The sequence below is a fragment of the Papaver somniferum genome, chromosome 10 (genome assembly GCF_003573695.1).
Source record: "Papaver somniferum cultivar HN1 chromosome 10, ASM357369v1, whole genome shotgun sequence".
Classification (NCBI taxonomy): domain Eukaryota; kingdom Viridiplantae; phylum Streptophyta; class Magnoliopsida; order Ranunculales; family Papaveraceae; genus Papaver; species Papaver somniferum.
The window spans coordinates 22,643,473-22,715,561 of NC_039367.1; the positions used below are offsets into that span (position 1 = coordinate 22,643,473).

The following is a 72,089-nucleotide window of genomic DNA, read 5'->3' on the forward strand; positions in this document are numbered from 1 at the left end:
AAGATCGTCGGAGTAGAGGATGAAAAAAAATTGATTAGGGTTTTAAGAATTTGGAAAGATTTTTTAGGTTTAGGTTTTTTTGATTTTGGATTTACTAAAAATAGAAAGATTAGAATTTATATGAGTGAGATTTAGAAATTAATGTGGGGGTAAATTAGTATTTTTTATAAGGTTTGGGTGCCTAGAGTAATTTGGGGTGTGAGAAAGAAAAACCTATAGGCCCCAATTAAATGGTATAGGCCCCAATTTATCCAAGTTAGTAACATCATAGGATCAAATTCGGAAAACAGTTAAGTTAATTTTGTATCATCTCTTACAGGATTCTTCATCAGTTTAAACCAAAAAGATGACAATTTCCGTTGTTTCTCTTTGATTCCTTTAATATGGACCATTGAAATTTCTTACGGAAGTTAAAGAATGCAAAGTCTTCCGGTTTGTTCAGTGACGGAGCCGGGACTTCCCAGTCATCGGGTCAAACAAAATTGAAATATAGTTCTTGACATACCTAGAAGAAAACGTCAAAAAAACAAAAAGAAGTCCCGCTCTCAAGGATTTTAGTTGGCGGCGCCCATTCTCCCTCAAGGCTAGTTGGAGGCCCACCTCTTGTGTGTCGGGTTTTTTTTTTTGAAGCAAGAAAAATGGATTGATTGAAGAATTAGTTACATAAGTGTGTTCTATCCTTTACAAGTTGAGATTGGATCTCTATAGGAATAGAACTAGACCGGGAGTAACTTACTCTTTTAACTCTAGCTAGCTTGGACAGAATGTTGGCAGCCTTATTCTTCTCTTTAGGAATGTAGTTACATTTCCAAGAGATATTACTAATGAAAAAACTTTGAATGTCTTTAATCATGTTAAAAAGACGCCAATCTATAGGAGAGTTTTTAACCACTGCTTCCACCACAGTTTTTGCGTCAAGCTCGAATTGCACTTGTCTTAACTTTAACGTCTGCGCCAAGTTCACAGCCTCCCACAAACCCTTGCATTCAGCCTGCTCCGCACTTCGCACATATGTTAAATGGATGCATTTTGCTGCTTGTTGCCAACCTGCACAATTACGAATGATTAGTCCTATTCCTACCGAATTATTTAAATATGAACTATCACAGTTAATAGTAACACAACCATAAGAGGGAGGATTCCAATGAAGATTATCACGACAGACTCTAGGACTGTGAGCTACATATTTGTTACAATTGAGGATATGATCTTCAATATAACTTCTACATTTTTTAATAGTCATTTCTGGCTGTGAGATTGTATTGTTGAAGACCTTGTCACACCTAACCGACCATAAACACCAGGATATGATGGCTCTTTTGCACAATTGCTCCGAAGAAATCTTTTTTTATCATGAAGTTCATCAAAGCAGGAGCAAACCCATTCTGAGAAGCTCATTGTACTACTTGTGGACCAACCAGATATAGCAAACCAGACCAATATGGGAAGACTGCAATCTTGCAAGACATGGGCTGAAGTTTCTTGTGAAGAGTCGCAGAATGGACAAATATCAATTACACCTGGTATCTTAGAGCTTAGAATATTTCTTGTCTGAAGAAGATCAGATATTGCCTTCCATAGAAAATGTCTAATTCTTGGCAGAAGTGGAAGTTTCCACAGGGTTTTGTAGATCTTCACCATTCTGGGGATGATAGTGCTAGTTCCATTTTGATCTTCTAGCATCCTCCGATAGGAAGATTTCACAAAGAAGGATCCACTTCTTTGTAGCAGCCAAATTAACCTGTCCTCTTGATTGGAGTGAATTGTGATGTTAATGATATGGTTTATCACTGCGTCCTCAAAAAGATCACGCAGAGTATCTAGATTCCAGGACAAAGAATCTGTATTAAAAAGTTGGTACACATACTTGAAGTTCTGATGAGAAGTGCAACCTTGTTTCGGAAATGGAGGACCCAACAGTTCTTTAATCCATCTTTGCTTCCAAAGAAGAATCTTCTTTCCATTACCAACGCACCAACAACTATGTTTTAGAACAAAAGATAACTCTGAACTAATGCTGCGCCAAGACCAAGTGGAATTTGACTTGTTCTTCAAGTTAAACAAGTCATTATCTGGATAATACTTTGCCTGTAGAGACTTTGTCATCATCGAGTCTGAATCTGAACAGACTCTCCAAGCTGATTTTGATAAAAGAGCTCTATTGAATATTTTTAAATATCTAAACCCTAGCCCGCCTTCTTCCTTGGGCTTTTGAGTTCTTTTCCAAGAGATGACATGATTTCCCCTGCAAGAGTCTTTTTTCCTCCAGTATTTCTGTTGTAAAGAATTCATTGTGTTAATGGTGGAATCTGGGAGTTTGAAACTCGTCATATGGTGAATGGGTATTGCGCTAGTAACATTCTTAACCATTACAGATCTGCCTGCTTCTGATATATTAGTGCCACTCCACTTAACAAGTCTGTAATTCATCTTATCTGAGAGTGAAGCAAACGGGATTCATTTATTTCTCCCAAAAAAAAACGGCAACCCTAAGTACTTTTCGTTTGAGAGACTTAAGTATCTAACTTGAAGAGTGCCATTGATTACTTGACAGGTGTCTGGTTCAATATTGGAACTGAAGTAGACTGCAGATTTCGAGACGTTGATTAGTTGCCCCTGAACATTGAGAGAAAAGAGAAATTACATCAAGGAGTTTATTCACCTGTGACTCATTGTCCTTGCAGGACAATAAACAATCATCAACGAAGAGCAGATGATTTATCTTTGGTGCATAACGAGAGATTTTCATACCAGTTAATTTTCCATAACGCTCACAGTGTGCCAAATATCTTGAAAACTATTCCATGGAAAGTATGAATAAGTATGGTGACAATGGGTCACCTTGACGAATACCACGGGTTGGTTTGAAGCTTGAAGTTGGAGATTTATTGAGCATAATTTCAATATCAGTTGTAGAGATGCACTGTGAGATTAATTGTCTGAACTTATCTGAGAAGCCAAATTTCTTAAGAATGTCTAGTAAAAAACTTCATTCAATCCTATCGAAGGCTTTAGACATATCCATCTTGAGAGCAATATGACCACTCTGCCTTCCTTTCTCTTCATGGCTTGAAATATTTCCTGCACTAAACAAATATTCTCTGAAATTAATCTACCTGGTACGTAGGCAGATTGCATGGGAGAAATAATTGTAGAGATATGTTTTTCATCCTCAGGGGTATAATCTTTGAGATTACTTTGTAGATAGTGTTACACAAAGCAATTGGTCTAAAGTCTTCCGGCTTTTGAGCTACCTGCACTTTGGGAATCAAAGAAATTCTTGTCTTATTCAACTACTTGAGAAGAAAACCTGAATGAAAGAAGGATTGTACTAGCTTGCAGACGTCGTTCTTCACAATCTGCCACTGTGTCTGGTAAAACCCTGGTGGGAAGCCGTCTGGGCCAGGTGAAGTCCATGGATCCATCGTCTCCAAAGCTTGATAAATTTCCTCATCAATGGGTATGGATTTTAACTCAATATTATCCTCGTCAGTGATACATCTTGGAATATATCGGACATAATGGTTTGAAAGTGATTCTTAAGAAGTGCTGAAAGAGAATCCCTATCATTACACCAAATGCCATCTTGAGCCAGCAAAGAGTCAATTCTGTTCCTTGATTTTCTTCGATTCATTCTAATGTGGAAGTACTTAGAATTCAAATCCATATCATTATAAAAATGATCTCTAGCTTTCTGTCTGTTGGATCTAGCTTGTATGTCATTAAGTTTTCTGATTTCTTTCTCTAGCTTAACTACAACCTCTGTATTGGAACCATCTATATCACCAGCTTGAAGATTAGAGATTTCTAGTTGGAGTTGTTCAATGGTATTAGTTATATTGTTGAAGATGCATTTACTCCAATGAGACAAAACATGTCTTGTATTTGACAGTTTATTTGAGAAAATAAAAGCATTAGAACCTGTAAAACTAGAAGACCAAGCTTTCTTAATTTCCTCATAGCAACTATTTTGAGATAACCAATGCTCAAAAAACTTCCAGTTTCTGCCCAGTACTTTGTTGAGTTTACAAAGTTCTAAGAGAATTGGAGCATGGCCAGACCCATTTTGAGGCAGATGGATAATGATAGAGTCAGGGTAGGAAGTAAACCAATTACTATTAACCAATTCTCTATTTATTCTAGATTTAATATGACCAGTGTCATGTTTATTGTTGGTCCAGGTAAATGGGTTACCATAAAATCCTAAATCATTAAGATCAGCATCTTTAATAAGCTCTATAATCTCAGAGGAACATGATTGAGAGGAATGGGTATTTCTATCACTAGGACTGATTGTAATGTTTAAATCACCTATAACAATCCAAGAGATATCTATAGTTTTACTCATTTCATGAATATGAGACCATTGTTTGATTTTTTTTCATGGACATAGGGAGTTCCATAGACACAAGACAAGTACCAAATTCCTTTACTAGGGTCATTCATAACTTTAACATGTATCATTGTATCAATTTTGTCAAGCAAAGTAACTTGAAATCCATCCTTCCGTAGAAGAATAAGGCCACCCGCAGTATCTATAGATGGAACAAAAACCCTATTTGGAATATTTAAAAATTAGTGAGACTTAGAATTCTGTTATCATTTATCTTGGTTTCACACAAGAAAATGATGTCTGGGGAATGAACATGATTAAGAAGCTAAAGATGGTCTCTAGTATCTCTACCAAGAAAACCTTGGCAATTCCAATTTAATACTTTCATAGTGCAGGGGGAATCTAAATTATCAGTATTACTATCAAACAAAGAAAATATGAAAAAGAACTTAATATGAAAAGCAATAAATCTATGAAAGAGAGTGAGTATAGAAAATACCAGATTTGAAGCAGCAACAGCCTCATCCATAGCATGGGAGTACTCCTAAAAAAATTTCATCTCTTTCACCAACCAGGTCATGCTCCATACCATCAAATTCATCAGCAGGATGGATTCCACCAGTATTTTGCCCATAGTTCTTTTGTGTTTCAGTGATCTGCAAGGGTGGGTTCTCCAAAATTTCTTGGTCCTCAAGATCCTCTTCTTCTGTGCTTCTTGATCGCTTAGGTTTTCTGGAATCTTCACGGCCCTCCTCTTGTGCAGCTAGTTTTGCTTTGCTTGCATCATAGATCCTTTGAATCAACAAATCCAAATCCTCACAAATGTCTACACCATACTCTCTAGATAACTCATGAATATAGGTAATGTATTCTTCATTTGTATATATTCTTAGCTTCAGTTCATGCACCATGTTAGCGCATTCATCATTATTATGAGCAACTGTCCAACATTGAGGGCAAAGATTGTGTGGTTGGCGCTCCCAGTGATAGCGCACCCATGTTACTCCTCCAGCTCTTGTATTCCACTAGCCACCTCTAAAAAGTGGTTTGCTAAGGTCAACTTTTACTCTTGCATATATCATGCTACCATAAGTAGGTCTACAATTTTCTGGCTTAGTCTAAATCTTTGGACCTAACTCAACCAAGGTTTCATCTATCACTTGAACTGAGTGATGTTAAGGAAGAAGATTTTTGAACTGAACTGTCCATTCCTGATGGGAGAAGTTCTATTCACTTAACGGAATAGTGTCATCATAAGGAAGAAGGTTAAGATGAGCTTTACATATATTCCAGGGTGACTTTTTAAGAACTGCATCCATTCTTTCTTTAGAACCGAACTTAAACAAGAAAATGTTCCTGTCTAAAGCACGCATCTCTCTAAACTTATATGGCTTCCATAATGGTTTTAGTTCTTGCCTAACCTCATCTGTCTCCATGGAATCTTCAATAAAAAGTTTGTCAATAAGAGTAAAGCCTCTTTCTTTTATAACAACAGATAAAGCCTTCACTGAACCAACTGCTTTCCTAAGTCTCATTGCTAAAATATCACGAATATTGGCGTTTTGGATTTGGTTTGTGATAGTAGAGACGGTGTTTCTGGAAGAAGAACCCATTATTTTTTGATAAGATAGAACACAAGTATTTTCTGAGAGAAGAGACGAATAGAAGATCCAATTTTTTTGTGTGTCGGTTTTTTCCTACTGTTTGTAAAGCATTTTCTTATTTTTCAAAGAGTATTATATGATTTCACGTTTAGGTATACCCTTATAAACTGAGGGATATTTTTTTTTGCAGTCGTTACTGTAAAATTATACCAACCGTAACAATCAATATCGAAAATCTATGTCCGCTGCAATAAAAACTGCAACAATCGGTATTGAAAATCTATGTTTGATGCAATAAAACGTATCCCAATTTTCGGGAATATCCCAAATGTGAGTTATGTTTTATCTCTTCATATGCAAGTATCACGAAACTTCTAATATACTGCATATGCATTTTATATGGAATGTTTTTTAACAAGAAAACAGGTATATATACATGGAATGACCAACATCGTCAGGGTGTGTTTTTCCCCATATTGTGGCCTTAAGTCTATCAAAACTCAAAACATGGAAAATGAAACCTGGAGGGAGTCCATCATAATTGCAAGTTTCTTTTGAGATGGTTTGGTTAGCTAATGCAAGTGTTGTTTGATTTGATTCTTTACAACAAAAAGTTATTCTTAACTCCTTATTAGATTTATGAAAAATTATCATATGTTCTTTGATTTTTTAATTCTATATGTAGCCCTCCAGTTTACCAGTATGGGCTCACACTTAGTAGCTTCGACAATTCTTGTTAAATCAAATACTCGGTTGGACCCATAGGCATTGGTATGTCAAGTATGTTGTCAAATTTAGATGACAAAACTAATTCTTGATTTATAGTCAACTAAAGTCTGCTTCGGTCTAGATTAAATTAGATAGTAGATCCTTAGAATCATCCAACTTACTCTTGAAGATTGAAGATTACACGAAGACATCATTCTGAATAACTTCATCAAAGGTTAGTAAAGAAGACCGATTCTCCTTTCAGAATCGTTTCCCTTCCATATATCTCTCCATCTTAGCAAAGAATGATCATATCGTAGATAAGCGAATGACAACTTTCAAGTCATGTTTTGAAACTTTCTAAACAATGAATCAGGTGAGAAAATTTTATGAACTTTGCGCTTTTGAGTTTGTGGACCTACTTTTGTGAGTTTACGAACCTAATTAGGTTTTTAAGTTCATGAATAACAAAATCACTTTGAGTTCGCGAATCAACTTTGCTAAGTTCGCGAGCCTAATTATATTTTGAAGTTCATAAACTCCGGAAGTTACTTGAGTTCACGAATCTAAGAGTGCAATCAACCAATTTTTATTCTTGGGTCTATGACTTCCTAGTAAGAGGTGCAACACATCACAAAGGGGAATCGATCCTTGTATGAGGTGCAGAATGTTTTAACATAAAGGAAAATCGATCCTATGGACATGTGCAACACGTTTTTAGGCAAAGGGGAACCGATCCTATGGACATGTGCAACACATTCAAGTTAGATACCATATATATATGGGGAACCGATCCTAGTACCTAGTCAATCGAATTTTGAAAAGCTAGTGTGACTAAATCCAGTACTCACATGGAGGTAGAACCGAAACTTGTTTTGGTAGAACCGGTTAACCCATGATTGGTGATTGAGTGTTCTTGATCAATCACATAGTTCTTGAAAGTCAGATGAACCAATTCTAAACTTGTTTGGAAGTGTGGAAATCGGTTTCAAGATTGTAAGTATGAAAGAGGACTTACAGAGTAAGGATGTCGACATACTTTGAACATGTGCAGTAACGCTTATCTTTAATTGTTCAAAGTTATTCCTTAATATCTAAAGGAAGAAAATCCCAGGATCGAAACATAAATAAGTTAAGAATCTTTTATTTAAGGTTTTTAATTTTATTTTAGGAAAATGAGAATTAATAATGTGCATTTACTAGTTGGAGATTTTCCAAAGAGATTTTTGGTCAATATTTTGGATACAACATTTCCAAGAATTATGGAAATCGAATTTGGAATATATTGCATATCTTGACAATAGTTTCGGTTTTGGAAATTCCTTGGTGTCCAAACTTCCTTGTCTATAAATACTTGAAGTTTTCATTTCTAGCAAACTAATACTTCGTGACAGCAAACTTCCTCGGTTGTGTTGTTACTGGTGAAGCCGCCTATTCGGAGAGGAGAGTAACCTAATTAAGCGAAATCTCTTACGACCGCTCAGTTTAAAGTATTCTTTGGGATTGAGAAGCTCTATTAGTACCGTTAGTGGGAAACTAGATAATTCCGGTTTATCTTTTGTTTTCAATTGATTTGATTAACTAACGGTGGTTGAACTTTGATTGCACCTAGTTTGTTTATGCTTGAGAATCTTCTCTTCTAATATAAGATTCACTCAAACTAGATCGAAGTTTCGACAGGGATCTTTAGACTGTTTGTAGATCTAAAGACGTCTTGTGAAAACCCATTGTTAATAGACTCCGTTCTGTGCGTGATTGGTCACAAGAGGTTCAAGTTGTTGTGTGCAGGCGTTTATTGAAGATCTAAGAAGATTTGAATATAAAGAATATATTGAAGATTTCTGATTTGGGGTTCATAATCTTTGGTGTGCACAATACTTGTTTCGGTATAGAGGATCCAACTATAATCGGTTTATCCTTGTGGTAGATTAGATTGATTAGTTGTGTAGATCGGCATCAATACAATTCTTGGTGATTAAAAGTATTGATTGTGAAATCTTAACAATTACTTCGGTAGTTGATCATTAGATAGATCTAAGAACCTGACAAAGGAGTTTATTGAGATAAACAGAAGAGCCTTTGTCGAACTCACATCACTTGGTTGAAAAGAGTTGCTACCAAACAGATTTGTTGTTCCTTTACTGTTTGGAATATGAACCAAAGGAATTGTTCCAAGTACGTGACTTATTCATAAGTTGGAGGCGTGGAAATACGGACGGAACTAGGTGAACTATAGGTATAGTTGCATGATCTCAACTATACGAAGTTGGTTTGATTTTGTATAGCGGCTTAATCCTGAGAGTATTCGATTCTGGACAAGGTCCCGGGGTTTTTCTGCATTTGCGGTTTCCTCGTTAACAAAATCTTGCTGTGTCATTTACTTTTATTTTCCGCAATTGTAATTGTTGTTATTATAATTTTAAGTGAATTACACAAACGTTAATTCCTATTTACTTGATAAGTAATCCTATTGTGTTTGGTTAAGTCCAAACCTTTTTGAAAAAGCAGGGGTACAACAACCACACCCAATATTTCAATTAGCAATCTGTATGGACTAACTCCGATATACTTTGAAGAGAATCAACTAGACTCAATCTTAATAAAGTATATCAAAGAGTTCTAATATCTCTATTTCACAATGTAATCAACAAATCGAACAGATAGAAATCCGTGAGCCTGATTATTATGTGAAATAACTTGAACGGTACCAAAGACCAATGTTTAAGTGTCAATCAATGTAAATAAACAACCAAAGGTTGGATATTGTAATTGATTGATCTTAACATGCAACCTGTGATATTTCAATTATATAACAAAATATAATGTGAAAAATAAATAACAAAGACACCAGAATTTTGTTAACGAGGAAACCACAAATACAGACTAACTTCGGTTTGGACTGTAGTTGAACCCCAATAAATCTCACACTGATCCAAGGTACAGTTGTGCTCCTTATGTCTCTGATCCCAGCAAGATATTACACACTTGATTCCCTTAATTGATCTCACCCATAACTAAGAGTTGCTACGACCCAAAGTCGAAGACTTTAATAAACAAATCTGTATCACACAGAAAAGTCTACGATAATAGATAAATCTATCTCCCACAGAAATACCTACAAGTTTTGTTCCGTCTTTTGATAAATCAAGGTGAACAAGAACCGATTGATAACCCGGACTTATATTCCCGAAGAACAACCTAGTATTATCAATCACCTCACAATAATCTTAATCGACGCGGCGAAAGAAGATATTGTGGAATCACAAACGATGAGACGAAGATGTTTGTGACTACTTTTATATATTGCCTATCGGAGATAACAATCTCAAGCCAATCGTTACGATTGTACTCAACACGATAGAATCAACAAGATCAGATCACACAACTACAAGAAAGTAGTATCGATCTGGCTTCACAATCCCAGTGAAGTCTTCAAGTCGTTAACCTACAGGGTCTCGAGAAGAAACCTAAGGTTAAAGGAGAATCGAATATAGCTAATACAACTAGTATCACACAGGAGGTGTGGGGATTAGGTTTCCCAGTTGCTAGAGTTCTCCCTTATATAGTCTTTCAAATCAGGGTTTGCAATCAATGTTAGCTTAGTAACAAAGCATTCAGTTTTCACCGTTAGATGAAAACCTGATTAGATTCAAGCTAATATATTTCAACCGTTGGATCGAAAACTTAGCTTGTTACACACAAATGAAATGCACGATTTTAGGTTTGTGTAACCGTACCCAAACATGTACATTTGTTGGTTCAACAGTAGTTAACCAAATGGTTAGCCATATGAGCACTTTCATATCAACCATATTCGTCTTCACCATAACTAGTTCAAATGACTTAAATGAACTAGTTAGAGAGTTGTTCAATTGTATAAATCTTATATAACTATACAAGACACAATCTAAGAAAAAACGATTTGGTTCACTCGAATCGAATCATGAACTTTATAGCCACGATTTGCAAATTGTATTCCTTAGTTAATATTAATATAAGTTCACAAAAATCGTCTTTAGATATAACCAACTCAAGTATGCGGACTTAAGTTCCCGGAAAGAGTTCACAAACTCCAGTATATATTCTCTAGATGGGAACCTTCGCCAGTTCGCAGACTAGATTCGCGGACTGAGTTCACAGCTCTTGTTCCGGTTTTCCTGATCAACAAAGTACGCATACTTTGGTCAAGGAATAAGGACTTGTACATATATGTGTTTCCACACAATGCTTATATCCAACATTGGTTATATAATCTAAACTCTCATTTCAATCATTGAAACATTCTTAGATGATGTTATATAGTTGTTATTCACAAACCATTTTTCGTCAAAGCCATTTTCAAAGTGATTGAAACATACCATGACTTTGTTCACTGGGTAAAGATGAAATTGGCAAAAGCAAAAGCTTACCAACACATATTACGAGAAATAGATAAGCGAGATAAACTCGGCTCGAAATAGCAAATGTGTATAATCAAAGTCTATATAGCAAAACGACGTTTGTTTCAAGATAGGAGATAGAGTATATAGACTTTTGAGTGATAGATATGTTCAAGTCTCCACATACCTTTTAGGCGATCAAGATCCACCAGTTCCTTGAGTAGTCCTTCGTCTTGCATGATAATTTCCATGGAGTTCTTAAGCTCAACTACACTTTCTATCCTAGTCCGAGACCTTAGCTATAGTAGACTAGAAATTAAGACTTATAGTTTTGATCACTAACATTGACAAACATGCTTGAGATATCAACGCATGCGAGTTCGACCGAGCAATGCTCTAACAATCTCCCTCTTTGTCAATTTTAGTTACAAAACTATCAATACATACGGAATACAAAAATAAATGAATAAACTTTTGTAGCTCCTATTCCACATGCCTAATCTTCAACATTACTCGAAATCTTCGTCACTTCCAAGTACTCCAATGATCCCAAAGGTTGTAAGTTTAGCATCATCGTTGTTGAAAATCTATAGCTATAACAATGAGAAAACAAGTATTCTCAATCACTGTTATACAGTGTCATAATATCATTATGCAGCATCAAAGTTCAATTGTATCACAACTTCGACAACAATACTATGGTGATATCTAGCACTCCCCCTTAGTCAATACTCCATCTCACATGGAAACCACTCCCCCTTACATAATGATTCGAAAACCATATGTATTTGTAGTGTGAACTACATATTAATTCTCCCCCTTTTTGTCAATAAAATTGGCAAAAGTACGAAAACGGGATCCTAATGAAATTTCCAAAAGAGACATTTCATGACCAAAAGAAAGCACATATCAACTTGTTTAGATGCAATCATAAAGCCGAAGCTAAATGCTTTCATCAAGGAGTTTATAAAGATACAAGATAACTCCTATAATATTCCACAACCACACTCCCCACAAAGATTGGCAATTAAGCGCAAGTTCAATTAAAAACTCTCCTCCATAATATGTCATTCCCGAAAGAATAACAAGAGCAACCTTAATTTCAAAAGAAAAGAAGGATTTCTTTGGACATAACAAATCACATACGAATATGAATTTGAATCCAAAAGTACTCAATTAGATTAATCACAAGAGTACCCATAATTAATCTAATTGGAAATATACAACCAAATTAACCACAAATAGTGATGAATTTAATTGGTCATGCTCGACATAAGAGAACTTACGGAGCCTCACAGTATATACATAAAATCATGGATCAGGGAAGATCAATACTGCGGAATATACAAGGATTCATTCTATTTTCCATCACTATTCGCACAATGACATACAATAGATATAATCCTTGTCAACAAAATATTTTAACCTATCTTCCATCAATAAATGCCATAATAGGCTTAACTTTTGTATTTGTCAAAAGTCCATTCATTCTTTTATCAATACATGCATATCGACATACGAAAGACTTAACTTTTGACAAGGTATGGGACAATCACAGTTCATGGACGCAAACACACATATCCCATAAAAAATTGCAATATATAAAACTATAAAGATTAATAATGAAAAAATCATCTTCCAAACAATTTTAGAATTTAAACAAATAAACCTAAAAACATGAAGATGAAAAGGTTGGACATAACTATGTGTAATCACAATAATGGCTATTCCAAACTCTAGTTATTCTTCTAAACAAAACAAGAGAAAAGAAGATTTACTAGGAAAATAAAAGAAAATCAGAGTTCATTGAGAATTTCATATCTTTCAATGAATCCATCAAAGAAAGTGTCACTGATTTCCTTTATTCTCTTGACCGTAGTCACACCATGTTCGTGAGTTAGAACATTAACTTTGTGATCAACAACCCTAGCAAGTTGTCTAGCCTTGACTTAGTCCATAATGAGCTTCTTTTGATTCTGTATCATAATATTCTGATTAGCAAGGATTCTGGCCTGACCATCTAAGAGTTGGTTTATTTGCGGTTGAAGATTTGCAAGCTCGACCTTTGAATTGTTCTGAGAACGAATTAAATCCTTGACAGACTCATTGATCCAAGAGTGTGATCATTTCTTTCAAGCATCTTATTTAGAACCGGCTCTTGAATTGACTCGCTTTCTTGAGTGTCTTCCTCCATATCAAGATGCACAATCTCTTGAGATTTTGCAGAGTTCTCCATGTAATTTTTGTTAGGGATGAAGAAACACAATATAGAGTGAATATATATGTGTTTGTAAACAGGAAAAGGAAACTCTTGTTATGGAAACCCTATGAACTCACAAGAGGAGGACGCGAACGTTTGTGGACCGTCAGCACAAAAACTTAACAGGAAAATAATATACAATATACTTGAGCATTTCTCAATAATTTTCCTTGCATCTATCAAGTTAGAAACAAGGAAAAAAAAATACCTGGAATCATGTGGTAGAGTGAGAAATAATCCCACTATGATCATCGAGAAAGGAGTTGTACATATCATCTGACAGTTTGATCTTTGTGTTCTTCGCCTTTCTTCGGTTGACTTTCATCCCATAAGAGTAAGACACGGCTTGTTTAACATATCCGTCAGAAGACTTTCTCTGAGGACTAAATCTAGGACCTCTTGAGATTGGTTCAAGAGGATCAGGATAGAGAGGGATCCATTTTCTAGATTTAGACTTACCAGATTCATTCTTATAAGCATAGGGAATGTGTTCATTAGTGGCACAAGAATTTATACCATTGAGATGAGCTTGTCCCCTATGATGATTTCTAGAGTAGAGATCATTTTTATAAGATTTCTGGTTTTTTATGGGCATGAGATTCACTGCAGAAGTCGGCAGACTATTTACTCCATTGATAGTATAAAGAAGCAAATTATGAAGCTTAGAGATTTGTTTCCTTCTGGCAAAACAATGAATAGCATAGTGATTCTTTTTCCCACAGAAAATACAGGTTTGTGGAGGAGAAGCAATAACTGGCACCTGTTTTAACTTCATAACCAAATGAGAAGATTGTAAGTCACGTAAATCCTTTTTGACACAACCTTCTTCTAGAGGACATTTCTTCATATGTTGTAATTCATGAGAATTAGTTGGTACATAAAAATTTCTCCTTAAGACAAAGTTTTCCTTTTCCAAGGATCTGCACTGTTCATGGGCTAGAATAAGAGATGCACCTAGTTTCTCTTTTTCGACACGAAGTCTGTTAAGATCTGATGAATGCGTCTCGATCAATCTTTTTTCACTGATCGATTCTTACTTGACAATATCCTCAAGAACACTAATCTTTTCTCTTTGTAGAGTAGTTTATTGGAGAAGTTTTTCAATATTGTTTGAGAATGACTCAATGATGTTATAGAGTTCACGTTCTCGATCAAGAGACTTTTCAAATTCATCAATAAGCTGAGCATGATCCTAGAAATCAATTTCCTTAATAGAATTTTTTGAGATTCTGGTGAGATCCATTTCAGCTTTTGTCAGTGTCAAATGTCTCATTGGAGGGAGAGATATCAATATTTGAATAAACAACCTCTCTACCTCGGGATTCGGAAGGGCCAGCTAAGGAGTAATCCTTTGAGATATTCCCAAGACATTTGGCATAGTTAAAAGCTTTAGAAGACATCTTGGTATGCGTATATGCCAGAAAAGAGATTCTGTCCTCATACTCAGATTGCCACAAACACAGACTTGTAAGGTATTTAACCGTGTATGCCTGCTCTCATACCAAGTGAAAAGGCGGGGGAACAACAACCACACCCAATATTTCAATTAACAATCCGTACAGACTAACTCCAATATACTTTCAAGAGAATCAACTAGACTCAATCTTAATAAAGTATATCAAAGAGTTATAATATCTGTATTTCACAATGTAATCAGCAAATCGAACATATAGAAATCCGTGAACCTGATTATTATGTCAAATAACTTGAACGGTACCAAATACCAATGTTCAAGTGTCAATAATTGTAAATCAACAACCAAAGGTTGGATATTCTAATTGATTGATCTTAACGCACAACCAATGATATTTCAATTATATAACAAAATATAATGTTGAAAAGAAATAACACAGATACCAGAATTTTGTTAACAAAGAAACCGCAAATGTAGAAAAACCCCGGGACCTAGTCCATATTGAACACACACTGTATTAAGCCGCTACAGACACTATCCTACTACAAACTAACTTCGGTCTGGACTGTAGTTGAACACCAATCAATCTCACACTGATCCAAGGTACAGTTGCGCTCCTTACGTCTCTGATCCCAGCAGGATACTACGCACTTGATTCCATTAGCTGATCTCACCCACAACTAAGAGTTGCTACGACCCAAAGTCGAAGACTTTAATAAAAAAATATGTATCACACAGAAAAGTCTACGATAATAGATAAATCTGTCTCCCACAGAAATACCTACAAGTTTTGTTCCGTCTTTTGATAAATCAAGGTGAAGAGGAACCAATTGATAACCCAGACTTATATTCTCGAAGAACAACCTAATATTATCAATCACCTCACAATAATCTTAATCGACGCGTCGAAAGAAGATATTGTGGAATCACAAACGATGAGACGAAGATGTTTGTGACTACTTTTATATCTTGCCTATCGGAGATAACAATCTCAAGCCAATCGTTACGATTGTACTCAACACGATAGAATCAGCAAGATCAGATCACACAATTACAAGAAAGTAGTATCGGTATGGCTTCACAATCCCAATGAAATCTTCAAGTCGTTAACCTACAGGGTCTCGAGAAGAAACCTAAGGCTAAAGGAGAATGGACTCTAGCTAATACAACTAGTATCACATAGGAGGTGTGGGGATTAGGTTTCCCAGTTGCTAGAGTTCTCCCTTATATAGTCTTTGAAATCAGGGTTTGTAATCAATGTTAGCTTAGTAACAAAGCATTCAATATTCACCGTTAGACGAAAACCTGATTAGATTCAAGCTAATATCTTTCAATCGTTGGATCGAAAACTTAGCTTGTTACACACAAATAAAATGCACGATTTTAGGTTTGTGTACCGTACCCAAACATGTACATTTGTTGGTTCAGCAGTAGTTAACCAAAGGTTAGCCATATGAGCACTTTCATATCAACCATATTCTTCTTCGCCATAACTAGTTCAAATGACTCAAAGAACTAGTTAGAGAGTTGTTCAATTGTATAAATCTTATATAACTATACAAGACACAATCGAAGCAAAAACGATTTGGCACTCGAATAGATTCATGAACTTTATAGCCACAGTTTGCAAATTGCATTCCTTAGTTAATATAAATATAAGTTCACAAATAATCTTCTTTAGATATAACCAACTCAAGTATGCGGACTTAGGTTCCCGGAAGGAGTTCACAAACTCCAGCAGATATTCTCGGGATGAGAACCTCCGCCAGTTCGCGGACTGAGTTCACAGCTCTTGTTCCGGTTTTCCTAATCAACAAAGTACGCATACTTTGGTTCAATAAATAAGGACTTATACATACATGTGTTGCCACACAATGCTTATATCCAATATTGGTTATATAATCTAAAATCTCATTTCAATCACTGAAACATTCTTAGATGACGTTATATAGTTGTTATTCACAAACCATTTTTCGTCAAAGCCATTTTCAAAGTGATTGAAACATAACATGACTTTAGTCACTAGGTAAAGATGAACTTGGACAAAATGAAAGCTTACCAACATATATTTCGAGAAATATATAAGCGAGATACACTCGGCTCGAAATAGCATATGTGTATAATCAAAGTCTATATAGCAAAACGACGTTTTTCTCAAGATAGGAGATAAAGTAGATAGAGTTTTGAGTTATTGATAAGTTCAAGTCTCCATATAACTTTTAGTCGATGAAGTTCAACCAGTTCCTTGAGTAGTTCTTCGTCTTGTATGATGATCGCCATGGAGTTCTTGAGCTAAACTACACTTTCTATCCTAGTCCGAGACTTAGCTATAGCAGACTAGAAATCAAGACTTATAGTTTTGATCACTAACATTGACAAACATGGTTGAGATAGCAACGCATGCGAGTTCGACCGAGCAGTGCTCTAACACTTTTTATCAAGTAAATCTACTTCGTTGTTGTATTGTCTCGATCTCGTATCCATAGACGATCACACGAAGTGTGAACCGATTAGTTGTATTATCTCGACTCAGTCCATAGACAATCACTTTCGGAGAAATGACGTATAGGTAGGAAAAGTTTTAGATTAATGTATATTTGGGTACCCTCGTCTTTTCAACTGGTATCAGAGCAGGCAAACAAGAAAAATATCTAACAATCTTTGTTTGATGCGATCCAACCTATAAGACATGAGTCAAAGTAGAGTTAAGCGAGAGCGAAAACTAAAGAAAGACTCAGTTAACGTATCACAAGACATTGGAAGTTTTGATTTTAAGAAATGTTTAAAAGGGGCTTCTTCATCAAGTTCTATTTGCTCTTCTGAGAATAAGTTTGAAGGTTCTCTAGAGGATATTAAGTTAAGCCATGTCTTCACAATCAATGATTCAGATTCTGAAAAATCTCTTTTCGATGACGAGAATTTTATGAGTTTTATGCTTGAGATTTCTGATGAAATATCAAGTGTAAAAACTTATGAACTAAAGGAATTGAGCAAACAATTTCTTACTTGTTCGAGTGAACTTTTTTCAGCACTTGAAAGAAAATGATATTTAACTTTAAAGTATGAAAATCTCGATGAAGAGCATAACTTGCTGAAAGAAAAATTCTCACAACAAATACAGAGTCTTAATGCAAAGTATGTGCTAGTCTTTCTCAAGCTGAGAAAGATCGTAATGCGGATCTTGAAAAAGTACGTTTGTTGGAAGAGAAACTTGTTGAATCTGATGCAAGGATTAACTCTCAACTAAAGAACTTAGAAGAGAAAGAAGGAGAATATCTCTCATGAGAAATACGTCTTGAGGCTGATCTAGCTAGTGCTCTTGATAAAATCAAGACGTTAGAAGAAGAAAACTTGGACCGTAAAAAGTTCAATGTCAGCTCAAACAATTTAACCTCAATGTTAGAAGCAAGTAGAAATCATCGTGATGCACGAGGATTGGGCTATAAGGGAATAGATGCTTCAAGTATTGACGAAGAGGTAAAATTTGTTAAAGCTAAAAATTCTTCTAAACTAGAGGCTTCCACTGAGGTAAAATATGCTCATATTCCTTGTGAAGAAGTAAAACCAGTCAAGCCTAAGAATCATGTTCAACCATACTCTTCAAGAACGACAATCAAAGAGAGCACTTCTGTTAATGTCAAGAAAGCAACAAAGTTGAACAAAGATAAGAAGAAGAAAATGAGGAAGATAAATCATCGAGCTCGAATGCAAGAGGATCCCAAAAAGGTAACATTAAAACTCACACTTCGTATGTTACTTAGCACTGTAGTTATTGTGGTAATAAAGGGCATGTGGAATGGGGATGCAATATTCGTAAGTTAAAAAACACACTTTCTTTTGTATCAAACGAATTGTCTAAGATTGCTCCCCAAAGGAACTCAGATCGGTATTGTCCTAAGTTTAGGAAAAAGAATTATTATAATGATAGTTCAAATTTTGCATATCACTCGACAAGGTCGTTTCATAAAAGACCCAATTATAGAAAGAGAGATGACTTTTTAAATGCAAAAACAAGATCTGATGTTCCAAATTGGAGAAAGGGTGTTTCGCAAAATATTCAAAAGGAAAATGAACCTAATGGTATGAAGGAGAAAGCTGCTCCTGCGAAACCCAACTCTAAATGGGTCCCAAAATCCTCCATAGCCAAAAAGGGACCAAAAGTAAGTCACAAGAATGACTCTCGGCTGTTAATTGTTGGTGACAGTAATTATAAGAGTTTTCTTGAAAGACTAAAGAAAGACATCATTTCTGAATTCTCTTGTACTAGTGGACGTTGTGATAAATACACTCTTCATCACAAGTAAAAAAGGAAAAACAAGAAATGGAACAAGAGAAAACAAACCAAGCAAGAGGTCAAGAATGATGAGTCTGTCTTAGTCACTCGTGACGAACAAGACAAGGCTCAACTTAACACAACCTAGTTGTGTTATAATGTGCATGCTCACCTTAGTGCTCAATCTTTTTAAAAGGTGAGGAAGCACATGATCTCTCGGTTATTATATGACTAATTAACATCTTTAGGGAGGTTTATTTTCTTCTATACTCATACTTTCTCTATCTATATTTGAGCTTTTGATAGAAACGGTGATTTGAGTTTATGATGTTGATATCTATTGATCATATATGTGTAGATCTTGTTTTTACGATTAAAACGAGCCAAAAAACACTGACTTCTGACATCGTACACAAAAGTTATGCCAAAAACAGTTTAGTATTGTGATCCTTCACTAGCAACACATGGGTACCGATCCTAGTGAGAGGTGGAATACGAAGGAGTGTAAAACTATTTTTCCTATAACTTCTTCGTCCGAACTCGGGATGACCTCATTCTTTTTGCGTTGGTTTTGCAATTCATTTCCCTACAAAATTGAGGTAATTGCAATACTTGATTTTATGTTGAATATTTATGGTGTATTGCAAATTGATTTATGAGATGTATGATCTTGGTTTTCATGATCTTAATATTCGATCTCATGTGGGGTGAACCCTTATAGTGTGGGTGACTTTTTGATTTAGCAGGATTAAGTTCTAGCCCATGTTGGTAGGATTTATCAAAGGATCATGAGGGGTTATGATAGAAACAATATGTGAAAAAGTCATAATATGTTGAATCGGTTTTGGTTTAGCATAAAAGCATATGTGTTTTGGGGTTTTCAACTTTTGCTTGCAATAGTTAAAAACCGGTTTTCAACCTTTCTCTGGTAAAGGTTGATTGTTGTTATTCTTCTGTTTTGCATAAGGATGACAACATAATGATATTTCGATATCAATTCTCCCTGGAAGAAGATGCAAACATATTGGAGAAGAGGATACGAAATTCGAGGTAACGAGTTTGTTAGTTAATCGTTTTCCTGTTTAAGAAAAGCCTGATTTTATTGCGTTTATTTATTGCTTTTGCTTAACAAAATTTCGGTACAACTGAATTCCATTATGTGTGTATGGATGTGTGTGTGATTCAATTGGTTCCGGTTAAGAAAACTATTGTTATCTTGCTTTATTGTGTGGTATCAATTGTTTAGGATTATAAAATTCCGGTGCAATTGCGGTGCTTTAATGTCTATGTTGTTTCAATTGGTTCCGGTTGAGTTGAATAATTATGCAAGTTGATTTATTTGGTTTGTATGAATTGTTTATGGCTTAACGAAAGAAAAGGTTTACGGGATGAATTGTTTAGTCCAATTCGATTTCGGATAAGAGAAACTAAGTTAATTCTGATCTTTGTTAGACTTATCAAAGTGGAGGTTTCGGTTATTCAAGTCTAATCGAATTCCTTAACAAGAAATGATAGTTAACTAACGTAGTACTTGTATTGTTTAAAAGTTAAAGGTCTAAGTTATATGGATAATTAGAACCTGATGAGAAAAATAGAGTTATCTTTATTTTGGTCTTGTCGAACAAGCGATTGTATTTGTACAATCGGTTTAGCAAAGGAACAAAAGTGCTTAGTTGATTTTTTGGTTTGCTAAACTATTAGGGAAAATTTCTTCGGGCAATTTTTTCCTTGGTAACATATCAAAACAAATAACTTTGTAGTTTCGGTTTTGATATTGGTTATCAAAATGGTGTGTGAAACCCTCGTGCTTAACTCTGTAGGTTGCAAGTCTATTTTGAGATTTGTAAGATCCTTTTCGATTTGTCCTTTATTTTTTGTTTCTTTGTCATTTTGTGACAAAAAGGGGGAGAAATATATGGAGTAAACAAGTGATACTGGTATTGATTTATATTGATTGGTATCACTAAAAGAAAGACCAATTGTGCTTAAACGTTTATCTAACGAAAGAGTGAAAGCATGGACTAAGGGGGAGTAACATATCATTACAAAGGGAATAACAAAGACGTGAGGATTATAAAATCTACCTATCTTACCTTTAGGGGGGGGGGGTAATGTTCTTTGTTATTATAATGTCAACAACGGCATTTAAGGATAAAATATATACAGGTTATTGTGATGTTGAATTCGGCAATCAAGCGTACGTGTAATGAATTCTTGTAATTTGTTTATCCATATGATTGTAGGAGTTTTGTCACAAAAATTGAAAAAGGGGGATATTGTTAGTGAAAAAACTGGGGTCTAAAAACACCACCCAATATTTCGCTTAACAATCTGTATGGACTAACTCCAATATACTTTGCTACAGAATCAACTAGACAGTCTGACTCAATCTAGATTAAAGTATATCAAGGAGTTAATATCTCTCTCTTGATTTGATTTACTCGAGCTAATAAAAATCAGCGAGTCTTTAATCAAATACAAGGAATAACTTAGATGGTACCAAAGACCAATATCCAAGGATCAATCAATGAAAATCAACAACCAAATGTTGGATATTTTAATTGATGATCTACAACGCACAACCTGTATTGTTTCAATTATAAAGATAAACAATATAATGCGGAAATAAAAATAATACAGACACCAGAAATTTTGTTAACGAGGAAACCGCAAATGTAGAAAAAACCCGGGACCTAGTCCAGATTGAACACACACTGTATTAAGCCGCTACATACACTAGCCTACTCCAAGCCAACTTCGGGCTGGACTGTAGTTGAACCCCAATCAGTCTCCCACTGATCCAAGGTACAGTTGTACTCCATACGCCGCTGATCCCAGAAGGATACTGCGCACTTGATTCCCTTAGCTGATCTCACCCACAACTAAGAGTTGCTATGATCCAAAATCGCAGGCTTTGACAATAAACAAATATGTCTCCCACAGACAAGTCTATCAAAGAATCAATCTGTCTCCCACAGATAAACCCTAAAGGTTTTGTTCCGTCTTTTGATAATAATCAAGGTGAACAGGAACCAATTGATAATCCGGTCTTATATTCCCGAAGAACAACCTAGAGTTATCAATCACCTCACAACAATCTTAATCGTATGGTAGCGAAACAAGATGTTGTGGAATCATAAACAGTGAGAGGAAGATGTTTGTGATTACTTTTTATATCTTGCCTATCAGAGATATCAATCTCAAGACAATCAATATGATTGTACTCGTACGACAGAAGATGTAAGATCAGATCACACAACTACGATAAAAGTAGGATCGGTCTGGTTTCACAATCCCAATGAAGTCTTTAAGTCGTTAACATGGTTTTAGAAGAAAAAAAACAAAGGTTAAAGGAGAAAAAACTCTAGTACGCAAACTAGTATCACACGTAAGGTGTGGGGATTAGTTTTGCATAATACTAGATGTCTCCTTTATATAGTCTTTCAAATCAGGGTTTGCAATTAGGTTCCCTTGGTAACAAAGCAATCAATATCCACCATTAGATGAAAACCTGATCTAGATTCAAGCTAATATTTCTCGACCGTTAGATCGAAAACTTAGCTTGTTATACACACTTGACAATGCACGCTTCTAGGTTTGCTAACCGTACCCAAACGTATGCACTTGTTGGTTCAACAATAGTTAACCAAATGGTTAGCCATATGAGCATTTCATATCAACCATGTTCTTCTTCACCATAAATAGTTCAAATGACTTCAAATGAACTAGTTAGAGAGTTGTTCAATTGCAAGTAAATCTTATGTACTACACAAGGCACAATTGAAGCAAAGATGATTTGATTCACTTGAATCGGTTCATGAACTTTTATAGCCATGGTTTGCAAACTGCATTCCTTAGTATTTTTAAGTTTAAGTTCAGAAATCATCTTCAGATATATAACCTTATTAAGTTCGCAGACTAGGTTCGCGGACTTAATTTACCGGGCAAAGTTTACAAATTCCAGCAGAAATTCTAGGGTTTGAGAACTTCGCCGGTTCGCGGACTGGGTTCGCGGGCCTGAGTTCGCGGACTTAGCTTCACGCAAGTAGTTTGTCAACTCCAGCAGAAATTCTCGGGTTTGAGAACTTCGACAGTTCGCGGACTTGGCTCACGCCATTCTTACGGTTCTCTTGATCAACAAAGTTCGCAAACTTTGGTTCAAGGAATATGACTTATACAAAAATGTGTTTCCACAATAATGCTTATGTCCACCATTGGTTATGTAATCTAAAATCTCATTTTAATCATTGAAACATTCTTAGAGGACGTTATATAGTTGTTACACCATTTCTCGTCAAATCAATTTTCAAGATGATTGAAACATATTATGACTTTCGTCACATGGTAAAGATAAACTTGATCGAAGCGAAAATCTTACCAACACATATTTCGAGATATAGATAGGCGAGGTATACTCGGCTCGAAATACCAAATGTGTATAATCCAAGTATATATATATAGCATACGACTTCTTGTTCAAAGAGTAGGAGATAGAGTAAATAGACTTTTGAGTGACAGATAAGTTCAAGTCTTCACATACTTTTTTGTCGAGAAGTTCCACCGGTTCCTTGAGTAGTTCTTCTACTTGTATGATGAATCGCCATGAAGTCCTTGAGCTCAACTACACTTTTTATCCTAGTTTGAGTTAGCTATAATAGACTAGAAATCAAGACTTATAGTTTTGATCACTAAAATTGACAAACATGCTGAGGTAGCAACGCATGCGAGTTCGAACCGAGCAATGCTCTAACAATCTCCCCATTGTCAATTTTAGTGACAAAACTATCAATACATATGGAATACAAAAAAAATAAAGAAAATTTAGTAGCTCCTATTCTACATGTCTAATCTTCAACATTCCTCGAAACCTTCGTCACTTCCAAGTACTCCAATGATCCCAAAGTTTGTAAGTTTAGCATCACCGCTGTTGAAGATCCGTAGCTATAACAATGAGAAAACATAGTTCTTGATCATTGTTATACAGTTTCATAGTATTATTACACAGTGTCAAAGTTCAACTGTATCACAACTTCAACAATAATACTATAGTGATATGTATCACTCCCCCTTAGTCAATACTCCATCTCACATGGAAACCACTCCCCCTTACACAATGATCCGAAAACCATATGTATTTGTAGTGTGAACTACATATTAATACTCCCCCCTTTTGTCAATAAAATTGGAAAAGATACAAGACCGGGATCATAATGAAATTTCTGAGAGAGACATTTCATGACAAAAGGAGAAATACATACCAACTAATTTAGATGCAATCATAAAGCCGAAGCTAAATGCATTCATCAAGGAGTTTTAAAGATACAAGATAATCCCTCTAAAATTCCACAGCCGCACACCCCTCAAGATATGACCATTAAGTACAAGTTCAAAAGAACTCTCCCCCATTTGATGTCATTCCCGAAAGAACAACAAGAGCGACCTTAATTTAAAAAAAAAAACGATTTTATTGGACACCAAAAACCATAAGAATGGTTTTCTATATCCAAAAACTCAATCAAATTAATCACAAGTAAACCCATGATTAATTTAATCGGAATACGCAACCAAATTAACACAAAAAGTGATCAATTCAATTGATTGTGCTCAACATAAGAGAACTTATGTAGACACGAAAATACTCAACTAGATTAATTACAAGAGAACCCATAATTAATCTAATAGGAATACACAACCAAACTAATTACAAAAGTAATCAATTTAATTGTCATTTGTTTTGCTCGACATAAGAATACTTACGGGGCAATAACTAAATAACCAAATAAGATGATTAATTTAGTTCAATATGCTCGACATAACATATCTCACGGAACACCAACTAAGCTAATAATTGAACTTGGTTGTATAGTGCTCAACATAAGACACATTACGGAGCCTCACATGAATACATAAAATATGGATCAGGGATGATCAATACCACGGAATACACAAGGATTCATTCTATCTTCAATCACTATTTGCATAACGACAATTAATAGATATAATCCTTGAAAACAAAAGATTTTAACCTATCTTCCATCAAATAATTGACAATATAGGCTTAACTTTTGTATTTGTCAAAAGTCCATTCATTATTTTACCAGTACGTGAATACCTAACACGAACGACTTTACTTTTGACAATGTATGGGACAAATAATTAGTTCACGGACGTAAACACCAATCCCATAACAAATTGCAATATAACAAATCATAAAGATTAATACTGCAAAAACATCATCCTCCAAATATTTTTAGAATTTAATACCAATAAACCTAAAAAGAAACAAGAAGATGAAAAATAATAGATATGTGTAGTCACAATAATGGCTATTCCAAGCACTAGTTATTCTTCCAACTAAACAAAAAGAAGATTTACTAGGCATCAAGACAAAATCGTAATGCACATATAAGATGATTTTTCCTTAGAGAGTAGAATCAATCTTTTTCGCCCGGATTTATACCAAGAATAGCTACCAAAGGCGTATAAAAATATTTTCAAAGAATAACATACAAAGTCATTAACGACCATGCACCATAGTTCACATAAAATGATTGTGAACATTCAAGAATCCCATAGTAATGCTTAATACTGCCCATTTTTGAACCTCCTTCTTTGTAATTCACCAACAAAATTCTTGTAAAATCTACAAATGATCTTAGAAGATTACTACTCCATGAATTCAAGTGCCCAAGTCCAAGAGAAGTGGAACAAGTGCAACGAAACGGAGCAAAGCACTCAAAAACAAGAGACAGGACAAATACCAAGATTAACTCATCCAAATTCAATAATTATCACCTCCATTTTGAAGATAATTCAAAGAGGAAGAGAATGCAAAAAGAATGAGGTCATTCCGAGTTCGGACGAAGAAGATACGGCCAAAACAAGTCGACCGAATATTGACGTCTACAGGCAAATATGCATAACGGGTTTGCAAACGAATTTTCAAGTATGCAAACTTAAACCCCTGGATCTTGTTTTTAAAATATGTTATGAGTATCTGGTAGGTGTACCATGAAGTCCAAACATCCCGAACTATTATTTTCAAACCTAAACGTTTAAGAACTTTAAACACAGATCAAGTTAGGTAGAAATGAATAATAAGCAAGGTACATGGATCATTATAAAAACACAAGTCTTGCTCAGGTTTATAGACATACCTTTTTAGAAAAATCCAGTTGAATTCTACAGCCTTACCGAACATAATCTGTGTGCCCCAGTTCTCGTGCTTCCCTCACCGTATACATAACAGGGCATTCCTTGGTGAGGATGCACTTACAACACAATCAAGTTGTGTTGGGGTGAACAACGCCTTGCTCACCACAAGTGACCTTTGGATTATCATGAAAGATATTGTTTTTAGAACCTTTCACATCCAATTCCATTTTCCCAAAAAACTTGTTAAGTTCCAACATCATGGATACTGCCTTCTCCATAGTCATGGAATTTTTTGGAAGATCATTCCTTTTCACACTCAAAGAATCATTTGATTTCTTTGGTACCCTCTTCTGAGTGCGTTTAGGAACAACCAGAACCTTCTTCCCATTACTCTCTTCTAGAATTCTCGGAGGAGAATTGGATTGACTATTCTTTTGCAAGTTAGTCTTTGTCTAATTGAGAGCATCAGATCTTGTCTTCGTCTTTACGAAGTTATCCTTTTGATAACCATTACGATTGTGAAAAGGATTGTATGACATTTACATGCAAAACTAGGATTATCACAACACTGATTCCTTTGCCTAAAGGTTGGACAATTACAACCTGTAACGTTAAAGGGATTAGTCTTAACATATGATCTTGGTTTCACAACTTCTTGTGATGCCAAAAAAAGAACATCATGAAGTTTCTCATTCCTTATACGAAAACGACATCTCCTTTCCAGGTGACCTTTATTTCCGCAATAGCGGCAAACATAAGGAATGTTCTTACCTCGATTCGTGTGTGCTGACTTGGGAGGTCGATATACTTTGCTCTTTTGAACGTTAACTTCTGGTGAATGTATTTCACTTTTGTCATCAGTGGAAACCTTTTGTTGAGAAGGATCACTAGCCTTAACAAAAATTACCTCTTTGCTAATACTTGGAGCATTTATTCCCTTATAGCTCAATCCTCGTGTATCACGATGATTTTTACTTGCTCCTACCATAGTAGTTAATTTGCTTGAACTAGTATTGAACTTTTTCAAGTCATCTTCCAACATCTTGATTTTATCAAGAGCAGCAGCTAAATCAGCCTCAAGGCGTTTTTCTCGAGTGAGACAAGCACTTTCTCTGTCATCAAAACTAATTTGTTGAGAGTTAAACCTTGCTTCAGATTCTGCAAGTTTATCTTCCAACAAAAATTACTTTTAATAAAGATTATCACATTCAAGTGACTTCATACGTAGGTTTTCCTCATAATACTTGAGGATCGATTCGTTAAAACGATTCGAAAAATAAACACCTGCGTAACATCTTCTCAATTTCTTGTTTTCTCGACAGAGAGGAGTCAGAAGAGGTGTGACATGAGAAGTTGTAATCTTCTTCATTTTCCATGAATCCAAAAACTTAACATACTCTGAGACTTCCTCATCAACATCTCTATCTATATCTGAATCACCTTCATTAGAAATTTCATCCAAATGTTCTTCTAGGAGAATTTCCCAATCAACAGTTTTTACATCAAGAGAATGTTTAGATATTGACTTAGATGTGACAGTTCTCTCAGGTGAACCCAAGCTTTTAGAATCATCTGGTAGTTTCTGAACATGTACGTTATTAGAGATAGACTCGTCCATAATCAGATCGATACAAACACAGATTTATAAGGTCTTTAACGTGTTTGTCTGCTCTGATACCAATTGAAAAAGCGGAGGTCTAACAACACCACCCAATGTTTCGCTTAGCAATCTGTATGGACTAACTCCAATATACTTTGCTAGAGAATCAATTAGACAGTCAGACTCAATCTAGATTAAAGTATATCAAGGAGTTAATATCTCTATCTTGATTTGATTTACTCGATCTAATAACAATCAGCGAGTCTTTAATCAAATACAAGGAATAATTTGGATGGTACCAAAGACCAACATCCAAGGATCAATCAATGAAAATCAACAACCAAAGGTTGAATATTCTAATTGATGACCTACAACGCACAACCTGTATTATTTCAATTATAAAGATAAACAATATAATGCGGAAATACAAATAACATAGACACTAGAAATTTTGTTAACGAGGAAACCTCAAATGCAATAAAAACCCCGGGACCTAGTCCAGATTGAACACACACTGTATTAAGCCGCTACAGACACTAGCCTACTCCAAGCTAACTTCGGACTGGACTGTAGTTGAACCCCAATCAGTCTCCCACTGATCCAAGGTAAAGTTGTACTCCCTACGCCACTGATCCCAACAGGATACTACGCACTTGATTCCCTTAGATGATCTCACCCACAACTAAGAGTTGCTATGACCCAAAATCGCAGGCTTTAACAATAAAAAAATTTGTCTCCCACAGACAAGTCTATCGAAGGATCAATCTGTCTCCCACAGATAAACCCTAAAGGTTTTGTTCTGTCTTTTGATAATAATCAAGGTGAACAGGAACCAATTGATAATCCGGTCTTATATTCCCGAACAACAGCCTAGAGTTATCAATCACCTCACAACAATCTTAATCGTATGGTAGCGAAACAAGATGTTGCGGAATTACAAAAAATGAGACGAAGATGTTTGTGATTACTTTTTATATATTGCCTATCAGAGATACCAATCTCAAGCCAATTAATATGATTGTACTCGTACGATGGAAGATGCAAGATCAGATCACACAACTACGATAAAAGTAGTATCGGTATGGCTTCACAATCCCAATGAAGTCTTGAAGTCGTTAACCTGGTTTTAGAAGAAGAAAACCAAAGGTTAAAGGAGAACCGACTCTAGTACGCAAACTAGTATCACACGTAAGGTGTGGGGATTAGTTTTGCACAATACTAGATGTCTCCTTTATATAGTTTTTCAAATCAGGGTTTGCAATTAGGTTACCTTTGTAACAAATCAATAAATATCCACCATTAGATGAAAAACTAATTTAGATTCAAGCTAATATTTCTCAACCGTTAGATTGGAAACTTAGCTTGTTATGCACACTTGACAATGCATGCTTCTAGGTTTGTTAACCGTACCCAAAAGTATGTACTTGTTGGTTCAACAATAGTTAAACAAATGGTTAGCCATATGAGCATTTCATATCAACCATGTTCTTCTTCACCATAACTAGTTCAAATGAACTAGTTAGAGAGTTGTTCAATTGTAAGGAAATCTTATGTACTACACAAGACACAATTGAAGCAAAGATAATTTGATTCACTTGAATCGGTTCATGAACTTTTATAGCCATGGTTTACAAACTGCATTCCTTAGTATTTTTAAGTTTAATTTCAGAAATCATCTTCAGATATATAACCTTCTCAAGTTCGCAGACTAGGTTCGCGGACTTAAGTTACCGGGCAGAGTTTACAAACTCTAGCAGAAATTCTCGGGTTTGAGAACTTTGCCGGTTCGCGGACTTAGCTCCACGCAAGTAGTTTGTCAACTCTAGCAGAAATTCTCGGGTTTGAGAACTTCGACAGTTCGCGGACTTGGTTCACGCCATTCTTCCGGTTCTCTTGATCAACAAAGTTCGCAAACTTTGGTTCAAGGAATATGACTTATACAAAAATGTGTTTCCACAATAATGCTTATGTACACCATTGGTTATGTAATCTAAACTCTCATTTCAATCATTGAAACATTCTTAGAGGACGTTATACAGTTGTTACACCATTTCTCATCAAAGCAATTTTCAAGATGATTGAAACATATTATGACTTTCATCACATGGTAAAGATAAACTTGATCGAAGCGAAAATCTTACCAACACATATTTCGAGATATAGATAACAAGGTATACTCGGCTCGAAATACCAAATGTGTATAATCCAAGTCTATATATATATAGCATACGACTTCTTGTCTCAAAGAGTAGGAGATAGAGTAGATAGACTTTTGAGTGACAGATAAGTTCAAGTCTTCACATACCTTTTTGTCGAGAAGTTCCATCGGTTCCTTGAGTAGTTCTTCTACTTGTATGATGAATCGCCATCAACTCCTTGAGCTCAACTACACTTTCTATCCTAGTCCGAGACTAAGCTATAATAGACTAGAAATCAAGACTTATAGTTTTGATCACTAACATTGACAAACATGCTTGAGATAGCAACGCATGCGAGTTCGACCGAGCAATGATCTAACAGTTAGAGCATAGCTCGGTTGAACCCTCCAAGCGTTGGTATGTCAAGTTTGGTTGTCATATTTTAGTGAATCAAAACTCATTCAAATAGTCGCTTGATTATGTACTAGAGTTAACTTCGTATAGGTTAGCTTGAAAGTATTAGGATATAAGACATTACAAGTATTGCGAAGACTTAAAGAAGTGAAGAAGTAAAAAGCTACAACGACAACATCATCCTTCCACTTGAGACTTTTTCTTGTTAAATTCGTATATTGAAAGATAGATTACAAGTTTCATACTTGTCAGAATTCAAATCCTTTTGATTTGGATACGATTATATCGATATCGGATATTGATTTGTAAGATCGTCCAAGAACTCTTTTACACGATCAGGTTCACAGACTTCTTAGTCTAGGAATATTGACTACGTAAGAGATAAAAGAAGACTCTCTACATATACATATTGTTCAAGGATCTTTAATTTAGATCTACTTGGAATTATATTAGGTTTTGTACTGATCGCCGAACGAAAAACTTGGTGGTGTACTTGATATCCTCTCCTTTTCAATATTAATGTTATCAATTGCAGTATTAACAATAAGCGTAGATGATAAATTATCATGCACATTAAGATGACAATAAAAACTTCTTTCATAAGATTTGCAACTTATTGCATATTAACTTTCATTTTTGCCTATAGCTTATCATTCTTTCCATTATGTTGTCTTTCGAAAAATTCAGTCCTTGCAATTCCAGGATGATGCTTGCACCACCAAAATTGTGTCCGATGGATTTATAGTGGGTGCAAAAAGAAAGTAACTTTTTATAGGTGAAGTAAACCATAAAGGCAAGTCCATCTCGTTCAACCATGATTTCATCATGAATATCATCCGAAAGATCGGTTGTTACAAGTACCCTCGCAAAGTGACAATAAGTTCTATTAAGATTGTTTCCATCTATCTTTAATGGTTCTTGCGATTTCGAACAAAATCTTCTTGCGCTAATACTCGAAACTTATTCGGCAGATGCGAGTCCATATTTGAGCAAATATTTATCGTTGATTATTATGACTAAAACACTGAGCCCATCGCTGCAAATAAAACAACCTAAATTCATAAAATGATATGTACTAATGAATCAAGATAAATGCCTTAGCGGAGTTAAATCTAAAACAATAGCCGTCTTTCCCACATGTTTGCATGGTAATGAGACGATCTGTTACCACGGGTGTTAAGAATCTCGTTCCCAGTTATACACTTTTTACGGAGTAGCTACGATGTGGTCGGGCCACATCATAGAAGTATGTGACCCTCTTTTTTTTTGCCACGTCTTGGAAATACACAAAATTGGTTAAAAACACCAAAATCAACAATTTCTGGATGAAAAGGACATTTAGATTTTGATACTGTTTAAATGGAAAAAAATGTAAAAATAGCCAGGATGTAAACAGTTTCATCCTACCCATTTTCAAATATTTTTTCTTATTTTTAATTTACATCAGGATGCATCCAGTTGCATCTTTGCTATTTTTTAAGTTTAAGTCAGGATGAATCCAGTTTCATCCTTGCTATTTTTTTGGTATCCATTTCACCCATACTAATTTTTTTCTCGTCCATTTGGACCATGTTTTAAAAATATTTGGACAAATGACCCATTTTCCATTGGAAATATTTAGTTTTTTTACTTTTTAGGGGATTTCGAGGGGGCTAGTTTTTGGGACATAAGTAATTTTCATGTTTTTGGGGAGAAAAGTAGGATATGATTTTAGTTAAAACTAACTTTTTAATACGTGCCCTAAATAAAAAAAAAGGGGCCACATAATTTTAGTATGTGGCCGGACCACATCGCAGCCGTGGCGCACTTTTAAAGTGTCAATGTGCACATAAAGTAAAATGATTGATTTACCGTGGTTCTTGTTTAATCTAGTGAGGTTTTTTTTGCCCCCAAAAAGTAAAATCTCCCTAAACATCTATTTTTCGGTGCTAAACTGAAAGCAATCAGAGTGAGAGAGAGAGTTTGGGGGCTACATACAAACTGAAACAATGCTGAGAAAATTACTCATTTCTTCTTCATCGTCCTCCTCCTCTGTACTCTCTAATGGCATCCTCCTAAGAACTTTTCCATCTCTCTCCTCATTTTCATCTTCATTATCTCTCTCAACGTCTTCATCTTCATCTTCTCCTCAATCACACACAGACCCATCTTCTACTAGTAAAGATGAAACTGAAGAGACAACAATCCTTCAACCTTCTCTCAAAATCTCCATTGATCGATCTTCCTTATACAGTCCACCAGAACATTCTCATGAACCATCCTCAGATTCTGAGCTTGTTAAGCATTTAAAAGGCATCATTAAAGTCAGTACAAGTTTCCCTATTTTCATTGATTGGATTGATTACTAAGTTTTCGAATTGAATTGAATGTATTTTAGTAACCCATATGCCAAATGATGAAACTTTTACTTAAATTTTGTGATTTTGACATTGTTTTTTGACTGAAATTTTTGTATGGAATTGTTGTTAGTTTCGGGGTGGACCAATCTCAGTTGCAGAGTATATGGAGGAAGTTTTAACAAACCCTAAAGCTGGATTTTACATTAATAGGGATGTCTTTGGATCTGGTGGAGATTTCATTACATCTCCTGAAGTTAGTCAGATGTTTGGAGAGGTAAAATTTTCAATTTTTTTTTCTTTACTTGTGCTTTCTAACTTCTAATCCGATTGAGTGGAGACTCAAATTCTAGTTGAATGGTGATTGCGAAGTAATCACAAATTTAGAAGCCTTATATGGCGTTACTCTGGGGATTGTGTAACTTGCAGTTTTGAACCTGCAAACACCATTTGTAAGCTTTAGGGTTCAACAATAGCATGCATTTATAAGCTTTAGGGTTCACCAAATGAACATATTCATCGTAATTAACATTTGTTGTGTTGATTCAAGTTGTACTTCAGTTGGAGAAAATTGATCCACTGAAATCGCTATTTTTGATCTTGTTATGTTTCTAGATGGTTGGTGTATGGGCTATGTGTTTGTGGGAGCAAATGGGACAACCTGAGAAAGTGAACCTCATTGAACTTGGTCCAGGAAGAGGAACACTGATGGCTGATCTTCTACGTGTAAGGCACTGCAATATTCATATCTACGCTTAGAACCCTTCCGTTGGCTACCTAATTATTACTTCATGTTTCTCTTTTATGTGTATACTCCACCGTTTTATTAAATAAGGCTTCTTTTTTACTGTAGGGTACTTCTAAGGTTGAGAAGTTCATGAAGGCACTGAATATACACATGGTAGAATGCAGTCCCACTTTAAAGAAGCTTCAGTACAGTGCACTAAAGTGTACAGAAGAGGTTGATAAAACGGTTGTTAGCATGTTTGGTGGAGCTCCTGTATCTTGGCATGCCACATTGGAGCAGGTTCCATCGGGATGTATGGAGTTCTTTCCCAACTCTGATTTCTGCTTAACTTTTCTCCTTGCATATTCTGGGAACACAAAGTTTTGATGGAGTAGCAAATGAAATACTTACATAAAAAGATTTAAGTATTATCAAGAATGTAATTTTAAATCTTGTGCATGCCAGATGCCCAGATCACATATTAGTAACATTGATGCCTTAACTTACACTCCTCCATCAGTTTCTCATTCTTCACTATTATCTAGTTAACGACCTGCTTGACTCTAACATTTCTTTCAGTGCCAACAATCATTATCGGCCATGAATTTTATGATGCGTTGCCTGTTCATCAATTCCAGGTTAGTCCCCAGTTATTTCAGTTTCAAAGGATATTCTTAATTCTGTTATTTCCGAGTACAAATAGACCTCAGTTGGCTCTTATCCTTGTAAAATAATTTTGTATGGTGGACCTCATCATATCCATCATCCATGTTAATTTTCACCTGTAATAGAAGTTTGAACTGTTAAAAATTTGATGCATTTTTTATTTCGTACGTTATCTACAGCGGGCTTCTCGTGGCTGGTGCGAAAAGATGGTTGATGTTGCAGATGATGCATCGTAAGAATCTCTTGCTGTTTTAACAACGACTAAATTCCTACAAGAATTTTTTTAATCCCATTTATATTGTTCAGGTTTCGTTTTGTTCTATCTCAACAGCCTACACCAGCAACCATCTATCTGATGAAGCGGTGTACATGGGCCACAAAAGAAGATATTGCTAAGCTTGATCAAATAGAAATCTGCCCTAAGGGGATGGATTTGACTCAGACAATTGCTAAGAGAATTGGTTCTGATGGTGGCGGGGCTCTCATCATCGATTATGGCTCAGATGGAATAGTTTCGGATAGTCTGCAGGTAACGCAAATTATCAATTTTCTTCTGATATAACTGAGTTACTGATAAGACTTATTATGAATTCTCACTTCTTTAGGAAGTGATCCCTTAACAGTTGGAAATCTATTCATCATGCTCTCATTTATTTGTCGTAAACTTTTCGATTATTGAAACTTATTCTAGAGCATTCTTTGATACAGGCTATTCGGAAGCACAAATTTGTTGATATACTTGATGATCCCGGTTCAGCAGATCTTAGTGCTTATGTCGACTTTGCCTCCATCAGGAATTCCGCAAAAGAAGCTTCAGGTTTTCTATTGTTGTATTTATAGTAGTCTAGATAAATTGCTTGCACTATCGAAAATCTTACCTTCAAATCTTTCAAAATTTTACAGAAGATGTTTCTGTCCATGGTCCAATATCTCAATCTCAGTTCTTGGGTTCTCTCGGGATCAACTTTCGAGTTGAAGCACTGCTACAAAATTGCACGGATGAGCAAGCTGAGTCTCTGAGGAACGGATACTGGCAGCTAGTAGGAGATGGAGAAGCTCCATTCTGGGAGGGACCTGAAGATAAAACACCAATTGGTATGGGTACAAGATATTTAGCAATGGCAATCGTGAATAAAAATCAACGCAGTCCAGTTCCATTTCAGTAAAGGTCGTCGTGGGAAGTGTGTCTTAGTAAATTCAAGACCGAGGAAATCTGCATATATACGCACGAAGTAGGTTACACTAGATGGATCCCTGGAGTATTTGTTTTTGTTTTAAATACTAACCCCCTGGTTTCAATAGATCTTTTTCTTTTTTGCGTCTTCAGTACACTTGGCAATTTTGATGTAAGAATACAAAATTACCATGAATATGATTTTAGGGGGGTTCCAATCCATATTTGTTTGATAGGAGTTTGTCTGCACAAGTCAGTAAGCAGTCTCTAAACTAGTTCATCCTGATACTCTACTTGTTTGAATAAATTGCAATATATCTACAAAAATTGCAGTAAAAGTGTAAAGCAAAAGAGAATATCACCTAGAGTATGTTTTTTATAAGATAACTGGTTAGTACAAAAGATGGGTCTTAAGACCCAGGACACTAAGCTGGCTGCCAAAAGGTATAACATCCTTGATTACCACCTATATCTACACTCTTCTCTAGACAGGATTCCGAGGACTCTGGAGGCAGCATCCATGATTGAAAAGGTAAGTACAGCTTAAATTCTATTTCTTTTGACATTAGAAAGCTTCATTTATGTACCCTGTTGTGTCGATCTGTATTTGTAGCGGTTCGCCCAGAAGAGATAGTGCACGAAATTTAGACCCCTTGAAACACACATGAGACAGTAAAATCTCTGGAGGTGGTAGTGATTCAAGTTGGTACCGGAGAGCCACCTTGTGTTTCCCATCCCCCCTGTAACACTGCTCACTGTTGAAGCGAGTCAAGAACTCATGTAATATCCCATTGCCAATGAATCCCATGTTAGGGCTGTAGCCAATGATCTCATACTTGCAGGAGCTTCAGCGGAGAAAAATTCAAGTAATCCAGCCAAGGTAAACAGGTCAGCTGAACAAGAAACAAGAACTGCAAAGCCACCCAGAAGAAAGTGATGGGCAGTGGCTCGTCAGAGTTCAGCAAACCTGAATGGGTTGCCACTCGTTTTCGCTTGACAACTAAAGCTGCCACCGCCATTGCGACTATAGACATAGACAACTAAAGCTGCCACCGCCATTGACAACTAAAGCTGCCACCGCCATTGCGACTATAGACAAAAACAACCCTATACCGATATGCTGTAGATGAGAAACGCCCATCTCTGTTTTGGTCATTTTTCTTGCAAATGGAACAATTACATGATTGTAAAGTGGTGCGAGGAGCATGATGAAGAGAACGGGGAACACAGGAAGGGGAGCCGGTGGGAGAGTGAAGGAGCCAAGCTTAGTGTTCATGGTGGCCGCTGAAAGTTGCGGTAAACAACAATTGAGCATGATTGTACAAGCAAAGATTGGAAGGACTCTGAAGATGATTTTCACCTCTTCTACCTGTTCTAAGGTGCATTCTAGTGCTGGATGAGCACTCGCGATGTAAACAATTGGTAACCCTCTAGCAAAAAAGCACGCGCGATGCGAGTGCCGTTCCCTTTCAGAGCATTGTAGTCCAATCAATAGCTTGCTGTAGGCAGTGTTAGGATGTTAGCCATTAGGGATCACTTTATTCATAATCTACATGTATCTACATCACTGTAGTCCAATCTATCTATCTTATAAAATAAACAGTCCACCTTGTGTGAGGAATCAATAACAAACGTTTTGCCAAAACTTTCACTCTAGTGCCACATGGAACATCCCAGTAACTGACTCATAAAATGACAACTAAACCGAGTACTTTATAAGACAGGTCTTTAATTGACCGTTTAGACTGATCACTGATGTAATCATGGTATCATTTGTAGGTAAGTCAAAGATGCTCACTGATGTAATCATGGTAGCATTTGTAGGTAAGTCAAAGATGCTCAATGTTATAGTTCTTTGGTAGCATATAACATTCACTGTTCAGTAACTTCAAAAGAAGCATTTGCAAGAAAACATTATTTTTTCCAGCAATAGACCTCATCCATCCAACGAGACTTCTACTTTTTACTCATTTTCAGATAACCTGAAAAACAGTTGAGCAAAAATGAGTTTCATCTACAGGAAAAAATATGACATTGCTATTACAGAATAGCTATTTCTACTTGACATAACAAAAGTGTAAGAAGAACCAAAAATCTAAAATAGCCTGGAAATGGCTTGTGTTGACTCAAGATAATAGATCTCCTACACTACTGCAATACACATAATAATTTGCAGGAAACCCCATCACAGGAAACTTAAATAGCACCAAGCTAAAAGGAATTCTAGTTTTCTACCTGATACCGATATTGTCAATAATGTTCATATATATCATCAGTCAATCCTTGAAGAAAATACATTTATTCACAGTAGAGACATATGAAAAGCATAACAATAAGAGATCATTGAAACAATTTGTCAATCTGGTACACAGTTAGAACCAAACACTAACCTGGATCAACTATACAATCTCCTATATCAAATACATTTATGTAAGATGTTATAGTATATTAGTATCAGAAATTTCATACTAAAACCGACTTTATAGCAACTTAATTTAAGTGTTGAATGAGATAAAAATAGAACACTTAAAAAATCTGATTCAAAAACTACTTACAAATCTCGAAGTACAATCCCAGACTACAGAGATTGCATTATTAAAGTGACTTGAATTCCAAGTTTTCATGTAACCTTTGAGGCATCTAGTGAACTTTCGAGGCTTTAGTTTACCGTGTATTGCTTTTCCACCAACACCAATAAAATGTTATTGACGCAACTGGGCATAACCTTGCATAAACTAACACCCAGTAATCCGAGTGCCTAGACACACGTCCACGTCGACCACCACTGCCATTATAACTACTACAACCATTCATAGACTATGCTAGTCCTGCGAGTCACCACTTGATAGCAAGCTCCACCTACAAAAGAAAAAACACACACACAATTAAGCATGACTATAAATGTCACAGAACGTATTCATAAACACTGTTTTAACACGACAAAATAGTACTTCTTTCTAACGACCCTCAAAGTTGCATCAGAAGTCCAACTTTGTTAGAAATCACATAATCAAATGACTCACATGCATCTATGAGTTAAAGTGTTGTGCTTCAGTAGTTCAATAATTTCTAACTAGTTTCTTTTATCATAATCTCGCGATCTAAGGTTTCCACACCCTTCTGAGTATCAAATACATACAATCCTAATAATAACACCATAAGTCCATAACCATGGATAATGAGTACCAAAAAAGAATTCTTCTGTCAAATTAGGCAATATCTTAGTGTTTCAGATTCAAGACGGCTTTATCCGACTCGAAAAGGTTCAATCAGACTTGGAGCATAAACACCTCCGAAACAGGAATAATAAGGTTCAATCGTCCGTGTAGCATAAACACCTCCCAAATAGGAATAATATATGATGTGGCCTTTGGCATTGAGTGTAGCAAAGGGAAACAATACTTCAGGTAAGATAAGTAATCTGTATATCTAAGTTTTATATACCTGATTGCTGATTATATTGTCCCCCCATAGACAGTTCAGATTCAGCTTCGCTAATACGATCCCCAGCAAATAGGACCTTGAGCGGCTTCTATAATAAGCACAGATCCCTGCTACAAATCACAAAGACAACTCAATCAAAGATGACCATTATTCTTACTTATGGATACATTACGGATACGTTTTTGCTATACAGATCTATTGATGATGTTTCAAGCACATTACACTGCTTACTTACTGCATGTGAATTTTGGTTTGTAATTGAGCTTAAACATGCATCTTCTATCAGGAAAACTTACACTTCTATAACATATGCACTGCTTACATATTGCATGTAACCTTATCATTGTAATTGAACTTTAAATGTGTTTCTTCTATCAGGAAAATTAGCAAACAGTTAAGTCCACAAATTATAGTATTAGCCATTTGCTGAAAAACTGACAGTATAACTGAAGCTTCGTATCAAAATTAATCAATTAAATCTTCATTTCATGTAAACTCATTCAAAAATTAAAGGTTGAATTCAATAAAAACCCGTTCGAAATTCATTCCATTCAATGAATATCCATTGAAACAAAAGTTACTAATCTGTATCTCCGCTTCTGTTCTTTCCCTGGGGTTGGGTTGTTAATGGTTCGATTGTGTCGATTTGGGGACGATGAAAGAATGGGAGAAAAGAAGTAGAAATCTAAAAAAAAGTGAAATCTCGAGCTGGGGAAACCACAATCAAAATTTTTGGTCAACAATTTTGTGAACTTGTATACCTTGCTGTCAGACAAAAAGATGACTTGGCTAGGCTTCGATCTACTTGATGAGCTCATTGAATAGGCGTCATGTCCATGCATTGCTCGATGAGTATGTTCAACTTGCTTTTACGACCGAAAATGTTTCCAATCTACCGGTTTTGTACCCAAAAAAAAAAAACAACCCGCCTATATACCCACCCCTTAATTGTCCCCCGAAAGCTCTCCTGGACCCACCATTTGCCATCTACGGCTGGGATCCATGACACATAGGTGTGTATTAAGATGGTGTATAAAACCGGTACGACCCCTTTGATGCCACAAATTCTCTTGTACTCTGTGAAGTTTCAGACTAGCACTGCAGTTCCGTATGAAAAGAACCAAGATTTTCTGGTACACAATAAAGGGTACGTAAAATTCACCTACATGCGGGAGATGATGATGATTGGGTGGTTTTGTTCACCTACTTGCAAATGCAGTATGTTGATCACACACGATGGTAATAATAGGGTTAAAACGGTAAATATAGTTTACATCACTCTTATCTTACAGTATAAGTTGCGAAAACCTAGGTGCAACAGTGGAGACGAGAAAAGCGGGATCTGGTCTGCAGGGTTTGTTCTCTTCTCTATTGATTACATAATATTTTTGAGGATAACGTATATAATCGAAATGCATTTTGATAATAATGTACTACGTAGAATGTTATCAAGATAACATGATTTGGTTTGATCTTCATTTTACGGGTATGGAATACCGGATCCCTTTAATGGCTGGTCTTCACGTTCACGGCTTCTTATACGTTAATGCTCTAGTACTTTCTTTTCTATATCTGTATCTTTTCAGAAAATGGCCAAACCAGTACCAGTGGAGGAGCTGAGGTATACTTTTCATATTCTTCCACTTTTTAGTTGTTTTATGTTGTAATTTTACTTCATATTTGGTTGTAGATTAATTATTTTTAATTGAAGTCTTATTTTTACTTTTTTTTATTAATCGGTCAAAAATAATTTCATTAAACAACCAAATAAAAACAAAAAAACAAAAAAAAAGGAAACCGATTTGAGAATCAGTTACCCAAGAAAGGAAAAAAAGAAATAAGGTCTAGGAAAAAAAAAAAAGCATACAAATTCCCCTTTAAGCCATCTCAAAGGGTACAATTGAAGTCTTTATTAAATCTTCTCTATCCTAGTAACTTAATTTTGTGTTAACGGATCCTCCCCTAATTAGTTTACATTTTTATTTAATTTTATAAAAACATGAACCCTATAAAAACAATAGACGTGATATGGCTTGGGAATGACCCGTAATCATTTTACATTTTCTTACATTTTTTTTTATCAATGCAACATATATTTTGCCGTGTGTCTGATTCTTGCATTTTATTTTATCTTTGGTCTTTTATAATCAACAGCTGAAGGGAAAGACTACTGCCATGATAGTATGCTGGCTTCTAGGAAATGGGCACCTTTTTGTTTGGAACAACATGTTAACTGCTGAAGATTACTATCTCATTGTTCCTGGTACACATTGTTTCCTAACCTCTTTGCAACTGCTTTGGGTAACCTTTTTTATTTTTATCTAGTTGATACATTTAGATGGTACTTGCTTGATATGTAATTAGTTTGTCTTAAAATACACGGTTTCTCTGTGAAATTGTCTCACAACTGTGTCGACTCTTTCTTTTCATTAGATATATATATGGATACAAAATACAGAGAATAGCTCAACTTATCACGAATATACAGGGAAGTTTCAACTAAATACAACAAACTATGACCGCATAGGATTCAGACCTTCCTGGAGACTTGTTCTGGTGGTTACCGACGGCTTGCTCTGGCTGTTGTTGTGCCACTGCTGTGGTAGAGCATGTGTACACGTCCAATACTCCCCCTCAAGTAGGAGCGGGAGGATGATGTTGTCGAACGCCCAACTTGCTGACAAGATGGCGAAAGTGATCCACACCAAGTGGTTTGGTGAAAAGGTCAGCCAATTGGGCTGCAGAGGGAATGTGGGTCGGTTTGATGAGACCGGAGATCAATTTTTTGCGAACAAAATAACAATCGATTTCGATATGTTTAGTTCGTTCGTGAAATACCGGATTTTCAGAAATGTGAATAGCAGCCTGATTGTCACAATAGACTGGGATTGGTTTAGGAATATTAACACGAAGATCAGTGAATAAATAATGTAGCCATTGTAACTCAGAAGTTACCCTGGCGAGAGCTCGATATTCTGCCTCAGCAGAAGAAAGAGAAATAGTGGGCTGTTTCTTGGATTTCCAAGAAATAGGACTAGCACCCAGCATTGTGAAATATCCTGCCATAGAACGACGAGTAATTGGGCAACCTGCCAAATCTGAATCAGTATAACCAGCTAGGGAAAGAGATCTAGTTGCAGAGAGAAAAATTCCATGACTAACAGTACCTTTGAGATAACGAACCACACGATAAGCAGCATCCAAATGACCAGAACAAGGATGTTGCAGAAATTGACTTAAATAATTCATAAAATAAGTGATATCAGGGTGAGTCACCTGAAGATATAGTAGACGACCAATTAATCGTCGATAGACACTTGGATCAGGTAGAGGATTTCCTGAATCCGGTAATAATTTAAGGTGTTGCTCCATAGGAGAAGCAGCAGGTTTAGCGCCCAAAAAACCTGCATCTTGGACAATGTCGAGAATATATTTACGTTGTCCAAGGAAAATACCTTTTGGAGAACGAGAAACTTCAATACCCAGAAAATATTGCAAACGCCCAAGATTTTTGAGCGAGAATTTGGCTTCTAGTTTATGTTTGAGTTCGTGAATAGCCAAGTCATTATTACCTGTAATGATGATATCGTCGACATAAACCAAAACATAAATAGAGACTGCACCTTTGTGAAAAAGAAAAAGAGAGTAATAAGCACGAGACTGTTGAAAACCTTCCTCAAGTAAGGCAGTAGAAAATTTAGCAAACCATTGACGAGATGCCTGCTTAAGACCATACAAAGATTTATTGAGCTTATAAACACGAGTATCTCCCTTTTTTCTGAAAACCAGGAGGAAGTTTCATGTAGATTTCTTCATGGAGATCCCCTTGTAAAAACGCATTATTGACATCAAGTTGATGAAGAGGCAAATTAAAAATGGCATCAATAGACAATAAAACACGAACAGTGACTAATTTAGCAACAAGAGCAAAAGTATCATGATAGTCAATACCTTCTTGTTGTGTGTATCCTTTGGCAACCAGCCGAGCTTTATGACGTTCAATGTCACCATTCGGTTTATATTTAAGCTTGAATACCCATTTACAGCCAATGGCAGATTTTCCAGGGGGAAGAGTAGTCATAGTAAAAATATCATTATCTTGGAGAGCAGTATGTTCTTTAATTATGGCATCACGCCACGCTGAAGATTTAATGGCCTCCGTAAATAATCGTGGTTCATCATTAGCAATGACCGAAGAGAGAAAAGCACGATGTTGCGGAGTGAATTTATCAAAAGAAATATAATTGGTAAGAGGATAGAGAGAGTTGGAAGAACCTTTGTTAACAGAGAAAATGTAATCTTTCAAGTGAGAAGGACGATGATGTTCTCTGATGGATCTGCGTAAAACATTCTCGGTGGCAGAAATAGGATTAGGAGAAACAACTGTGTCAGGTGGAACGCCCGGAGAACTGAATGTAGAATGAGAGTCATTCACAGGAGAAGAAGAATCATTCGAAGTGTGTGTGGACGAATTAGAATCATCTTCTTGCAAAAAAGGTGAAAGACTAGGAGAAGATGTATATGTCACATGATTTGATGGAACAACAGGTATGAATTCCTCATAGAAAACATCATCAGAATCTATAGAAGGTGAAATTACATTGTCAGATGTCAATTGAGCATCTTTGAAGGGAAACAAATGCTCATGAAAAACAACATCTCTGGACACAAAAGTTGTCTTTGTGAGAAGATCCAAAATAATGTAACCTTTGTGATTATAGGGATATCCCAAAAATACACCAGGCTTAGCTCGTGAATCAAATTTAGAAGTTATTTTTGTGTTTCGAGCATAACACAAACAACCAAAAACGCGTAAATGACGGTAATTAGGAACAGTACCAAGGAGAACTTCATGTGGAGTTTTATGTTGCAAAACAGGAGTATGAATTTTATTAATGAGATAACATTCCGTGAGTAAACATTCTCCCCAGTAAGTGATTGGCAAATGTGATTGAAAACGAAGAGCACGAGCCACGCTAAGAAGATGACGATGTTTACGTTCAACAACACCATTCTGTTGAGGAGTGGAAACACAACTCCGTTGATAATGAATACCATGGTCATGAAACCATGTTTGCATTTCTATGGATAAAAATTCTGAGCCATTATCATACTGCAATCTTTGCAAGAATGAAAGAAATGGAACGGGAGTGCCAGTGGATATGTGATCAATTTTGTTAGAATATTGAGTGATAACAAAATTAAAGAAGTATTTGAGAAATTTAAAAGTTTCACTTTTGGTGTGCATGAGTAAATCCATGTACAACGTGAAAAATCATCAACTATAGTGAGAAAATATTTAGCACCTGTGAGGGAGGGTGTCACAAAAGGACCCCAAATATCACAATGAATAAGTTCAAAACAGCGTTTCGAAGACAATGCAACTTTATTAAAGGATAAACGGCTTTGTTTAGCCAATGGACATACATCACAGAAGTGAGTAGAACTTGATTTATTATAATCAAAATTACGACAAAGAAATTTGAAACGTTCTAAGCTAGGATGGCCTAGCCTGCAATGCCAAACATCGACAGATGCTTTATTACACAAGACTCGATTGAAGGACTGATGAGGATTGAATTGGAGATGATACATGACGGAGATGAAATCAGCCTGACCAATCACTGTTCTCGTTACTCGGTCCTGAAAGAAGAAGACATTGTCGAAGAAATAAGCGACACAATTAGTTTGGCGAGTCAACTGACTCATAGAAATAAGATTGAATTTGAAATTAGGAATATGATGCACATTCGACAGCGTAAGTGTAGGCGAGAAAACAACTTCTCCAATATGCTTAACAACGGAGAATGATCCATCCGGTAGTTGCATTTGAATCAATGACTGAACAGGCATATATGATTTAAAATAGTGCAATGAATTACAGATGTGGTGTGTGGCACCACTGTCTACAAACCAGGGATCAACAAGAGACGTGGATAAGGTGATACCTGCAAAATTGGCACGAGTGTCAATCTGTGCAGACTCTGGTGCAGGATTAATCAAGGCTAGAAGACGGTAATATTGGTCAGCAGACAGCGTTGGCAGAGCATGCTGAATGGTAGACGTATCAGCTGGTGCAACTGCAGTCGCTGCTGTGATGTGCATATTGCTGGTAGATGGAGGCAGAGAGTTGCTGGCGCTGGGAGGAAAACCATGGAGTCGATAACACTTGTCTCTGACATGGCCAAGCTTGTTACAATAGTCACAGAACGGACGCTGGCGCTTGTTTTGGTTGGCTGAAGAACGAGAACTGGATGGAAAATGGCGATTCGAATTGAGTGCAGCAGCATCAACTGTTGGAAGAGAAACAACAATGATGTATTGTTGTTCTTCCTCCTGCTGAACCAGATTGAAAATACAGAGTGCAGTAGGGAAAGGGTCCATGGTTAAGATCTGACTGCATAGGTTGGAAAACCTGTCATGCAGACCTTGTAGAAACTCCATGGCACGCTCCCTTTCAATCCTTTCAATCACGTGCTTGCCAGCACCACAAATACAGGCCTCTGTAGAAGCTACCAGGGAATCATACTGATCCCAGAGTGTTTTGATTTTCGTATAATAGAGTGACACAGGCATAAACTCCTGTCTGATGGAAGCAATAGAGGACTTTAAACGAAAAAGAATTGGATCATTGGAAACACAGAATCTCACCTGCAAGTCCTTCCAGATAGCATGGGAATTGGGGGCATATAAACAGTTAGCCCTGATGTCTGGTTGGCATGAGTTGAGAAGCCAACTTCCTACAAGATCGTCACATCTCTTCCAGCATTGGAACTGCAATGCATCTGTTAGAGGAGGGAGAGAGCCATCAACAAAACCAAGTTTTCCCTTAGCATTCAGAGATTTTGTGATTCCTCTGACCCAGGAACCATAATTATCCCCTTGCAGAAGTGGAGAAGACAGCACTGTCGCAGGGTTGTCACTAAGATGGATTATCTAAGGGTCTAGAGGTTTTGGTTTCCCTGAAGGATTGATATGGGTTTCATTGGGTTGGGTAGGGTTCCTTGAAGAGGTGTGAACTGGAGAATTAGGAGATGATTGATCAGATTCAGTCATGATGAAAGAAGAAAAAAAAGATGACAGAGGTGAAGCGGAAGTCTGGAGATTAGGGTTCCTAGGATCTACAAGGATACCATCTTAAACTACACGGTTTCTCTGTGGAATTGTCTCACAACTGTGTCGACTCTTTCTTTTCATTAGATATATATATGGATACAAAATACAGAGAATAGCTCAACTTATCACGAATATACAGGGAAGTTTCAACTAAATACAACAAACTATGACTGCATAGGATTCGGACCTTCCTGGAGACCTGTTCTGGTGGTTACTGACGGCTTGCTCTGGCTGTTGTTGTGCCACTGCTGTGGTAGAGCATGTGTACACGTCCAATAGTTTGGTTTTGTGGTTGGGCTCTACCTATTGATTATTGTTTTAAACCAAAAATAAAAGAAAACTACACTGCAAGTCTGCACTACACTAGACTGATATAAAAAATTTCTTCTTCGGCAGAGATATCATCCTACAAGGGTCTTCACAGTTGTTTATGTTGTAATTACTCTCGCTACAAGCTCAATTATGGCACATTATGAGGCCACAATAAATACACGAAAGCGGAATTTAATCGGCTATTTCCTTTTCTTTATAAGTGCGATATCAATTCCAATTGTGAGTACGCGATTCTCGTCTTCCCATTTGTATTTTATTTCCTGTTGTTCTATGCATCATTCAGTTCTGCTTTATCTGTTTTTGTACGACATAAATTTATAGTTGGACTTGGCTACTTCTGGGAATGGAAGCCTTGCAACATATATCAGCCTATGCTCAATTGTCGTCATTTTTGGACTTGGCGATGGATGTGTTGAAGGTGGAATGCTTGGAGATCTCTCCTTAATGTGCCCTGAGTTTATACAAGTAAGGGGCTTCTTTTCATTTTTTGATTATTCAACTTGGCTTGTTTTTTGTTTTGTCTTTGCTGATGGGAATCCTTGCAGCCATACTTGGCTGGTTCGTCTGCATCAGGGGTTCTGACATCGGCTTTAAGGATTATTATTAAAGCAGTGTTTAAAAACTCAAAGAATGGTCTTCGCATGGGACCTAGTATGTATTATCAAATTTTGTCAATTACACTTATTTATTCTTACAGACAACCTCTGAGAAAAAGGGCACAAACAATTTTGTTTATGTTTATATGTTGTGGCTGCAACGTAATGTTATTAAATTTTCATCAACCAATCTGTTCATGCAGTGATGTTCCTTGTGATATCCGCACTTTTTGAGTTGCTGTTTCTACTACTCTATGCATTTGTCTTTGTAAAAATACCAGTTGTCAAATATTACCACGCAAAGGCGGCTTTAGAGGGATCAAAAACAGTTATGGCTGATTTAGCTTATGCTCCAGTGCAGCAAAACGAAACGGTACATCATTTGCATTTTGATTCAAAAATATTTGACATTTTGCCAATATCAGATTCTAAGTGTTCCATTATTGTGCAGGCTGAAGAGGGTCCAAATGATAAACTGGAGCGTCTGAGCCATAAGCAGTTGCTTCTTGAAAACAAAGACCATGCAATTATTGCATTTCTGATATCCTTGTTGACATATTCAATTTTCCCTGGGTTCTTAGCAGAAGATACTGGGAAGCATGGGTTGGGCACATGGTAATAGCTTTAGTTTCTATTCCAAGCATTTTCATTCATTTGTCCCCTACGGAATGACAACTTCAAACAAAATAAACAGCTCAAGCATTAGTTTTTACGCAATGTACATACTGAACTTTTCGTCATCTAGTTGATTCATTGGTAACATGGTCTACTTTCTGAAAGTGAGGGTTTGAAATTTTCAGGTATGCACTTGTTCTACTAGCAATGTTTAATGTGTTGGATTTACTCGGGAGGTACATTCCCATAGTAGAAAGCTTAAAGTTAGAGTCGAGAAAAGGCCTATGATTGCGACCGTTTCTCGTTTCGCACTTGTTCCAGCTTTCTATTTCACTGCTAAATATGGAGACCAAGGTTGGATGATATTTTTGACGTCCTTACTAGGGTTAACCAACGGTTATCTCTCTGTTTGCTTCCTTAATGTTGCACCCCAAGGTTATAAGGTTAGTTATGAGTTTTCAATTTTGTGATTTAGCTTAATCATGGGAACCAAAAAAACTCTCGTTTGTTTTCGTCAAATGACTAAAATGTGTTTGCAGGGGCCAGAACAAAATGCTTTGGGGAATTTGCTTACGATTTGTGTTCTTGGAGGCTTGGTTATGGGCATAGCACTTGATTGGCTGTGGCTTATTGGCAAGGGCTGGTGAAATTTAGTGGCCTTGTTCTTCTGCTGCTTCCGTAGTGTATTTCCTGCCTAATCTAGATTAAATAGTTAACACTTTATGACAAGTTCAAATGATGTAAATAAACTTCTAATGGAGACATTAAAAAGACCCTAGTCTTTCTGTAGAGTTTTCCAATCAGACTAGAAATTCACTGATCTGACTTTTATACAAATTATGATGACGTAGATATTGATTGATTTACCACGTTGTTCTATGGCAGATTGTGAATGGGTTGCTGTTATAATGGCTTGATTTACTAGTATTTTTAGTTCACTGAAATGGTTGCATTTTGCTTTCTTTGGCATCTCTTGCTACATTGGAATTTGGAACCCATTTCTCCTAAAATTGTTGCATTATCTACTTCCCATTTCTCCTAGTGTGGGTTTCATTCTGCACAGCATCAAATTGGGCTCCTCATGCAGCTTGACAAAACTTAGTTCCGGTCCTGGATTGAGTTTATAGCTGTTCTAGTGTTCTTTCCATTATGGAAGATTATGGAATTCTTTGTCGTTTAATTTCTGACGTGTTGAACTTAGCAATGACTAATGAAAATTTGTGCCCTCTCTCCCAACATGAGAGGTGGCTGAACATCTTCCGAGTTAAACTTGGTCATATCTTGTGATTGCATTGCAATACCTTAACTTTCTTGCTGCAGCCGTAGTGGGTCTATACATACTGTATAACAATATAGGGTTAGGTTGTTTATATTGTTTGACAACTTTTAGTAATAACTTGTAGTAGAAAACAACTCCTAGACTCCTAGTAGATAAATTTAATATCGGGAGTATCTCAAATCCCGTGCTAGATGGCTCTACTTCTTCTATAATCTTGGCTCATTCTGAATCCTAATTTTTATGCAATATCTTATTTACAAAAAAAAAAAAAAAAAAAAAAAATTAGCACCTGGGAATAAGTGGAAGAAGATCCCACTATCTTACGAAAAAAAAAATCCCAAAATGAAAAAAAAAAACGTCTTTGACGGTAGACTTCATCTTGGAATGATACACGATCCTGCATGCCTAAAACAATTAGTAACCCTCTTTGTTCTGCATTGCGCGTTCTTTTTTGTTACTGCTCTGTTAGTAAACTTAAGACTATTACTTGGTACATCAAATGTCTCCTCTTCTGCTACTTTACTTATTTTAGTTACGTAGTTAGGGCTAGCTGCCATGCTTGCATCTGCATTACTTGAACTCCTTCGGTTACAAGACAGAAAGGAATAACAACATAAGCTACTTTAGAAAGTAAGCTAGAGAGATAGCCTTAAGAATTTAACTTGATTATTGTTGTAAGTGAGCTTCCAGCGGGAAATTTATCATAGAAATTGATGTTTGGTTCTAAAGTTGGTGGGCTTTGGACGTTTTAGTCCACTCATTTGAAGCCTAGTACTTTCTAGTCCAAAAAAAACCCGCGTCCAACAGTTGAGTCCAAATATGGACGAGTTAGTCCAAAAGCAAAGGATCCCCGATTTTTTGTACTTTCAATATCCCCTAATGACCCTTAAGCCGATTCCATATATATAATCAGGATTTGAAATTGAATATTTTGGATCTCAAACATGAATTCAAGACAGGTGGCAGGTCAGAGATGAATTTTGGAGGGGATTTAACAGTTTTAGAGAGAATTTTTTGTACTTAATCGTTCTTCAACATAATTCAACTTCAGGTTACTTTGGAAGTGTTTTGAATTTGATTTTTTTTTTATCTCTGATTTGAATTCACGACAGATTGAGAGATAGATCGATCCATATATAAATTTCAGAGGTGATTTAACAGATTCATAGAGGTTAGGTTGGATTTGATCGTTTCTGCAGCAGAATTCAACTTCAGGTTAGTTTGGTCTCTTTTTATTTTTAGTTTTCTTTTGCTTCATCGTTGAATTTTGTTTCAGATATTTAGTTTTTTTGATTTTATGAGTTGATGATAGGAATACGATCTGTTACATCTTATTGTTTGTATGTTCTTGATTTGATTTTTGTTATATTTTAACTTTTGATTTTCGTTAAATGATTTTGATTTTTGATTTTGGTGTTATGATGCATATATGAAAAAGAACTGATATTAGAGCGTAGGTTTCTGGTTTATTCAATTATGTGTTCTAGTAAGATTCTGAAGCTTATATCTTCGATTAATCGATGAAGTATTTGATTTAGGTTTACTGTTATTTAATTTTTAGCTTCGATTAAATGTGTACTTTCCTGTACACTGTTTAAGTTTTTGGTTATTCAACTATAAAATTGTGAATAGTTAGAATATTACTGACATTAAAATTAACTCTAAGCCATAATGACCTGGCACAAGGACACTCTAGGAAAAGATGCTCGGTTGTTTCAAAATTAGCATTGCAAAAACTACAATGAGCATCTATATCTTGCTTATATCTAAAAAAAGTTATCCCTTGTTGGGATGATATTCTAAAACTTAGTTCTGGGCCTGGGTTGAGTTTATCGCTGTTCTAGTGTTCTTTCCATTATGGAAGATTATGGAATTCTTTGTCGTTTAATTTCCGACTTATTGGAGCTTAGCAATGACTGATGAAAATTTGTACCCTTACTCCCAACATGAGAGGTGGATGAACATCTTCCGAGTTAAACTTGGTCATATCTTGTGATTGCATTGCAATACCTTAACTTTCTTGCTGCAATCGTAATGGGTCTATACATGTACTGTATAAGAATACATCGTTAGGTTGTTTCTATTGTTTGACAACTTTTAGTAATAATTTAGCATCTGGGAATAAGTGGAAGAAGATCCCACTATCATATGAAAAAAAAAAACGTATTAATTTGACGGTAGATTTCATCTTGAAATGATACACGGCCCTGCAGGCCTAAAACAATTGGTAACCCTCTTTGTTCTGCATTGCGCGTGCTTTTTTATTACTGCTCTGTTAATAAACTTAATACTATTACTTGGTACATCAAATGTCTCCTCTTATGCTGCTTTACTTGTTTTAGTTGTGTAGTTAGGGCTAGATGCCATGCTTGCAACTGCATTACTTGGACTCCTTCAGTGACAAGAAAGAAAGGAATAACAACATAAGCTACTTAAGAAAGTAAGCTAGATGATAGCCTTAAGAATTTACCTTGATTATGGTTGTAAGTAGGCTTCCAGAGGGAACCTTATTCCTATATCGTGCTAAGCCAACAAAAAAGGAAACCTGTGTTGAGGCATACTGAATTTTTTTGAGGATACTAAATGATGATGCCATCTAGGGTATCTTTATAAGGGGTGTTTAATTCATACCAAAATTACTACATGTTACTCTTTAGTTAGATTAAATTATCTAAATAACCTTCAATTCAATTAAAAACTTAAACTAAAACTACCGAGATTACTTTAATATCCTTTGACTAAATTAAAACACAAATTAAAACTAAATCAGTCAACCCTTATTCTTCTTCATTCTTTCTTCTCTATTTCTCTAGCAGCCGACCCCCCTCCTCTTCTTCTTTTTAAAACGATTAATCATTCGATGAAAAATCTTTGATCTTCGATTAAAATCAAAACTATAATGATAGGTAGAACAAAATGTTGCGCTAGAAATCTACTTCCAGACGCGCATGTTGGACTGCAATACAATCAAGCAAGTTCTAGGACAAGTGAAGAACAAATCAAGTCGAGGGGCGTTGATTCACAAAATCGAGATACGGATAACCCGATAATGTATATTAGAAGGTATTTCATACAAACCCATCTTGATTTTGAATGTTCTTACTCTGTTTGATCGATAGAATAAGATTTCTTAGATGAATTTAGGGTTTTCAGAAGCGGGTTCGACCCAAAATTTTGCGACAAAAAGAGACGAACCTAGGTTTGTTCTTTATTTGGTGCTCTGTGGAAGAACAGTTCGTCCTAAAACTTGGTTGCTATTTTAAGTTGAACTCAGACTATTTTGATGTTTGTCTCATTTGACTTCTCTTTATTTCCAGTTGAACTTATTACTTGTAGTTCAGTGAAGTTTTGTAGTTCAACGAAGTTCGGCCCAAACTAGTATTCTAGTTTTGAGACGAACCCTGTGTACAGTAAAGTTCGTCTCATTCAACTTCTGTTTGTTTTAGGATGAACCCTGTTAAATGAAGTTCGACCGATTTTACATCTATACGTTTTAAGCCGAACATCTCTCTGTGTGTTTAAAAAAAATTGTTACTTTCTTCTTTGTGTTAGGAAACAAACCAAAGGTGATGGTGGAAACAAGTCGTTGAAGATGAAGAATATGAAGATGATGGACAAGAAGAACCACAACCACAACCAAGAAAACAAGTAAAAGAGGAAATTTACTGAACCACGGAAGACAAAGCTTCATATTCCCGATGATGATTACGTAATACCTACCCAGAGGAACGCTCCAATACCTGTTCTTCCTCAAGATGGAGGAAATGTTTTGATTAGTTACAAGGAGTCGCGGAAAAAGAGAATCTATGAGACTCTAGACTATAGGCATGTGGTCAGAAATTTGAGACACCAAAGGGTTACAGCTTGGGATTTGAAGAATGAGGTCGATGAGGTTCAAGCTATAGTTCAGAGTTCTGGTTTATGGAAAGAAATTCAGCATGACCAAAAGGGTTGTGATTCAATGACTGTGTCTACCTTTACTGAGAGATTTAGTCCCGAAACTTACACATTTCATCTTCCATTCGGCGAGATGACAATCACACCTGATGACGCTGATAGGATTATAGGTCTTAGAGAACGTGGAAAAAGTGTAGATGTTGAATACTATGATATGAATTGGGAACAACTTTGTATGTTGGCCGAAGAAGTTCTTGGTTGGTATCACGATACTACCGAGTTGGAGTTTTTTTGCGCTGCTAAAGAGGTGGAAGAAGTGCGTCGTGCCTCGAATAACAAATTAAATGTGTTGAAGTCGTTCAAGTTGAAGAATCTGATAGAAAATTTCGAGAGCACTGTGCAAAAATTTAAGGATGGGTTGGTGATGGACGATACCTAAATAAACCAGACCGTTGCTGCTTATTTGCTGCACACTCTCGGTCGAGTTATATTTTCTGACCATACTGGCAACAAAGTTAGTGCTCAATATCTCCAGTTCTTAAAAGATCTTCTAAAGTTTCATGAGTACGCTTGGGATCTGCTTGTGTTGCATTCCTTCTCGATTCAATTGTTATATCCTCTAGGCTAGACTCTAGAAATATTGGAGGAAACTTCAGTCTCTTTCAGGTGTTTCTCAATAACTTTAATTCCATTTTTAAGTTACTTGATCACGTACTTTGCTCTCTAGTTTTAGTCGATCACAGTGTCAAGTTCGGCCTAAAATATCAATTCAGTTTTAAACCAAACCTGACCACCTAAAAGTAATTATTCTGAAAATATCAGGTTGAGCCCATATTGGTAATTCAATTTTGAGCCGAACCTAACAACTTGGAAGTAATTATTCTGAAAATGTCAGGTTCGGCCCATATTGGTAATTCAGTTTTGAGCCGAACCTTTGTCTGTATTTCTTTCCTATGCACTTAGTATAGGTGTGGGTATATGATCACTTCTCGAAGTTGAAATTAAGCACATCAATTGAGGTGGTGGATGGTACATTTCCAACTTCGGCCAAATATGATTTCAAAGACTATAAGAATATGAATAAGCCTGAAACGATGGCATCTTTAAGAGAAAATTTAGACTCTTTGAATGGATATAAATTTTCCCATCCCTTCATTATTAATAGAGAAAATCAGGATCTTGTTGAAGCTGAAATTGCGGAGGCACAAACAAAGGAAGTTGCGACAAAGAAAACGTCTGGCAACAAAAATCATAGTGTATCCGAGGCAATGGCGATAATGGTAAGTGATGTCTTTATTTACTTTTTTAAAAGTATTATAAAATATAAAAGTATATTCTTTTCCAATTTTTGGTTTGAAACTAAATTAATTGTCGTCGACAACTAAGTTGTTGAAGAAAATGAAGAAGAAAGTTAGTTGCAAACAGACGACATCAGTGGCTGAGCAACAAGGTTTCTGACTTAGGTCATATTATGAGATACAATGAGAGACCTATTTCTCTTACTCATATGGAATTCCCTGACCAAACTTATTATAGGTTTGAGTAATGTTCCTCTTATTTGGTCTGACTTAGGTTATTCTTTTGCTTTTTCTTTTATAATGAGCCTTGTTTGGTCTTGTATTTTGGTTGTTATTTTAATAAAGTTGCTTTCTTTAAAAAAAAAAACAACAACAAGGTTTCTGTAACGAATCAGAAAATCATTCGCGTAGGTCAATCCGTCAATGCAAAGAAAAAGTCGATGAAGAGAACCCGGAGGCTCAAATGGAGGTGGTAATGCATCCGATACCAATGATGAACATGAAGGCAGAAGTGGAAGAAATGAAGGACATGGAACAAGGAAAAGAGGCCGTGGAAGTGATCGTGAAGGTGGTAAAAGAGATCGTCGAGGTGGTTGTGCATGAATATTGTTTGTTATTGCACTTTAATGTTTTGGATTTTAGTTTAACTTTTAAGACTAAAACTTAGATTTCCGGTTTAAATGTTAGCTTATCTTTGACTTGTATTTCCGATTTAAATGTTAGTTATCACTTTGATGTTTGGGAGGTTAGATTAGTATGATATCTAGAAGACTATTACTTAGATTATCATCCACCTTCTTTGTGTTTTTTATATTAACAATGTTAGGTTCGTATGTCCGTGGAAGTTTATTAATGGGTCGAACCAAGCTACTTGTAATTTTACATAATCCCAGCAGGTTCGGCCCAAAATTAGAATTTCATTTTTGAGCTGAACTTAGACTATAACGAAGTTCTTCTCCTTTTAATTCTCTTTATTTTTGGCGCACTTATTACTTAGAGTTTAATGAAGTTTTGTAGTTTTATAAAGTTCGGCCCAAAATTAGAATTCCATTTCTGAGGCGAACCTTACTATTCAAATTCATAGATTCGAGGAACGACTATTTTTTCGAAAAAAAACTAGACGTTACTCACGTAGCTTCTATATATACCTACTTTAGATGCCCATTTTTTATTCATATCTCTGGGAAAATGGCAGTTCATGCACCAAACTTTACTTTAGATGAAGATATATGTATCACTATGCACGCACTATGTAGCCTAATATCCAAAAGGGGTGAAGAACGTCCTATGAATGGTATAATGAGTCAGAGTTATTTGGGAAAAATTCATGAAAGCTTCTGCTTCGACACAGGGAACCCTCATAATTGAGATTGTGCCGCGTTATTTTGTCGATTGTTTGATATAAGAAAAAAATTGAAGATCTTATTGCTTTAGTTCGGATTGTAAGGCGATATCGACTTAAGGGTGAAATCATTGCTGAAACTGAAGAGCCGTCACGATCGGAATGGCGATGATGGAAGGGAAAGGGGGATCAAGAGTTTGGGGTCGACCAGAGCCGAGAGGAGAGAGAAATTGGGACTTGCAGGATTGTTCACCTGCTACTTCTGAAGAAGAAGGAGGAGCTCAAGAACACGAAGAACGGACGGCCAAAGACCGTCGTTCTTCAACAGTTCCAGCAGCAGTGGAGAAGTGTCGCAGTTTAGCTGCAGTTTTCTGGTATCGTTTCTTTCTGGACGTGTTTTGTGAGTCTCAGAACCACTGTTTTATAACTTTTGACTCTTTTAATCATACTTTGAGCATCAAATATATATTTTGAGAACATGATTATTATGATTAGCTAAACCCCAACACTGGGATGATGGAGGAAGCCGTTCTTTACGCATATGATAATTATATTAATTCTTTTTTGACTACTTGCACTTTTTATTAATCGATTTATGATTTTTCTTAATTGGTTGTGATATCGTATGATGATGTATGCTTGGTTCTAGTGCTTTTGATGCGTCATGCTAGTGATATACAATAAATATTCTAAAAATCTACCTTGGCAAGAATGAGAGTCCTTATGATTTGAGCTATAATTGTTTCGAATAAATATATGAATTGTGTGAATGATTAATGGTGGAATCATGTGTCCTAGTGTCTCTCGATCCTGTGACAAATATTGTGTATATATTTTTGTTTTAAAAATCTTTTCAAGTCCGAGCAACGAATCCTTATTTACCGCAAAATTAATACTACAACACCGTTACAGACACTAGCCTACTACAAACTAACTTCGGTCTGGAATGTAGTTGAACCCCAATCAATCTCACACTGATTCAAGGTACAGTTGCGATCCTTACGTCTCTGATCCCAGCAGGATACTACGCACTTGATTCCCTTAGCCGATCCCACCCACAACCAATAGTTGCTACAAGCCAAAGTCGAAGACTTTAATAAACAAATCTATCTCACATAGAAAAGTCTACGATAATAGATAAATATGTCTCCCGCAGAAATACCTACGGGTTTTGTTCTGTCTTTTAATAAAATCAAGGTGAACAGGAACCAATCGATAATCCGGACTTACATTCCTGAAGAACATCCTAGAATTAGCAATCACCTCAAAATAATCTTAATCGACTAGCGAAACAATATATTGCAAAATAAAAAACAATGAGACGAAGATATTTGTGACTTCTTTTTATCTTGGCTAGCGGAGATATAAATCTCAAGCCAATCTTACGATTGTACTCGTACGATAGAAACGACAAGATTAAATCACACAACTACAGAGAAAATAGTTGGGTCTGGCTTCACAATCCCAATGGAGTCTTTAAGTCGTTAACCTACAGGGTCTCGAGAAGAAACCTAAGGTTAAACGAGAATCGACTCTAGCCTAACACAACTAGTATCACACATGAGGTGTGGGTATTAGGTTTCCCAGTTGCTAGAGTTCTCCTTTATATAGTTTTCAAATCAGGGTTTGCAATCAATGTTAGATTAGTAACAAAGCATTCAATATTCACCATTAGATGAAAACCTAATTAGATTCAAGCTAATATATTTCAACCGTTAGATCGAATCTTAGCTTGTCATACACAAAGAAATGCATTTCATTAAGTTTGGGTAACCGTACCTAAACGTGTACACTTAGTTGGTTCAACAGTAGTTAACCAAATGGTTAGCCATATGAGCACTTTCATATCAACCATATTCATCTTTATCACAACTAGTTCAAACGACTTCAAAAGAACTAGTTGAAGAGTTGTTCAATTGCTTAGATCTTTATGATAGACACAATTGAAACAAAATCAGTTTGATTCACTTGAATCAATTCATGAACATTATAGCCACGGTTTGCAAAGATTGCATTCCTTATAATTTAAATGTTTAAGTTCATGAACTACCGATTTGATAAAGTAACTAGCTTAAGTATGCGTACTTAAGCAACCGCATTGCAGTTGGTTTGGTTTCCAAACTCAGTAGAAATTTTAGGGTAGAAAACTTCCGCCAGTGTGCGTACGGGTACGCACACTTAAGGTGACTAGTTAAGAGTTTGGTAATTCCCAAACTTAACAGATATTCACGGACGTGGACTTCCGCCAGTATGCGTACGGGTGCACATACTTAACCTGTCTCCTTCACCAATTTCGTACACACACATATGCATACACTTGGTTCCCGGTTTATGGATTTATACACTAATGTGCACTATATATTATTATAACCAAATATGGTTACATAATCTCAACTCTTCATTTCAATCATTGAAACATTCTTAGAGGATGTTATATAGTTATTATTCACAAACTATTTTTCATCAAAGCGATTTTCAAGATAATGAAATGTCAACATGACTTTCGTCACGAGTAAAGATGAACTTGGCTAAAGAGAAAGCTTACCAACACATATTTCGAGAAATAGATAGGCGAGATAAACTCGGCTCGAAATAGCAAATGTGTATAATTGAAATCTGTATACTTATACGACTTTTGCCTCAAGATTAGGATATAGAGTAGATAGACTTTTGAGTGATAGATAAGTTCAAGTCTCCATACACCTTTTAGTCGATGAAGTTCCACTGGTTCCTTGAGTAGTTCTTCGTCTTCATATGATGATCGCGGTGGAGTCTGGAGCTCAACTACACTTAACTATCCTAGTTCGAGACTTATCTATAAGTAAACTAGAAATCAAGACATATAGTTTTGACATCTAAATTTGACAAACAAGCTTGAGATAGCAACGCTTGCGAGTTCGACCGAGCAATACTCTAACACCAACTATATTCAACAACGGCATCTCATATTTATTTGTCTTGTAGGTGCAATCTATTATAAGAACTTGTAGAAAACATAGAGCTAATTTAACACAATCCAGATAAGCAAGAAATATATGTGTGACTTGTTTGAATTCATCCGACTTCTTTTGGACCATGTAGTTGTTATTCACCGCCAACCACATCAATTGTTGCATCACTACCCTACCTTGAAATTCGTTCTTCCTCAAAGTACTTTTATCATTGTAGATATTTCGTAAAGTGGATTTATTTTTAGGGTCATCCGCCTTCAACTTGCTTAGGATTTTAATCGGTGGCATACGTGCTTTATACATATTACCTATTTCCAAGTATTCATGGTCTTTGATCCTTGCGACTCTTGGATGTCCATGAAGATCAAGTGCACGTGGGTGGTGATAGACGCATTTATGTGTCTATTTTGTTCTCAATGTTCTGTATTGTTAGACTCGATTAAGTACTTATTGTGTTATTTTGTGTTCTTGTAGGAAATTTTAGAGAAATAAGCCCTTGCGGCGAAATGGGCTCAAAAAGCAGTGTTTTACACCCCGGAGAAATGTACCGTAGGCACCCCAGAAATGCACCGGAAGCGTCCCAGAAATGTCCCGGAGGAACCCAGAAAAATTACTATTTCCACCCCAATTGATATTCGCACCCCAATACTCTGGATAAGGGGCACCTTCTTCAACAATTTGAATTTGTGTTTTTGGCGGGAAATGAAGTTTTCAACTGGCAGAATTTTGATTGTCAAAATGAATGGGTTAGAGTGCGATTCAATCGCTGAAAATTGGCAGAAAGATGTGATTTGGCATAAGGAACAAAGTTTGGGTGGTGGTTTCGATCAAATTTGGTGGAATACGTGTTTTGATTCTCGAGTTCAAAACAGGGCAAGCATGCACTGGAGGATGATAATCACGCGTCATGGAGAGTTATGGACGTGTTCTGATGATGTGGAATGGCTCGAGCATCACTTTGGGTCGTGAAGAATCGATTTGGAGCGTGGAGGGAGGAAGTTTACGCAAGAAATTCCAAGTTTGGTAAGAAAATATTCGGAAAATATTGTTATTCACTGCCCGCATAATGAAGAATTATATTGGAGTTATTGGCGAGATTTGGAGCTGTTGTTGGGTATAAATAGGCTCTTTGGGTCTACTAGAGAGGGGTCGAGAGTTTGGGGTCGAGAGGAGGTCCAGAGAAGCAGAAATCAAGAGTTGATGAAACTCTGTGCTGCTGCGCTGCTGATGAAGAACACCAAGAACACGAAGACGGACTCGCAAGGACAGTCGTTTATCAACAGTTCTAAGACGCACAGCCGTGGGTCGCAGTGCAGTCTAAACAGCAGCAGCACTTTCTTTTATCGTTCATTCTGTGACGCTTTTTGTGCGTCGCAGATTACAGTTTTACACCATTTCTCCTTTTCTCTCCATTGTAAACACCATTTGAGCTATAAAAATATATTTTGAGCGTGTTTTCATCATGATGAGTTAAACCCCAACACTGGGACGCGGAGGAGGTCGAATTTCATCCATGTGGAAATTTCATTAATTCTTTTATTTACTTTTTGCACTAATTTTAATTGAATTACGATTTTAAATTAATTACTTGTGATTTCATTTGATGGAGTATGCTTAGTCCTAGGGATTTTTGATATGCCATGCTTAAGAAATACAAGTAATATTTTATAAAATCTATCTTGGCAATAAACTAGAGTTGATATTTGTTTTGTTTTTGAACTATAATTGCTAGAATTAATTTCTGAACCATTTGAAAATGAAAAAAAACGGCCGAATCTTTAGTCCCAGTACTCTTGCCCATATTGTTAATATTTTTTGTATATATTTATTTTCTATTAAGTCTAAAAAATTATCCTTCACGAGCCCGAGAGTTTGAACCTCATTACTACAACCATAATAAAAAACCATTAAATCATTTTGGCGCCGCCGACGCGGATTTGTGCTTAGGTAGAATTTTTAGGTTTTTATTATTTTTTTACTATTATTTGTTCCTTTTTACGTTTCTTTTTGTGTCTTTGATTTACAGGTTCGAAGTGGAATACTAAGGACTTGGGAACAAAAAGCTTAAAGCTAAAAGCTAAAAGAGAAGAAAAAAAAAAATTTCTTTTAGGATTTGTAAATAGGCTTTATTTTTCATACTTTTTGTAATTTTTGGACTTTTTATTTGGACTTTATACTGGACAATTGGACTTTATTTATTTATTTTTTTTAACCCTACGGAAGGGTATTATTATTAAAAAAATAATAATTATATAAACTGTGTGCAGGGAAGGACGACGATTACTATATCGTCTCGGACCCTCGGGTTCGTACATGACATAGGAGTCGTGGCCCGAGTCGACTTCAACGGTTCATCCCCCGTCTGGTACGGGAGGTAAGTCCATCGAAACACTCGCGAATCTCCTGTCAGCGGGTTTACTGTATTCCTTAAGGTGATTCATTGATTGAGGACGAATTTGGACTGTTTTTAAATTCCTAGTAAAGGGCAAGGCCTGGCCAATACAAGATAAGGGTTCGGATTTCATCACCGCTCCCTTCTTGCCCGCCTTAGGAAAACGAAACCTAACGCGAACCCAAGCTTTAAAATTTGGAATAGAACGAGACCGATAGGGTAACGAGCTTAATAGGAAACTCGTTCGAAAAATATTGGTTGCTCTTTAAGCACACTTCAAAGTTCATGATGGTTTCTGTGAGTTGAATGCGTGACTGCGCCGCCTTCTAATGCGGTGAGGCCTTGGGTATCAAAGCTCTACTAAGCTTCCCTCGCCTCGATTCAACTTACATTAGCTCGGATTGATTCCAGAGGGGTGTGCTCAAATTGTAACGAATTCCTTTTCGAAGGAATAGAAGCTGGTCTAGAAAACAATCTAAGTGAAGCCATCATGCTTTTTGTTTGCTAGAAATCTTTAGGTTTGTTTTGGTAGAGTCGAGTCGGCCTTGTTTGTGGTTGTGTAGAATTCCCTTGCAATTAAGAATGTCGAACTGGTATGATAGAAGCCAATACAATGAGTATCGACCTGAATTTGAATATGGACATCATCAGTTTTATGACCATGGTGGGAATAGTAGTTGGGAACGCCAACCTTTTCAAGGTTATGGTTCATACCATGGTGAGCCCAATTACTATCCACACGAATTGGTCTTACGAGCAAGAAAATCAGGAACATGTAGTACTGGTTACTCGTTTTTGGAAACTAGTCCTGATTATGATATTTCTGAACCTGTTCCATCTCTAGAAGAGACCCAACAACGGATTGAAAGGACGTATAACGTTTAGTTGCAATGAATAGTTCAAAAGAAGAGTGTACACGATATTCTGAGATGATAAACGAGAGTTGAACGTATAAGTGTTATGCTCAGTGAAATTCAGGCACGTCTAGAGGCAGAAAATGAACAGTTGGCTAATGCTGCTCGAAATAATCTAAATTTCCAAAATAGGGTTTCTAATTCTACCCTTGATATCAATAGTGAATATTTGCCTAATTTAGAGGACGAGGTTAGAATTGGTAACACTACTTGTTTTGATAAGGTTCGATCATTTTCATGTTATTATAGTGATGATTATGAGGATAGTATTGATGAAGAACATGAATATGTAGGCATAGTGATCAGGAATTTGTTACTCCGATTGAGCTTTATAATGATAGTGTTGTTTCTAATACAAATCCAAATAATTTTAATAATTATTCACCTATTCAAAAGGATGTGGATTTGACTAGAGATACCACCGTTTTAGACGATGTAGTTCATGATCCTTTAGCCTGCAGTATGTTGGATAATCCATTATTTGATGTGCCTATCAGTGAATCGGAGGAGGTAACTATGATTAAAACCTTAGTTTATGAGCCTTTCTCTGATAATCCTTTATATGATTGTGATGATGGTTTAGAGGAAAGAGTTTACCCTGAGAATACTGTTTTAGAATCTAGCGATTTAGAAACACTAGTCTTAGAAGATGATAAACTCGTAGAAATGAGTGAGGATGAACCCAACTTAGAAGAATCTATTGACCATTTCCAGGAATCTGATGACCTAGAAATTAGGGAAGTTGTGACTAGTCTTTCTAGAGACACAGAAAACTCTAAGTTTGGGGGTGATTATCATTCTCCGTGTGCTTTAACTCTTAGAAAGTACCCTCCTGTAGGACTTGACATTTGTGCCTCAACCATCTTACAAGATTATCTTCATACACGTTTTCCCGAACCTAATGATGTCCAGAAAGAAGCTCAGTTGTTAGAAACCCATCCTCTGGTTGATGTGGTTAACCCAGGCTATGATACCAAGATTGACTTTGTTTTCCCACCAAAAACTTTTGAACCAATTGTGGGAAATTTTGATTTTAAGATGTGTCGGTTATTAAGTTTTGAGACTAAACCTAATCACTTTAGGATATTAGGGTCGACACATTTTCTTAAGGAAGACCACCTCTTTCACTGTGGTCAACTATGTAAGTCATATCTGATTGACTTAGAGGATCCGCAATTATTTAGGTTATTACTTCGTGATCCTAAGTTCGTATTTAAGTTTTTACAGACTCTAAGACCTAGTGATTCGAATCCCATCTATGAAGAAACGCAGCCAATGAAAATATTCTATTTAGACCTTTTCATAGAACCTGAACCTGAACCGCAATTAGCGATAGTTTTCAGGAAACTAGGTAAGGGCATGCTTTTCTTGTCCATTTTCTTGGTTCACTGCATTTTCCTATGGTCAGCTCTATTTGGTTTTGAAGACCCACAGTTATTTCGACTGTTACTTTATGGTTCGAGTTGACCAATCCTTTTCTAAGTCTGGCTGAAGACTTTAAACTTAGCACTTCTTGGGAGGTAACCCAATCTCATGAAACACGATAATATCATTCCTTAACTCTTTTGCTTCAAATAATAACCGTTTCTCCTTGTTCATGCTTTTAATTTCATCTTTAGAACATTGAGGACAATGTTATATTTAAGTTTGGGGGTATGGGAGAAACTTTTTAGTTGCAATTAGTAAACTCCAGAGCCTAGAAATTTATGCCTATTAAGGTTTGCACTAACCAATCTAAGTGGATGGGAACATCTTGGTTATAGGAGTTGAGGAACCAATCTGATTAGATGAAAACATCGAAATAATCTATTCATAAAAGCACAGAGCTCAGGTGTTAGAAATAACATGATAGTTGCACCATATCTCGTTGAGTCCTTTTCATTTCTTTTTTTTTTTCATTTTAAACTATGTTTCTCTAAGTGATTAGGTGGGGAACACGATTCAAGTTGTTACCACTGCTAGGGTGAATTAGAGTGACTGAGTTACTAAAAAAAAAAGACCGGACCAGTTAGACCAATCGGAATAAGTATTAACACTTGGATAGCAATATGTGTGTGTTCTCCCTGTTTCCGTCGCCTAAGCAAGCGTGGAATGCAGGACCCGTGGGAACTATCGTGTAATCTGCTGACAAGAAGCATGCGCTTGGATCAAAAATATCTATTCATGTCGTTAAGTTAAAAAAAAAATTAAAAAAAAATGGTTATTGTTCTGTATAGTCAACTGCTGGTTCCCTTGTATTTGCCAGTTTGTTGACATAGATTTAAGTTATTGACCACTGGTTCCCTTGTATATGCCAGTTGTGTTGATATTAGTCAGACCGGTATCTCAGTCCATTAGGATAGGTTCATTCTGGCAGTGGCCTTCATACAGATATGTGAAACATCGATCATTTGGTTAACATCAAAACCATATACATTTTTCTATTTCCATCTCCTTTTTCTATCCATATGATTAGTTTGACTCCGAATATGATGTCCATAGTGAAACTATCTGAGTAGAGCTCTGTCACTTTATATGAATTTTAGTATGCTTGAGTGCAAACTCGTGTACAACAATTGGAATTTCGCATCAGGGTTCTTCCTCCTATAAGAAATAAGTATGCCAACCAATGAGGTTCTTTAGTGCCTTACAAGGTTCTGCGTAGATAGCTAGGGTCTGGAGTAAAGGTTTTGTGGGTACACCTCTGGTAAACCCTCCGGAGACAACACTCCGCCACTAGGGCCACCTAGGGGTTCAAATGATTTTCCTTTCTAGAATAAATTTGCTCGAGGACTAGCAAATAATAAGTTTGGGGGTATTTGATATACGCATTTATGTGTCTATTTTGTTCTCAATGTTCTGTATTGTTAGACTCGATTAAGTACTTATTGTGTTATTCTGTGTTCTTGTAGGAAATTTTAGAGAAATAAGCCCTTGCGGCGAAATGGGCTCAAAAAGCAGTGTTTTACACCCCGGAGAAATGTACCGTAGGCACCCCAGAAATGCACCGGAAGCGTCCCAGAAATGTCCCGGAGGAACCTAGAAAAATTACTATTTCCACCCCAATTGATATTCGCACCCCAATACTCTGGATAAGGGGCACCTTCTTCAACAATTTGAATTTGTGTTTTTGGCGGGAAATGAAGTTTTCAACTGGCAGAATTTTGATTGTCAAAATGAATGGGTTAGAGTGCGATTCAATCGCTGAAAATTGGCAGAAAGATGTGATTTGGCATAAGGAACAAAGTTTGGGTGGTGGTTTCGATCAAATTTGGCTGGAATACGTGTTTTGATTCTCGAGTTCAAAACAGGGCAAGCATGCACTGGAGGATGATAATCACGCGTCATGGAGAGTTATGGACGTGTTCTGATGATGTGGAATGGCTCGAGCATCACTTTGGGTCGTGAAGAATCGATTTGGAGCGTGGAGGGAGGAAGTTTACGCAAGAAATTCCAATTTTGGTAAGAAAATATTCGGAAAATATTGTTATTCACTGCCCGCATAATGAAGAATTATATTGGAGTTATTGGCGAGATTTGGAGCTGTTGTTGGGTATAAATAGGCTCTTTGAGTCTACTAGAGAGGGGGTCGAGAGTTTGGGGTCGAGAGGAGGTCCAGAGAAGCAGAAATCAAGAGTTGATGAAACTCTGTTGCTGCTGCTGCTGCTGATGAAGAACACCAAGAACACGAAGAACGGACTCGCAAGGACAGTCGTTTATCAACAGTATCTAAGACGCAAGCCGTGGGTCGCAGTGCAGTCTAAACAGCAGCAGCACTTTTCTTTTATCGCTCATTCTGTGACGCTTTTTGTGCGTCGCAGATTACAGTTTTACACCATTTTCTCCTTTTCTCTCCATTGTAAACACCATTTGAGCTATAAAAATATATTTTGAGCGTGTTTTCATCATGATGAGTTAAACCCTAACACTGGGACGGCGGAGGAGGTCGAATTTCATCCATGTGGTAATTTCATTAATTCTTTTATTTACTTTTTGCACTAATTTTAATTGAATTAAGATTTTAAATTAATTACTTGTGATTTCATTTGATGGAGTATGCTTAGTCCTAGGGATTTTTGATATGCATGCTTCAGAAATACAAGTAATATTTTATAAAATCTATCTTGGCAATAAACTAGAGTTAATATTTGTTTTGTTTTTGAACTATAATTGCTAGAATTAATTTCTGAACCATTTGAAAATGAAAAAAAACGGCCGAATCTTTAGTCCCAGTACTCTTGCCCATATTGTTAATATTTTTTGTATATATTTATTTTCTATTAAGTCTAAAAAAATATCCTTCACAAGTCCGAGAGTTTGAACCTCATTACTACAACCATAATCAAAAACCATTAAATCAGGTGGTCATGAAGAAAATCCATCTTTTTATTCATAGTCTAATATTTTTCATCTTCTATATAGTTGAAAACGATCTTGAAGGGGCATTCTCTTTCCTAATATTGGTCTTGTTCTTTCTCCCCGTCTTCCCAACATACGCGAAACCTTTTTTATGCTTATCAACGTCTTTGCATCTTCTCTCACAAATCATTAAAAACCAGTTCCATCGGCTTTGTTGACCGGTCACTAAAACTTAATTGTAAGAAATCCATGTTCATAACCCAAGCCTTTTCATCCATTTTACTTCCCCATCTTTACAGGAATACAAGGTCACATATATACTTAGTAAACGTTTAAGATATATACTTTTAACATTTAAAGGAAAAAATCACTCAATTTGTTACCTACCAAGTCATTTTTGAAGTAATCTCGATTATCTTCATGAATGGTGTTAACGACCGAAGGTTGATCATGCATTGGTTGAGGTTCAACAATCATAATTTACAAGAATACGGATACGGCATGTCTAGATAACTTAAAAAAAGAAACTAAGTAAAGCTTCAGCTTAATCAAAAATTTGAAACCAGAGCCTAACCAGGGAAATTCTCAAAGTAAAGCTAGGTTCGGCTAATTCAAAAATTTGGAACCAAAGTCGAACCTTCATCTTTCATAATTTCGACTAATAATCTGGATGTACACTTAGAGCCGAACTTTGTACTTAGGTAAAAATTGAAGTTACACCATAATGTTCGCATGACATAATGTGAGACGAACATTACGCCGTAACTCGAAGAAAAAAAACACAAGAAAACAATAGGTTCGGATATCCGGTGAAAGAGATCGAACAAGCTGAACTGTTCTTACCGCGCAAAGTTCGACTCTTATATTACAGTTGAACCAAGTATTTAACTCCGAAATTTTTTGGAAAGTTTTTCGGATCTAAAAAAGAGAGATAAATGTCGTATACGAGTATACCTATGTATTATTAGCAGAAGGTTCTTCATTAATATATTCATCCTCTGGATTTGGCTCATAATGACCATCATCTTGAGTTTTAGGTTGAGGTTGAGTTAATGTTTGAGAAAAATCATTCTCGTAATCCAAAAAGTTGGCCAAATCTGGGTTGTCGTTGTAGTTGATGTGTATTATATTGTCTTTACGAGATGAATATTATACCGTATCATTTGAATCATCCATTTTGAATCACAAAAATCCCTCAAATCTCAAAAACCCTAGTTTTTTTCACTTCTTCTTCCTCTCACAATAATGAAAAAGCGTGGGTCTAACAACACTACCCAATCTTTCGCTTAGCAATCTGTATGGACTAAATCTGAAATATTTTCTAGAGAATCAACTAGACAGTCAGACTCAATCTAGGTAAAAGTATCTAGGAGTTAATATCTCTTTCTTTTTTTAATTTACTCGAGCTAATAGAAATCAGCGAGTCTTTAATCAAACACAAGGAATAACTTGGATGGTACCAAAGACCAATATACAAGGATCAACCAATGACAATCAACAACCAAAGGTTGGATTACTCTAATTGATGATCTAACGCAGAACCTGTATTATTTCAATTACAAAGATAAAACAATATAATGCGGAAATGGAAATAACACAGACACCAGAAATTTTGTTAACGAGGAAACCGCAAATGCAGAAAAACCCCGGGACCTAGTCAAAATTGAACACACACTGTATTAAGCCGCTAAAAACACTAGCCTACTCCAATCTAACTGCAGACTGGACTGTAGTTGAACCCCAATCAGTCTCCCAATGATCCAAGGTACAGTTGTACTCTCTACGCCTCTGATCCCAGAAGGATACTGCGCACTTGATTCCCTTAGATGATCTCACCCACAACTAAGAGTTTCTACGACCCAAAATCGCAGGCTTTGACAATAAACAAATCTTTTTGCCACAGACAAGTCTATCAAAGGATCAATCTGTCTCCCACAGATAAACCCTAAAGGTTTTGTTTCGTCTTTTGATAATAATCAAGGTGAACAGGAACCAATTGATAATCCGGTCTTATATTACCGAAGAACAACCTAGATTTATCAATCACCTCACAACAATCTTAATCGTATGGTAGCGAAACAAGATGTTATGGAATCACAAACAATGAGACGAAGATGTTTGTGATTACTTTTTATATCTTTCCTATCAGAGATATCAATCTCAAGCCAATCAATCTGATTGTACCCATACGATAGAAGATGCAAGATCAGATCACACAACTATGATAAAAGTAGTATCGGTCTGGCTTCACAATCCCAATGAAGTCTTTAAGTCGTTAACCTGGTTTTAGAAGAAGAAAACCAAAGGTTAAAGGAGAATCGACTCTAGCACGCAAACTAGTATCACACGTAAGGTGTGGGGATTAGTTTTGCACAATACTAGATGTCTCCTTTATATAGTCTTTCAAATCAGGGTTTGCAATCAATGTTAGCTTAGTAACAAAGCATTCAATATTCACCGTTAGATGAAAACCTGATTTAGATTCAAGCTAATATTTCTCAACCGTTAGATTGAAAACTTAGCTTGTTACACACACTTGATAATGCACGCTTATAGATTTGTTGACCGTACCCAAACGTATGCACTTGTTGGTTCAACAATAGTTAACCAAAAGGTTAGCCATATGAGTATTTCATATCAACCATGTTCTTCTTCACCATAACTAGTTCAAATGACTTTAAACGAACTAGTTAGAGAGTTGTTCAATTGCAAGGAAATCTTATGTACTATACAAGACACAATTGAAGCAAAGATGATTTGATTCACTTGAATCGGTTTATGAACTTTATAGCCACGGTTTGCAAACTGCATTCCTTAATCTTTTTAAGTTTAAGTTCAGAAATCATCTTCAGATATATAACCTTCTCAAGTTCGCAGAAATTCTCGGGTTTGAGAACTTCGCCGGTTCACGGATTGGGTTCGCGGACTTGGATTCACGCAAGTAGTTTGTCAACTCCAGCAGAAATTCTTGGGTTTGAGAACTTCGGCAGTTCGCGGACTTGGCTCACGCCATTCTTCTGGTTCTTTTGATCAACAAAGTTCACAAAATTTGGTTCAAGGAATAGGACTTATACATAAATGTGTTTCCACAATAATGCTTATGCCCATCATTGGTTATGTATTCTAAAATCTCATTTCAATCATTGAAACATTCTTAGAGGACGTTATATAGTTGTTACACCATTTCTCGTTAAAGAAATTTTCAAGAGCAATTGCTCAGACGTTGAGTTGTTAATCTCGTGTTGTCTGCTTGACGAGAGATTGTCTTGTCTTTTCAATCATGATTCAGAGACTTATTTATATTGCCAGAATTGTAAACACCTTGATCCCATGAAGTGTGACAGTTGATGGAGTCAAAGAGTGGGGAAGTGGGACATCGTGTCAAAACCAGTTGCTCATCGTGCGGAGACTTGGTTAATTTTCCACCCACTACTTTGCTAACTCCTCCAACTGATTGCACCACCTTCTCACATTATCATCGTGTGTATGATCACACGTGCCGTAGACCACCAGACCAAAACTGTAGTTAATATCCCCCCATATGACATGATTGACATCTCGTGATTATGGAGTCAGTTGCTGACTTTATGGGACGATGATTCCTTGTATTGTTGAGTCGTGATTTGCAAATGTTCCGAGACTCACGAATTGAACATGTCTGCTGAGAGAAAGGTATAATTATGTTGATTGTTAAGGTGAACAAATGTTGCTCGTTTGATAAACTGTTGAATATTGATAGTCAATATTCATGGACTGAGCAAGTATTGCTCATTTGATGAATTGTTGAATATTGATAGTCGAACCAATATTTATGGACTAAGCAAATGTTGCTCATTTGATGAATTATTGAATATTGATAGTCAAACCAATATTCATGTACTGAGCAAATGTTGCTCATTTGATGAATTATTGAATATTGATAGTTGAACCAATATTCATGGACTGAGCAAATGTTGCTCATTTAATGAATTATTGAATATTGATAGTTGAACCAATATTCGTGGTCTTAGCAAATATTTCTCATCTGAGCAAATGTTGCTCATTTGATGAACTATTAGTAGCAGGACCAAATAAAATGTTAATTTAAGATACTGACAACTAGGCCGAGCATAATGATAAAAGTGTTGATCAGGGGATTAACATAAAATTATTGGTGTTTGAATCTGCTCAGGATTATGTTTCTACAGAGCTCTGGATTCCAAACCCTAATTTTTGATTAATTGATGATTTATTTAAAATCAACCACATGGTGAAGGAGGGACTGACTACGTGGGATGACGAGTCGACCATGTAACGCCCAGATGATCAAATAAGAAAAATACAAAGTCTCTCGAAGACCAGTTGGTGAAAAGATGATTAAATGCTGGTTTAATCATTTATTAAAATAATGCTCGTGTGAGCGTTAGGTAGTAAAACCTGATTATGGAGAGATGAGGGACCGAACAAGGGGTCATGGGACCAGCTCTTGGTGGTCGTGGGACAAACTGATGGTCGTTTGAGCAAACTCCCAGTTGTTTGAGAAGAGTTTGGACCCAATATGAGCAATTGAGCAAATTAGGTCAAAATTATTAAAACATGTGGGACCGGCTATTTGCAAGCCCTAGGGCCGGCCTTGGTCGGTCAAGGAGACATGCTCGCATCACCATAATATACGTGTCTCAGTCTTGAGAGTTTTGATATTTTCTGGTGTGTGTTTGAGCAACACTTTGAGAAAATATGAAGAAATCAGGGATTTTTGCTGAAATCGGGAAAACTTCATGAGATGAAGGAATAAATAATAAAATAATGAAGGAATCATGAAGTGTGGGACCGGATATGGTCAAGGCATGGCCATCCAGCCAAAGAGCCTGGTCCCAAGGCACTTTTCCTAATTTATAATATTTTTCATGATTTTAGGGAAATATCATAAAATCAAGGAGTTTGTTGAAACCAAGGAATTTGTTGAAATCAAGGAATTTGTTGAAATCAAGGAGTTTCCATGAGATGAGAGAAACATAAAAAATAACAATAATAAAATAAGGGGCGTGTGAGACCGGCTAGGGCATGACCGGTCGGCTAGGGCCCGGTCCCACGAATTTCCCTAATTTTATATTATTTTTCATGACTTGAGGGAAATTTCATGAATTCAAGGAATTTTTTTCATGAAACGTAGGATATTTGCTCAAATGAAGAGATTTTCATGAGATCAAGGAAAATAATAAAATATGATAAAATATAAAATTGGGCGTGGGACTGGCCACGACACGATCGCCCGGACGGTGGGCCCAGTCCCCTAGCGCCTTGATTAATATTTTATTATTTATTATTTTCTTCCTATTTTGCATAGGTTCATCGTTCCTTCCTATTTTGGAATGCTCGTTTGTGCATTCAAGTGCTCGTTATTGCATTATTGCTGTGTACACTTGCACCAATTTGGTCGGGGCTTACTCGATAGCTGCTCAGATGCCCGTACGTTGAATATGTATCACTAACCCATAGAAGTCTATTGGGAAGAACCACGAATTGAAGTAACGAAATATTATGAAGAACGTAAAATATTCCTGAATATTCAGTTAATGAATTTAAGGATTAGAGATAATTAATTGATGGCTCTATACTAGCAAGCATGCTGTCTAGGAGCATTAATTATCTAAGAATTGAGTAATATGAGCTTGTTGAAGCATCATATTTATTACGTATAGTCAGGGAAAACGTTGTTGCATCCTGAAGACGTTATCGCTCTATACTAGCAGGAAAGCTGTCTAGGAGCCGTCCAGTCATAATGATTCTATACACATGTCTTTTATACAATCATGGAAAACATTGTTACATCTTGAAGACGTTATCGCTCTATACTAGCAGGCAAGCTGTCTAGGATCCTTCCAATAGTTCGATTCTATATAAAAGTAATTACTGAAATTGCTCGGTATTCATGAGATATGATGTTGTCTCAGTTGAGAGACTGCACATCTGCATATGCTTTGAGAGACAATATTCTCAGTCAGAGGTTCTTGCGGCATGAGATTTCATGCTTAGATGAGAGACATGAGCCTCAATACTCATCTGATTGCTGGATCAGGAGTATGTGCAATTATGGTTTTATGATTTTAGCCTTTGTCGAAAATCCACCATCTACAACTAGGCCCCGGGGTTTTTCTGCATTTGCGGTTTCCTCGTTAACAAAATTCTGGTGTCTGTGTTATTTCTATTTCCGCATTATATTTTTTTATCTTTATAATTGAAATAATACAGGTTGTGCATTGAAGATCAATCAATTAGAATATCCGACCTTTTGGTTGTTGATTTAAATTGATTGACACTTGGATATTTTTCTTTGGTACCATGCAAGTTATTCCTTGTATTTGATTAGGACTCGCAGATTCTGCTTGAGTAAATCAAATCAAGAGAGAGATA

The 72,089-nt window shown here is 36.3% G+C and overlaps 1 protein-coding gene, 1 long non-coding RNA gene and 1 pseudogene across 3 annotated transcripts; 2 read left to right on the plus strand and 1 right to left on the minus strand.

Annotated features, from left to right (window-relative positions):
• The first annotated feature begins 32,212 nt into the window (after positions 1–32,212).
• On the plus strand, positions 32,213–35,430 carry LOC113318356 (protein arginine methyltransferase NDUFAF7 homolog, mitochondrial-like). Its single transcript, XM_026566506.1, has 9 exons — positions 32,213–32,581; positions 32,748–32,891; positions 33,230–33,340; positions 33,468–33,654; positions 33,921–33,979; positions 34,187–34,239; positions 34,314–34,536; positions 34,716–34,824; positions 34,911–35,430. Exons 1-9 carry the CDS (start codon positions 32,267–32,269, stop codon positions 35,171–35,173), a joined length of 1,464 nt encoding a protein of 487 aa, XP_026422291.1. The 5' UTR covers positions 32,213–32,266; the 3' UTR covers positions 35,174–35,430.
• Positions 35,431–35,675: 245 nt separating this feature from the next.
• Positions 35,676–39,492, minus strand: LOC113318357. Of its 2 annotated transcripts, XR_003344440.1 has the most exons (4): positions 39,387–39,492; positions 38,626–38,732; positions 37,737–38,040; positions 35,676–37,163 (listed from the first exon to the last, which is right to left on the minus strand). It is a non-coding gene; the product is annotated as an uncharacterized LOC113318357 (long non-coding RNA). The 2 variants fall into 2 exon arrangements; XR_003344439.1 differs by lacking the exon at positions 39,387–39,492 and having other exon boundaries at positions 38,626–39,327.
• A 158-nt stretch (positions 39,493–39,650) lies between these two features.
• Positions 39,651–47,932, plus strand: LOC113315395 (annotated as a pseudogene).
• Positions 47,933–72,089: the final 24,157 nt, after the last annotated feature.

Bases quoted from the DNA above. Each gene is read 5' to 3' on its own strand.
- LOC113318356 (XM_026566506.1), top strand. From the start codon at position 32,267: ATGCTGAGAAAATTACTCATTTCTTCTTCATCGTCCTCCTCCTCTGTA. The intron at 32,582-32,747 runs GTCAGTACAAGT...AATTGTTGTTAG, and splicing joins ATTTAAAAGGCATCATTAAA to TTTCGGGGTGGACCAATCTC. The intron at 32,892-33,229 runs GTAAAATTTTCA...TTATGTTTCTAG, and splicing joins TTAGTCAGATGTTTGGAGAG to ATGGTTGGTGTATGGGCTAT.